Raw genomic sequence first — 72089 nt, 5'->3', positions numbered from 1 at the left:
AACACAACAGGTATGCAGCATCAAAATCTTAGCTGATACAACACCTTTATTACTGTAGCACCACACCATAAATCATAATGTAATGTTCTAATATGATTCTTAAGAAATTGTTTAAAATGATTATTTAACATTAAAAACTGCATCATTTTATCAAATAACCAAATAGCAAATTATAACACATGAATTTGGATCATGAGATGAATTTAAGAATATAGACAATAGTAAATAATTAATACTTCAATACGGAAAAACATATTTGATCAATACAATACAATACATAGTAATCCTATTTAGTCATGACGCAAAACCCTGTTCTCATGAACTAAATTAAGGTTTTGAATCAACCTGAGAAGCAAGAAAGGAAATATCCCTAACTTGTACTTCTGCAAATGATGGACACTATGTAGTTGCAGTTTAACATATACAACATATAACATTACAGGATCTTAACTTAGAGAATAAAACAAAACACAAAACTTTAACATATAACACATCTGATGTTGTTCATATAGTTTTTTCTTATAAATAAATTAACTTATTCCAAACATCTTCATAGAAGACAGAGTGCAGGGATACAGTACGAATTAGAGTTAATTGCTATACTAGCTCCCTATATACTGAATCAACATAGATCTACGTATTATAGCTCTCGCGACACTTACAACAAACATACTCCTGTGTAGTTCCTGTATTAGGTAAATCTTCTTTATTAACTTCAATCTCCCTGATTTGCCTAATCATTGGAGTGTAAAGTAAATCTCTTTGAGGTGTTACAGCCCTGTTAGTATATACATTTGGATCTGAACTGTAAACAAATCCATTTGATTTTCTTTGCTCTTTTAATTTTTTATTATAGAGAAATTTGCGACATTGTCTTTTAAAATGTCCCAGTTTCTTGCAATAGAAAAAGTGAAAAGACTCTTTATTCCAAAACCTGTGTCCCCTGGGATTCTGCATCTGGGTATGTTTAAATTCCTGAGGGGGAGAAGGGGGGTGAATTAAATGTGATCTCTCCTTTCTACCTATATCCTTGCTATTAACCATGTTAACTACAGATACATTCATTTTAACCCCTTCATGTCTGCATTCTCTCCTGATTTTATCAATAAATGCAGCAGCATCCTCAAGTGTTTGCATATCGGAAGCAATTGCTATGCTAGTAGGATCCAGGTAGTTAAACTTTTTAACAAAAACTTGAATCATAGAGACAGGACATTCATCATCAGAAATGTTAAAAACTAATCTGTAAGCCTGCTCAAATCTTAACAAGAAAGAAAATGGATCCTCTGAAATTGTAGGTTTCAGATTTTCTAGTATATCAATTGTTGGATTGGTATTTCCAGTTGTAAACTTAATCAACTGCTGGAGTCTATCCTTATCTGTTCCATGAATTATTTCATCATTCTCCACTATAGGAGAACTTATTGGAGCTACTAATCTTCTACTCATGTATGTAGGTAACCAAATCTTAAACAAAATATTTTTTTCTTTATTAGACAAGTTATGTTTGTTTGTATTGGATTCAAATACATCTGCATTACCAAATGCATCCAAATTAGAATTATACGGCGGTATTTCTTTAAGTAATTTCATTAACTCACTTTGTATTTGTAATTTTAATTTTGCTGCTTTATTTCTAAGCTTCTTCCTTTGCAGTTCCTGTTCTGAACTGACCTCTGGTTCATCCTCTACATTTTCTGGAATTAAGCTGTGTCTTTGTCTATCTCCCCTTGTAATTACACAAACTTGTTTCAAGTCTTTCTGCAACTTTGTAATTAACAAATTCTTAATTTCTAAGCAATCCAACAAATCAGAAATCTCTTCAGTTAATAAATCACATTTAGGACATTCCTTTTCTATTGCACACACATTGTGCATCTCATTTTTAACCATGTCACTACTCTGTGAATTACTTTGACTAACATCATTATTAGTCAGATTATCACTACCATCAAGTAATGTATTAAAAATCTTAATCATTTTCATTACATTTCTCAACTTTTGTTTCTCCTTATTCCCAGAAAATATCTTTTTGTCTATCTTATTATTTGCATCTTCACACTGACGCCATATATCATGCCACAAAGCTGAATCACTAGCCGTATAAGGAACAAACGTATATTCAAGTTTACTTGCGGAAGACAAAGTATTAATAAAATCCATACTTACCGTAGATCAGTTGCTTGCTCAATCTGCTCTCAGTACGATACACGGTTCTGGAATGCTCTTCCTTCTCACCACGTGGTCTGGTAATGGTCTGGTAGTGTCGAATTACACTTTCTTCTGATCACACTGCTAGGTTTTTTGTTTTTAGTCAGAGGATCTCTTTGATCTCTTCAGACAACTGCACACTATCCCCCCTTTGTCGGAAGAGGAAAAGTCAAAAACAAACGTGCAGTAAAGGTAGAAAACTGACTAAAGACTGGCTGGCTCGTCAATTTGTTAGAATATTCTTTGTCTTGAATATCTAAGCTTCTCCAGAGATCAAACAGCAATCAAGACCACAGCTTCTATGTCTTATTAATCAGGTTTATTCGATAACAATTTATCAATTCATACAATACCGATGCAGGAACAAATGTTGATAAAAGGTACTGTAGGCTAAATATCTTGGTGAGATGAAGGTGAGAGCGTGGAAAGAGCGTGGAAAGAGACTTTGTCTTTGTAGTCATGCCAATTTATACCCCTTTACATTTGGTTAGGGTATATGTAAAGGAATCCTATTGGAACAGTCATATGATACACCGGCATTCCACAGAAGACCCTCTGAACTACGTCACTAAATTGATACCATATGTTCCTAGCACTCAAGTTGCATTCAGACCTAAAATGTGCAGAACAAAATAAAAGTATAAAAATGATTTCTTACAATGCCCAAACAGCAGGCCAATAAAGTAACGCAACTGATTGGTCAGTTCATTGCTGTTGGAGGGGCATCCTTCTCTATGATCGAAGGGGAGCCTTTCAAACAATTGATGGCGGCTGTGGCTCCACAATATACAGTTCCGTCACGTTCCACTTTCAGCAGGAACATTGTCCCCTCATTGTATCGGTCCTGTGTTGCAGCAGTGAAAGAGGAGCTTTCCAAGGCTGCTGGTCAGTCTGTTCATTTCACTACAGATTTGTGGAGTGCACCTAGCGGCTAGCATGCCTTTCTTTCTTTGACAGCACACTGGTGGCAGCCCGGTGTGTCTAAGGAAGCTGCTGCAGCAGGCTACTGTTAGGGATATTAATGAGACAAAATAGGCAAAACCAATATTTTATCACATACGCAAAATAACGACGCTATCAAATATTGTAGTACCACATCCACAATATGAATTTAAGGAGATACCCTATATTTTATCTCCGATCCTAAATTCTTTCAGATCGCCGAAAATTATAATTCAAATTAGATAGATATCGCCACGATAGTCAATCAAAAATATTTATTTATTGTGAATACAATTTATAAAATCTATGTATGAGTCACACAGTGCGTAATATAAAACACAAAGTTCTTAAAACATGTCAAAATTGAATCAATTTAAATACAATATATTATCGATAGTTATCACTATGAATTAGTACTATATGAGTCTAACACACAATTAATTTCCAGTCCACTCAGCAACCAAAAATTTATAATAATCAGGGCAGTAATAAAGATATCACTATCTCTCTTATATTAGTTTAACTAATATGACAAATTAAAAATAATTTAATAATGTCTACGAGTATTAGTGAAATTCCTAATAGATGCAAATGATGTCAAACTTCATCTATAGGTAAAAATACCTTTTCATTATTGTTATTATCACGGGTTATAAGCTGCAGTCTCACAAGCCGCCATATACAATAATGCAATATAGTACTTCCCAGAAACAAGGAATTCTATACGAAGAAGACAAAATTCATCTCTATTCAGAATAATAAAACAATTATAATTACCACCACTTGTTGCTGTTGTCCAACTGGTACTTGTAGAAGTTAATCCAGGTTCATTGGCAAGAAATTAAGTGGAAGAGAAAATAACTTTCTACCAGTTATATAGGTTAGAACTCAAAGTAACTCCAAGAGTGAAATATGGTGCCAGAATCTTAAGATTCCAATTCTCTGGGGTAAATTTGGTGAATAAGTCCGTCCGTCCTTTTTCTTTTTTTTTTTAATTATCCAAGACATAAGCTTAAAAACAGAGCTTATTATCATAGCCTCCACCTCTTGATTGGAATTCTCCAATCATAACGGTGGGTTTTACCCATTAAAATTAGGATTTCTACTCATATTTACACCGTTGTAATTTCTTAATTTACCTGTGAGAGACGCTCTGGTCTAAGAATTAACTTAAAACCATTAAATATGTGTTTGGAATTTATCCTTGGTTACCCTAATCGCCAGGTGTTACCTCCTAGATAGTAACTCAGGCCTTGGTAGTCTTACCATGTATCCCCCATTCCAAGTTACATTTCTAAAGATATGCAGCGTCTACTCCTTAACTTTCTCATGGAAGATAACATTAATTGTATCATACATACTGAAACATCTCTATACATGAATACTTCTTTGTTCTCAATTATAGAGGGAACAAACACAAAAAGAAATCATCACTACATGATTAAGTAAAATAAAATGGCTCTGACTCCATTTTGTGTTCATGTAAAGTACAGAATATATGGAATACATGTTTTCTATCATAAAATATCTGACACTACCAATCTTTCCTTCTCCATGCAGAAGTGATGGATGAAAAGCACACTTCCCAAAACATTCTGCATGCAATGAGGAAAATGTTTAGCCTTTGGGTGGGAGCAGAGGAGCAATGTTGAAGTTGGTTTTGTGGTAACTGACGGAGGTACCAATATGGTGAAAGCGCTGCGAGATGGTCATATTGTTGGTGTGCGCTGTGCAGCCCACATCATCCATCTTGTAGTGAAGGCAGCAATGTCAGAAGGAACTAATGTGGCAGCAGTAGTTCTGTCCCACTGCAGAAAGATCGCTGGGCACTTTCACCATAGTGTTAAGGCTAGCCAACTTTTGAGGAAAGAGCAAGAGAGGTCAGGTCTTCCCATACACTGCCTACGTCAGGATGTCAGTACACGGTGGAACTCCACGTTAGACATGCTGGAGAGGATTTTGGGGCAGCAGAGGGCAATCCATAATCTTGCCTCAGAGCACAATATTGAGATTACCTCTCCATTGAATAGGGAGGATTGGACAGTGATTGCCCAGCTAGTGGCAGTCCTTAAACCAGTCAGGGATGCCACAGAAAATTTAAGCTCAAACACTGCCAGTCTGGCCCAGGTAATCCCAGTGTTCTCCCATCTAGGCAGCAAGATGGATGTGTTCCTTGGAAACCGTGAGGCTGTTCAAGGTGGCACTCTACATCCTGACGTAGCAGCCATAGTCAGGAAGCTGAAGGATCTGCTAAAAGTACACCTTCGCAAACGAATGGAAGAGAGTCCCGAAATGATGCTAGCGTGCCTTTGCGATCCAAGAATTAAGGGAAAGCTAGCTTTGAAATTTATTGTTCTCAGTAGCTACCGGGAGCAATTGGTCAACAAGGTGCGTGACTGGCAGCGTAAAATGGGAATGCTGTCCGAGGAGGGAGAGGTGCAGGAGGAGGAAGAGATGATGTGGTCTGCTACTCCTAGCAGCAGCATCAGCAGCAGTGCCACAAGCAGCACAACACAGCTAAGTGGAGCAGCTGCGTTTTGGGAAAAGGCACTTGGGAGTATAGTTGGACCATCTGACAGAGCTAGCAGCAGAAAGGAGAGTAGTGCTGCTGAAATGGTCAAACTTTACCTCTGTGAAGTTCCTTCTGCGCCTAATGTTGATCCTCTTAGCTACTGGGATGAAAAGAAGAGTGTGTGGCCTGCACTCTCATGGGTTGCGCAGCAGCTACTATCATGTCCGCCAACCACTGTTCAAAGTGAGCGCGTGTTTTCTATGACTGGAAACATACTGAGTCCACAGCGCTCACGCATGGCACCTCATCTGATGGAGCAGATTGCCTTTCTTAAATTCAATCTGCCCAAGTTGGGTTACCCAGCTCTTAGCTTGGAAAGTTAATTTTTTTTCTCTGTAATGTTTAAGGTAGTTTCTCCCCCTGGTTGCACGTGTTTGTGGTGTGGCAACGTCTGCTACCTCCGCCGGTGTAGCCAATTTACGCTAGGGCCTAGTGTCTGAGTTCTGGAAGTCCGCTCCCAAACGCCATGGACTGACAGACTTTCATGCTTTGCCCTGGGGTGAAACAGGTGAGCGGGTCGTCAATTGCCCACTCATTCACCTTTTCCAATGCTGCTGCTGGTGGTGGTGGTGGTGCCAGCATCTCTTCTCTGCCAGTTCGCTTCCTGGCTAGTGTCATGCCTCAAATGTCCCTAATGGAGAGGGTAGTTTCTCCCCCTGGTTGCACTTGCTGCGGTGTGGCAATGCCTGCTACCTCCGCCAATGTAGCCAGCTTACGCTAGGGCCTTGTGTCTGAGTTCTGGAAGTCCGCTCCCAAACGCCAAGGACTGACAGTGTTTGGATGCTTTGCCCTGGGGTGAAACAGGTGAGCGGGTCGTCAATTGCCCACTCATTCGCCTTTTCCAATGCTGCTGGTGGTGGTGGTGCCAGCGTCTCTTCTCTGCCAGATCGCTTCCTGGCTAGTGTCATGCCTCAAATGTCCCTAATGGAGAGGGTAGTTTCTCCCCCCTGGTTGCACTTGCTGCGGTGTGGCAACGCCTGCTACCTCCGCCAATGTAGCCAGCTTACGCTAGGGCCTTGTGTCTGAGTTCTGGAAGTCCGCTCCCAAACGCCAAGGACTGACAGTCTTTGGATGCTTTGCCCTGGGGTGAAACAGGTGAGCGGGTCGTCAATTGCCCACTCATTCACCTTTTCCAATGCTGCTGCTGCTGCTGGTGGTGGTGCCAGCGTCTCTTCTCTGCCAGTTCGCTTCCTGGCTAGTGTCATGCCTCAAATGTCCCTAATGGTAAGGGCAGTTTCTCCCCCCTGGTTGCACTTGCTGCGGTGTGGCAACGCCTGCTACCTCCGCCGGTGTAGCCAGCTTACGCTAGGGCCTTGTGTCTGAGCTCTGGAAGTCTGCTGCCAAACATCTAAGACTGACAGTGTTTGGGTGCTTTGCCCTGGGGTGAAACAGGTGAGTGGGTCGCCAATTGCCCACTCATTCGCCTTTCCCAATTCTGCTGCTGCTGCTGCTGGTGGTGCCAGCGTCTCTTCAATGCCAGTTCGCTTCCTGGCTAGTGTCATGCCTCAAATGTCCCTAATGGTAAGGGCAGTTTCTCCCCCCTGGTTGCACTTGCTGCGGTGTGGCAACGCCTGCTACCTCCGCCGGTGTAGCCAGCTTACGCTAGGGCCTTGTGTCTGAGCTCTGGAAGTCTGCTGCCAAACGTCTAAGACTGACAGTGTGTGGGTGCTTTGCCCTGGGGTGAAACAGGTGAGTGGGTCGCCAATTGCCCACTCATTCGCCTTTCCCAATTCTGCTGCTGCTGCTGGTGGTGGTGCCAGCGTCTCTTCAATGCCAGTTCGCTTCCTGGCTAGTGTCATGCCTCAAATGTCCCTAATGGTAAGGGCAGTTTCTCCCCACTGGTTGCACTTGCTGCGTTGTGGCAACGCCTGCTACCTCCGCCGGTGTAGCCAGCTTACACTAGGGCCTTGTGTCTGAGCTCTGGAAGTCTGCTGCCAAACGTCTAAGACTGACAGTGTTTGGGTGCTTTGCCCTGGGGTGAAACAGGTGAGTGGGTCGCCAATTGCCCACTCATTCGCCTTTTCCATTTCCTTTTCCATTTCCATTTCATTATTTTCCTTCTGATACACAACCAACCAACCAAACATAACACACACAATAACACAAATAACACAGTGACATAACACATAACACACAACACATATAACACACAGTGACAACACACATAAGACACATAACACATACACGTACAATGCACAAATCACAAGGACCTTTCCTCTTGTTATTTGTCCTGGCCTTCACTTCTACACTCACTAGCATTAACGCTATAACTCACACTTCATACTATAACATTTTTCCATCCACATACCTGCCAACAGACCCAACTTTTTCAGGAACAGTCCTGCTTTTTTCCAGTCCTGTCCCATCTAATTTAGCGATCTAGGTATGCAAATACACGTTGGTAGTTATAGCTCGGTAGGTAGCACTAGTATAAACATTAAATAAATATAATAAAGTACTAAATAATAAATCTAACTTTAAAATACATTTAAATAAACCCCTAATTTTTTTTTTAAAACCCATTAAAATTAAAATTAAATTATTATTTAGACATAATACATCTTTAACCAAACCAGTGTACTGCTACTAATCTTAAACATAACCGTACATTAACCCTAAGCTATTTTTTAGTTCTTGTCCAACATTTTTCCATCCGCATACTTGCCAACACACCCAAGATTTTGGTGGACAGTCCTGCTTTTTTCCAGTCCTGTCCAGTAAAAGTTGGGTTGTTGCAAAGTATGCCATTGTGAATAGGTAGCAAATGTTAGGCATGTATTACAAGTGGTCCAAAATCAATTTAAAAATGTAAAATAATCCCTATTCTTTTATTAAACATCTATGGATGTGTGATTGTCAGGGCCGGCCTTAGGGGTGTGCGACCTGTGCGACCGCACAGGGCGCCATGGTTGCAGGGGCGCCTGACCGGGACTTAGATTAAAGCATCGGTTTTTTTTTTTGTGGTTTTTTTTAAAACTTTATTTAACATCATTCATGTTAAATAAAGTTTAAAAAAAAACCCGATGCTTAAATCTAAGTCCCGGTCAACCGCTCGGCGCCCCTTACTCTCCGTGACTCCGTCGCTGTGCCAGCATCTCATGTTGAGCGCCGGACTATTCCGGCTCTCAACATGAAATGCCGGCACCGCGGCAGAGCGAGAAGACGGATGCCTCCCGCTCTCACCGCAGGACTCCGGCAACAAGGTAAGTGGGGGGGGTGTAGTTTGAAGGGGCAGAGGGGGGGTGTAGTTTGAAGGGGCAGAGGGGGGTGTAGTTTTAAGGAGCAGAGGGGGTGTGTAGTTTGAAGGGGCAGAGGGGGGGGTGTAGTTTGAAGGGGCAGAGGGGGGGTGTAGTTTGAAGGGGCAGAGGGGGGGTGTAGTTTGAAGGGGCAGAGGGGGGGTGTGTAGTTTGAAGGGGCAGAGGGGGGGTGTAGTTTGAAGGGGCAGAGGGGGGGTGTAGTTTGAAGGGGCAGAGGGGGGGTGTAGTTTGAAGGGGCAGAGGGGGGTGTAGTTTGAAGGGGCAGAGGGAGGGGGGTGTAGTTTGAAGGGGCAGAGGGGGGGTATAGTTTGAAGGGGCAGAGGGGGGGTGTAGTTTGAAGGGGCAGAGGGGGGGTGTAGTTTGAAGGGGCAGAGGGGGGGTGTAGTTTGAAGGGGCAGAGGGGGGGTGTAGTTTGAAGGGACAGAGGGGGGTGTAGTTTGAAGGGGCAGAGGGGGGGTGTAGTTTGAAGGGGCAGAGGGGGGGGTGTAGTTTGAAGGGGCAGAGGGTGGGGTGTAGTTTGAAGGGGCAGAGGGGGGGTGTAGTTTGAAGGGGCAGAGGGGGGTGTAGTTTGAAGGGGCAGAGGGGGGGTGTAGTTTGAAGGGGCAGAGGGGGGGTGTAGTTTGAAGGGGCAGAGGGGGGTGTAGTTTGAAGGGGCAGAGGGAGGGGGGTGTAGTTTGAAGGGGCAGAGGGGGGGTATAGTTTGAAGGGGCAGAGGGGGGGTGTAGTTTGAAGGGGCAGAGGGGGGGTGTAGTTTGAAGGGGCAGAGGGGGGGTGTAGTTTGAAGGGGCAGAGGGGGGGTGTAGTTTGAAGGGGCAGAGGGGGGTGTAGTTTGAAGGGGCAGAGGGGGGGTGTAGTTTGAAGGGGCAGAGGGTGGGGTGTAGTTTGAAGGGGCAGAGGGGGGGTGTAGTTTGAAGGGGCAGAGGGGGGTGTAGTTTGAAGGGGCAGAGGGGGGGTGTAGTTTGAAGGGGCAGAGGGGGGTGTAGTTTGAAGGGGCAGAGGGGGGGTGTAGTTTGAAGGGGCAGAGGGGGGGTGTAGTTTGAAGGGGCAGAGGGGGGGTGTAGTTTGAAGGGGCAGAGGGGGGGTGTAGTTTGAAGGGGCAGAGGGAGGGGGGTGTAGTTTGAAGGGGCAGAGGGGGGGTGTAGTTTGAAGGGGCAGGGGGGTGTAGTTTGAAGGGGCAGAGGGGGGGTGTAGTTTGAAGGGACAGGGGGGGTGTAGTTTGAAGGGACGGGGGGGTGTAGTTTGAAGGGGCAGAGGGGGGGTGTAGTTTGAAGGGGCAGAGGGGGGTGTAGTTTGAAGGGGCAGAGGGGGGGTGTAGTTTGAAGGGGCAGAGGGGGGGTGTAGTTTGAAGGGGCAGAGGGTGGGGTGTAGTTTGAAGGGGCAGAGGGGGGGTGTAGTTTGAAGGGGCAGAGGGGGGTGTAGTTTGAAGGGGCAGAGGGGGGGTGTAGTTTGAAGGGGCAGAGGGGGGTGTAGTTTGAAGGGGCAGAGGGGGGGTGTAGTTTGAAGGGGCAGAGGGGGGGTGTAGTTTGAAGGGGCAGAGGGGGGGTGTAGTTTGAAGGGGCAGAGGGGGGGTGTAGTTTGAAGGGGCAGAGGGGGGTGTAGTTTGAAGGGGCAGAGGGGGGTGTAGTTTGAAGGGGCAGAGGGAGGGGGGTGTAGTTTGAAGGGGCAGAGGGGGGGTGTAGTTTGAAGGGGCAGGGGGGTGTAGTTTGAAGGGGCAGAGGGGGGGTGTAGTTTGAAGGGACAGGGGGGGTGTAGTTTGAAGGGACGGGGGGGTGTAGTTTGAAGGGACAGGGGGGTGTAGTTTGAATGGGCAGGGGGGTAGTTTGAAGGGGCAGAGGGGAGGGGTAGTTTGAAGGGGTAGTTTGAGGGGCGGTAGTTTGAAGGGGCATGGGGGGTAGTTTGAAGGGGCAGAGAGGGCGGGTAGTTTGAAGGGGCAGAGAGGGGGGGTAGTGAGGGGGGGCGCCAGAGGAGTAGTCCGCACAGGGCGCCACAACGCCTAAGGCCGGCTCTGGTGATTGTGTATGATAAACGGAGGCCAAGTTCCTTGGAGCATTTGTCTCTAGGTCATTTTGTGTACAGTACACCTCAGTACGTGTGTGCAACTCTATTGGTCGTTTCGGCAGGGGGCTGGCCTGCCATCAACGAATGAAGTGCGTTCTGCAATTCACTCGTTGATGCCAGACCAGCCCCCTGCCGAAACGACCAATAGAGTTGCACACACGTTCCTTCACAGCAGCTGCTGCTGCTCCGATGTGTTGTTAACCCCGTATTAACCCCTGCTAGGCAACCGGGAAGGAAACGAAGATTAAACGAGCACGAAGAACGTCCGCGAATATTCGCCCGAAGAGAAGACAGGAACGGGCGAATATTCGCGGAATACGAAGGTTTTTTTTTCCCCTGAAGACGAGCACGAAGACGAACACGAAGAGCCCCCTGGTGCCCAAGTCTACTTTTAACTGCTTATTTTTGACGGGTGTTCTTGTTTAACTGTTATTTTGTAGATTCTCATTTATTTTTTTCTCTTATACTTGATTGTAAGTATGGTTATGGGAGTTAGCAAGATTGATGATCTGACTCAATGCACATCTTGCTTCATGTATGCATGCCTGGATGAATCCGTCCAGGGTCCATACCTCTGTGGCAGGTGTGAGCAAGTGGTTTCTCTGGAAGCTCATATTAGAGATCTGGAGAAGCAAATTGCAACTTTGAGAGAGAGATAGACAATCTTGAAAGGAGTCTGCTGCTCACTGAGCAGAGTTTAGTGGGTGCAGGTAGTGAAGAGGGAGGAGATAAGTCAGCTGGGGAATAGGCATGTAGCTGGGTAACAGTTACACGTGGTGGTAGAGGGGGAGGAAAGAGGAAAGTTTTAGCTAGTCCTGACCTTGTGCAGCCTAACAGATTTGCCCGCTTGAGTGAAGATGTTGGATGCATCAGCTCAGGAGTAGCTATACTGGAGGAAGCTGTTCCTTCTAACAGCCGAGGGAACAGCCCCTCTAGTATGAGTGGGGTTGAGAGCGTAAGAAAGGCTAGACAGGTTGTGGTGGTAGGGGACTCTATTATTAAGAGAGTAGATAGGGTAATCTGCCGCTCTACCGGACAGTTTGCTGTCTCCCGGGTGCTTGGGTCCGGCATGCTGCTGACCGAGTGGATGGATTATTGGGAGGGGCTGGGGAAGACCCGGCTGTCATAGTCCATATTGGTACCAATGACAAAGTCAGTGGAAAATGGAAGGTCCTAAAGAATGATTTCAGGGAATTAGGAGATAAACTGAAGAAAATATTACCTGTGCCACGCGCAACAGTAGAAAGGCAGCGGGAGATCAGGGAGGTAAATGCGTGGCTAAAGTCATGGTGTAGGAAGGAGGGTTTTGGCTTTCTAGAGCACTGGGCTGATTTTGCGCTTGGGTACAATCTTTATAGTGGTGATGGATTGCACCTAAATGGAAGAGGGTCTGCTGTGCTAGGGGAGAGGATGGCTAGAAGGCTGGAGGGGATTTTAAACTAGTGGTAGGGGGGGAAGGACACAGAGATCTTGAAAATGGAGATCAGAACAGAGGAGGTATGTATTAATAAAAATTCTCATAAAATTCAGGAGACTCAGGGTAATATTAAATGTATGCTTGCTAATGCAAGGAGCCTAAATAACAAAATGGGAGAACTAGAGGCAATAGCATACACTAAGCAATATGATATAATAGGCATAACAGAAACATGGTGGGATGAGACCCATGACTGGGCAGTTAACTTAAAAGGTTATAAGTTATATAGGAAGGACAGAAAAAGCAGGAAGGGAGGAGGAGTATGCTTGTATGTTAACAACGAGCTAAAGACAAATATTAAGCATCTTGAAGGCGACAAGGGATTTGTGGAAGCTTTATGGGTAGATATCAACTTGGGGCAAAAAAAAGGAAAATAACTACTGGTTGGGATATGTTATAAACCACCTAATGTTAATAATGATGAGGAAGAGCAGCTGTTAGAGCAAATTGAGAAAGCTGCACATCTGGGTAACACGTTAATTATTGGAGATTTTAATTACCCGGACATAAATTGGGATAGAGGGACTAGTAGTTCTGCAAGGGGATTCAGGTTTTTGAACCTGTTAAATGACACATTCATGTCACAACTGGTACAAGCACCAACTAGAAAGGATTGTTTGATCTGGTGATAACAAACAATGTTGATCTTGTGTCTAACATTCAAGTGGGGGAGCACTTGGGTAATAGTGATCACAATATGGTCTCTTTTGAAAATTTTAAGAAGGCCAATTTCAATAAGATAAGGGCAGCTTTACAACTTATTGACTGGCAAAAACTCTTCAGGGATAAAAATACTGAGAAAAAATTGAGTATTTTCAAACAAATATTAGCAGGGTACACTTCTCAGTATGTACCACTAGGAAACAAATATAAAAGAAACAAATTGAAACCGATGTGGCTTAGTGGGGACGTTAAGCAGAAAATTAAAAATAAGAAAATGGCTTTTACAGCATTTAAATCAGACGAATCAGAGGCATCCTATATCAGATATAAGGAAGCCAATAAAGCATGCAAAAAGGTGATTAGATGGGCTAAACTAGAAAATGAGAGGGTGATTGCCAAAGAGAGCAAAACTAACCCCAAAAAATACAAAAGTACATAAATTCTAAAAATTAAAACGTAGGTTCCATGGAAAAAGCAGAAACTTTAATTGACTATTTTTCCTCAGTATATATTAAAGAGGAACCTATGGCAATGGATATACATAGGACCACTGAGAAAAATTTTCAGTCAAACTGTGAGTGGATGGCTCAGGACAAGGTGCTGCAGCAACTAAAGAAAATTAATGTTAACAAAGCTCCGGGGCCTGACGGTATTCACCCACGAGTACTTAAGGAGCTGAGTCAGGAAATAAGTGAACCTCTGTTTCTAATCTTTCCGCATTCTTTTCTTTCAGGAATTGTACCGAAGGATTGGAGGAAGGCAGATGTGGTTCCTATTTTCAAAAAGGGTTCAAACTCTGTGCCCGGAAATTATAGGCCTGTGAGCTTAACTTTCGTGGCTGGGAAAGTATTTGAAGGGCTGTTTAGGGATAATATTCAAGAATTCCTCGGGAAGAACAGTATTATTAGCAAAAATCAGCATGGTTTTATGAAACATAGGTCCTGTCAAACTAATTTAATTGCATTCTATGAAGAAGTAAGTAGAAGTGTCGATCAGGGGGTTGCAGTGGATGTAATCTACTTGGATTGTGCCAAGGCGTTTGACACGGTTCCACACAATAGGTTAGTATTCAAACTGAAGGAAATTGGTCTAGATGTAAATTCTTGTTCTTGGGTAGAACATTGGCTTAGAGATAGAGAACAGAGAGTTGTTATAAATGGTAAATTTTCAAGCTGGTCAAAAGTGGTAAGTGGTGTCCCTCAGGGTTCTGTTCTGGGACCAATTTTATTCAACATATTTATAAATGACCTGGCAGTAGGCGTTGAAAGTCATGTTTCTGTGTTTGCAGATGACACTAAACTAGGTAAAGTTATACAGGGCGAGCAGGATATTACTGTGCTGCAGAGGAATCTAGATAGACTGGGGGACTGGGCACACAAATGGCAGATGAAATTCAATGTAGATAAATGTAAAGTTATGCACTTTGGGGTAGCGAATGCACAAGCAACCTACACCCTAAACGGTAGTGAATTAGGGGTAACGACAAATAAGAAGGATTTGGGAATTGTTATAGACAACAAACTAGGCAACAATGTGCAATGTCAGTCTGCGGTTGCTAAGGCCAGTAAGGTATTGTCATGTATAAAAAGGGGCATCAAGTCACGGGATAAAGATATAATTTTGCCTCTGTATAAATCAATGGTAAGACCGCACCTTGAATATGCTGTGCAATTTTGGGCACCTATTCTAAAGAAGGATATCATAGCACTAGAAAGGGTGCAGAGGCAGGCTACAAAATTAATAAAAGGAATGGAGCACTATAGTTATGAAGAAAGGTTAACTAATTTAAATCTGTGTAGTTTAGAATAACGTCGCCTCAGAGGGGATATGATAACATTATATAAATATATTCGGGGCCAATACAAACCATTGTGTGGAAATCTGTTCATAAACAGGACTATGCACAGGACACGTGGTCATGCGTTCAGACTGGAAGAAAGGAGATTTAGACTAAAGCAGGGGAAAGGGTTTTTTACAGTAAGGACAATAAGGATGTGGAATTCTCTGCCTGTAGAGTCTGTACAGACGTTTAAACTGCAACTGGATGGATACCTGGAAAAACATAATATTCAGGCATATAATCTTTAATTATGGGGAAACAGCTTATTGATCCAAGGAGAAATCTGACTGACATTTTGGGATCAAGAAGGAATTTTTTTCCCTGGTTAGTGCAAAATTGGAAAGAGCGTAACCGGGGTTTTTTTTTGCCTTCTTTTGGATCAACAGCAACGAATGAACAGATATAGGAAAGGCTGAACTTGATGGACGCATGTCTTTTTTCAGCATATATAACTATGTAACTATGTAAATCCTGGGGGCAGTGAAAATTAACCCTGTATTTATTTATAAAGTATTGTGTCAGTGTTCTGTGAACGAGTATGACTCTATGAGGCCACTCTGGAATATCTGGCATATCAGGCATAAGGCATATCAGGGTGCACAGTGGCATATCAGGGGGTATAAGGCATACTGGGATATAAGGCATATCTGGGGAGGACGGAGTGGCATATCTGGGGTATAAGCCATACTGGGGTGTAAGGCATATCTGGGGAGGACGGAGTGGCATATCCGGGGGTATAAGGCATACTGGGGTATAAGGCATTTCTGGGGAGTACAGAGTGGCATATCTGGGGTATAAGGCATACTGGGGTATAAGGCATATCAGGGGGCACAGTGGCATATCTGGGGGTATAAGGTTTATAAGGTATATGAGGCATATGTGGGGGAGGCAGCGTGGCATGTCTGGGAGGCAGCATGGCATGTCTGGGAGGCAGCGTGGCATGTCTGGGAGGCAGCGTGGCATATCTGGGAGGCAGTGTGGCATATCTGGGAGGCAGTGTGGCATATCTGGGAGGCAGTGTGGCAAGCCTGGACTCAAATATGCATAACTGGGGGCGGGCAGGTTGGGAAATAAAAGCAAGAAATGCATTTTTATCAGTTTTTTTTATTCTGCTGTTTGTTTTTAACATCCTGTTTGTATATTACATTATTTTAAATAAATGAAAAATTTACATTAATTTTTTTATCCGATTAATAGATGAATCGAAAACATAATCGGCCAACTAATCGATTATAGAAATAAACGTTAGTTGCAGCCCTAATTACATCACAGCTGCCCAAATAACACTTTTCCTCAAAGTATGGAGTAATCGATGTACACACAGTTGGGGCACAGAACATAAAAAGGGAAGAAATGTATAACAGTGCAATAATGCTAAAAAGCTAGGTAAAAATGTGTAAAGCATAAAATCCACTTACAAACAAATTGAAAATATCGAGCCCATCAGATGATTCAGTATAAAATTCCGTTTAATATCTTCATTAAAATGTATAAGACAAACAGACTACAATGGTGTGGTATCTCTGGTTCAAATGATGTAAGGGATCAGAATACACTTACAGTTCTGTGTGGCACAGTAACAGTCTCTGTGCACATAAGCCTGAATGTCCTAAAGTCCACAAGCGTCCAAGGTAGTCTAGATAAAAAACTTTAAAACGATTTAGTTTCTTATTTCTCAACGCGTTTCGCCTTTGGCTTCCTCGGGAGAAGTGAAGAGATCATCGTTGTGTATCTGTAGCGTGTGTTCGCTGTAGGAGGGAACATCTTCCCTCCGCATAGGGCAGTGTTTTCAGCCGCTGAAAGATTGGCTTGGGGAGGGGAAAAGTGCAGTTATGTACAAAGTACATATGCCGTCTGTAGCTGTGTTAAAAATTGCTAGAACATACTGGGAGACCACTGTGCTCATGGAGAATACAGGACCCCCAGGCAGCAGGCTAATATGGGTCTAAGATCAGTACAACCGGAGACCAGTACAAGCTGTCAGTTGCTGAGAAAGACTTTTCAACATAAATTGTGGTTCTGTTATCAAACGTGCCATTGGAAGATTCCTACTGTTTTTCCCACCTGAGACTATGTTATTAGGTCAGGGCGACAGGTGTGAAACTAAAGAGGATGGGGATGGCAAATTTAATTTGGGGAAACACTTGAATCTCTTTATTCAGATTATTAAAAAGATCAGTTTTAAATTAGTTTATAGTGATGGTAGCAGCCTGAGCCTGTTATTTTACTTGGTTGTGCCCTACATCAGGATTCCTCTTTAAGTTACTCATGGATTTTTCCTGTTCTTTGTACCTTAGTATCTATAATTGTCAGGTTATTCTGTGAAATTTGAATGAAGCTTTGCAATATTTACATATAAGAAGCATACATGATCAGATCATTGCAAAGTTACCGAAAGGGAATCACACCAGTGCCAGACTAAGAATGAAAAGCAGCCCTTTAAAACAGTTGATTCTACTTAGCTACTTTTCCCCTGCTGATCCATGGTGACACAATGGATAGGCCTCCTCCGTACCTAAGATAGGGAAGGACACTAACACTTAAAAGCCCTGCCCCTCACAGAAAGCCCAAGCAAATAACAAAGGCCACACAGGAATCAAAATACAATGCAAAGAAGGGAGCGAAGAAGTATGTCTTGGTAAGTAGATCTGTTTCCCTGCCATCCCAGGTGACAAAATGTTTTAATATACCAAAGCTCAAAGGGTGGGAAAGAGAAAAACTGTTTCCAATACCTTCTGGACAAAAGGCGAGTGTTCCTTAGCCATACAATCAAGTCTGTAGTTGTCAGGTGCGTACCTGCCGGCAGCAGCCTGCTCCTGCTGCCCACCTCCGACGGGGAAGGCCCCGGCAAACGGCTCCCCTCCTTCTGTCCTCCCGGGGAGCAAGGTTCGCGGGTGCCGTGGTAAGGTTGAGGGGCGGCGCTGCAGCATGCTGCTCCTAAGCCACCCCCCCTCTGCAGACCGTGGGGAAAGAGACAGAGTGGGCGGAACAGAGGCTTTTTATACAGGAGGGGCGACACCGTCTCCCTCACCTAACATTAGGAGGGGTTGTACGGTGGGCGGATCTGCAGGCGTGACGTCATGAGATCCCTATAAAAGACCTGAACACCATCATGTCGGTGCTCAGATATTCTCAGATGTTCTGTGCACTACAGAGTGTCTTCAGTCAGTAGCGTGGGGCGTGGGGCGTGGGGCGTGGGGCGTGGGGCGGGGGGGGGCGCGCGGCCGCCCCGGTGTCGCTCATCAGGGGGGGTGCCACGGGCTAGGGTGACCACATGTCCCTGATTGCCCGGATCCCCGGCAACCTTGTCTTTTTTTTATTATTTTTTTACGCGGAGGAGACAGAGGGATGCCTAGCAACCACTCGGCGCCCCTCAGTCTCCTTCGTGAGGATTCTAGAGAGAGGGGTAGATAGGGGAGAGGGGGGGTAGATAGTGGAGAGGGGGGTAGATAGTGGAGAGGGAGGGAGAGGGGGGGTAGATAGTGGAGAGGGGGGGTAGATAGTGGAGAGGGAGGGAGAGGGGGGGTAGATAGTGGAGAGGGAGGGAGAGGGGGGTAGATAGTGGAGAGGGGGTAGATAGTGGGGAAGGAGGGAGTGGGGTAGATAGTGGAGAGGGGGGTAGATAGTGGAGAGGGGGGGTAGATAGTGGAGAGGGAGGGAGAGGGGGGTAGATAGTGGAGACGGGGGTAGATAGTGGAGAGGGGGTAGATAGTGGGGAAGGAGGGAGTGGGGTAGATAGTGGAGAGGGGGGTAGATAGTGGAGAGGGGGGTTGATAGTGGAGAGGGAGGGAGAGGGAGGGAGAGGGGGGGTAGATAGTGGAGAGGGAGGGGGGTAGATAGTGGAGAGGGAGGGAGAGGGGGGGTAGATAGTGGAGAGGGGGGGAGAGGGGGGTAGATAGTGGAGAGGGGGTAGATAGTGGAGAGGGAGGGGGGTAGATAGTGGAGAGGGAGGGGAGAGGGGGGGTAGATAGTGGAGAGGGGGGGAGAGGGGGTAGATAGTGGAGAGGGAGGGAGAGGGGGGTAGATAGGGGAGAGGGGGGGTAGATAGTGGAGAGGGAGGGAGAGGGGGGGTAGATAGTGGAGAGGGAGGGAGAGGGGGGTAGATAGTGGAGAGGGGGGTAGATAGTGGAGAGGGAGGGAGAGGGGGGTAGATAGTGGAGAGGGGGTAGATAGTGGGGAAGGAGGGAGTGGGGTAGATAGTGGAGAGGGGGATAGATAGTGGAGAGGGGGGGTTGATAGTGGAGAGGGAGGGAGAGGGGGGTAGATAGTGGAGAGGGGGTAGATAGTGGGGAAGGAGGGAGTGGGGTAGATAGTGGAGAGGGGGATAGATAGTGGAGAGGGGGGGTAGATAGTGGAGAGGGAGGGGGATAGATAGTGGAGAGGGAGGGAGGGGGGGTAGATAGTGGAGAGGGGGGGAGAGGGGGGAGATAGTGGAGAGGGAGGGAGAGGGGGGTAGATAGTGGAGAGGGGGGTAGATAGTGGAGAGGGAGGGAGAGGGGGTAGATAGTGGAGAGGGAGGGAGAGGGGGGTAGATAGTGGAGAGGGGGTAGATAGTGGAGATGGAGGGTGAGGGGGTAGATAGTGGAGAGGGGGGTAGATAGTGGAGAGGGAGGGAGAGGGGGTAGATAGTGGAGAGGGGGTAGATAGTGGGGAAGGAGGGAGTGGGGTAGATAGTGGAGAGGGGGGTAGATAGTGGAGAGGGAGAGAGAGGTGGGATAGATAGTGGAGAGGGAGGGAGAGGGGGTAGATAGTGGAGAGGGAGGGAGAGGGGGGTAGATCATGGAGAGGAAGGGAGAGGGGTAGATAGTGGAGAGGGAGGGAGAGGGGGTAGATCGTGGAGAGGGAGGGTGGTAGATCGTGGAGAGGGAGGGAGAGGGGGGGTAGATAGTGGAGAGGGAGGAGAGGGGGGTAGATAGTGGAGAGGGAGGGAGAGGGAGGGAGAGGGGGGTAGATATTGGAGAGGGAGGGAGAGGGGAGTAGATAGTGGAGAGGGGGGAGAGGGGGGGGGTAGATAGCGGAGAGGGGGTAGATAGTGGAGAGGGAGGGAGAGGGGGGTAGATAGTGGAGAGGGGGGTGTAGATAGTGGAGAGGGGGGTAGATAGTGGAGAGGGAGGGAGAGGGGGGTAGATAGTGTTGAGGGAGGGAGAGGGGGGGTAGTAGTGGAGGGAGGGAGAGGGGGGTAGATAGTGGTAGGGGGGTAGATAGTGGAGAGGGGGTAGATAGTGGAGAGGGAGGAGAGGGTGGTAGATAGTGGAGAGGGAGGGAGAGGGGGGATAGATAGTGGAGAGGGAGGGAGAGGGGAGGTAGATAGTGGAGAGGGGGGTAGATAGTGGAGAGGGAGGGAGAGGGGGGTAGATAGTGGAGAGGGGGGGTAGATAGAGTGGAGAGGGGGGTAGATAGTGAGATGAGGAGGGAGAGGGGGGGTAGATAGTGGAGAGGGGTGGTAGATAGTGGAGAGGGAGGGAGAGGGGGGTAGATCATGGAGAGGGAGGGAGAGGGGGTAGATCGTTGAGAGGGAGGGAGAGGGGGGTAGATCGTGGAGAGGGAGGGAGAGGGGGGTAGATAGTGGAGAGGAGGGAGAGGGGGGTAGATAGTGGAGAGGGAGGGAGAGGGGGGGTAGATAGTGGAGAGGGAGGGAGAGGGGGGGTAGATAGTGGAGAGGGGGGGAGAGGGGGGTAGATAGTGGAGAGGGGGTAGATAGTGAGAGGGAGGGAGAGGGGGGTAGATAGTGGAGAGGGGGGTAGATAGTGGAGGGGAGGGAGAGGGGGGTAGATATTGGAGAGGGAGGGAGAGGGGGGATAGATGTGGAGAGGGAGGGAGAGGGGAGGTAGATAGTGGAGAGGGGGGTAGATAGTGGAGAGGGAGGGAGAGGGGGGTAGATAGTGGAGAGGGAGGGAGAGGGGGGTAGATAGTGAAGAGGGGGGTAGATAGTGGAGAGGGAGGGAGAGGCGGGTAGATAGTGGAGAGGGTGGGTAGATAGTGGATGCGGGAGGGAGAGGGGAGGTAGATAGTGGAGAGGGAGAGGGGGTAGATAGTGGACAGGGGGTAGAAAAGGGGGAAGGTAGATAGTGAGAATGAGTGATATGTGTGGATGAATTGTCTGAATGAGGCAGATAATTATGAGCTTGTGAGAATGCATTAACGAATGTGTAAATTTGTGTGAATGGGTGAGAGAATAAATGATTGTGTGAATTAATTATGTGAATGAAAGTGTGGAATTAGTGAGTGACTGTTAAAGTGTTTGTGTATATGATAGATGTATATAGATGCTAACAGCAATCATACGCCTATCATGCCAAGTCAGCTAGTACATGCTGGAATCTGGAATACCTGGGCATGATAGGAGTGTGAGTGTGTGTTTTTTTGTCCTATTTTGCTGTGTTACTTACTTTAAATAAGTGTGAGATTTTTTTTATGGTGGGGGGTCATATTCGGTTTTGGACAGGTAAATGCTGCATTTTCAGTTTCAGTCCAGAAGTTTCGGTGCATCCCTAAGCCAGACAATTAAGTGGTAGGCCTACACCACATCAGTGTTTGGCTTAGTATATAGTGATAGGAGTTATGCTCCACTATTATCAATATCTGGCTCAATGTATAGTGATAGGGATTACGCTGTACCACCATCAATGTCTGCCTCAGTATATAGTGATAGGTGTAATGCTGTACCACGGTCAATGTCTGCCTCAGTATATAGTGGTAGGTGTTATGCTGTACCACCGTCAATGTCTGCCTCAATATATAATGATAACAGTAATGCTGTACCACCTTCAATATCTACGTCAGTATATAACGATAGAAGCTATGCAGTTTTAAAGTGTTTGTGTGGGGGGTGCCACATACAGGATCCACCCCAGGTGCCAAATACTCTAGGTATGCCCCTGTCTTCAGTTCTGTGCTCCTGTCCCTATTGTGACCTAGCTACCTTGCCTATTTGATTGTTCCCTGAAGTTGACCTCCTGACCTCGGATTCTCTACTGACCTTGCTTGTTGATTGCCGCCTGAACTTTGACCTCGGATTACCTACTGACCTTTCTTGTTGATTGCTGCCTGAACTTTGCCCCCGGATTACCTACAGAACTTGCTTGTTGATTGCTGCCTGAACTTTGACCTCGGATTACCTACTGACCTTTCTTGTTGATTGCTGCCTGAACTTTGACCTCGGTTTACCTACTGACTTTGATTTTTGGATTTCTAGTCACCCCTGCATATTGGGCTCCTCCTCCCTTCACACCACAGGTACAAGACGGTGCCTGTCAGTAATGCTGGGAAAACGGATGGAGACCTCCCCAGGTGGAAGTCCTACAGATCTGGTCAGGATAGTTGATCTTTCTACCCAGGAGGTGAATATGGCATGACTAGAGTGGACCCGGATCCCAGATCAAGGGACACTGACCAGCTACAGAATAAGCCAGACTGTTGACCGACACAATTCACTTGGCAATGGAGTGCTTGAAATACTCAATCACCTGTTAGGACCAGATAAAGCCACAAACAGGTGTAAACACTTCTGAAGGGCAGAGTCCGTTCTAATTGGATAGAGAGCAGCTCTTAAGGTCCAGAGAGCGTAGGACCTCTTCCTCAGTTGACTATGAAAAATGTCTGCAATACAATGCTGATTGTTATTCTAACTCAATCAGCATAACAGAGTGATCTCCAGCCTTGTCCACGTCAACACTCTCACCTGTTTTTACGAGAGAATCACTGACATGATGTCAGCTGGTCCTTCGGCAGGGCTGAAATGCAGTGGAAATGTTTTTTGGGATTAAGTTCATTTTAATGGCAAAGAGGGACTTTGCAACTGATTGCAATTCATCTGATATTTCTTCATAACATTCTGGTGTATATGCAAATTGCCATCATATAAACTGAGGCAGCAGACTTTGTGAAAATAAATATTTGTGTCATTCTCAAAACCTTTGGCCAGACCAGTGGTTGTATAGGGAGAGGAATTAGCAGTAGAAAGTTAGAAGAGCTCATGCTGTTGTGCAAAGCACTGGTGAAACCTCAATTGGCGTATTGTATCACCGGAAGCATGTACATAACTTGGAGAAAGTTCAGAGAAGGGCTACTAAAATAGTTCATGGATGACTTTGATGCCATCTAGTGTGAAAAGGGAATATCACACACTTAATACAGAATAAGATATCAGCAGTAATTGTATTGTAATCCAATAGTAGTGAGAATGAAATTCATATATTAGCTGACCATTAATTTATATGCAAATATTAAATGTATTGCTTCCCGGACATCTGTTCCACAGGGTATTAAATTGGACAGTCTCTTAATTTTACAAAACAACATAAATATCATTTTATTAAAATATATGAAAAAAAGTAGTCCCATAATTTCACACTGCATTCAGGAGAGGCAGCAGTAATTCACCAAGTCGACAAGCCTCAGTAACCAGCTCACTCCTGATTTAAGATCACTTTTTTTTAACCATTTCAATATTGGTGCTCCATAGGATCATTGATTATTACTGGTTCCCCACAAGCCTGCAGGGCTGAAGACATCTGCAAATGCATCATAGAATAGGGTGGCTTTTGACAAAGAACATATATACATTTGTGGACCATCCTCCTATCACTGTTGATTTTTTATGTTTGGATCTTTTTAATAAGTGCCAAAGGTATTGTTTGCTGTTTGTATTCAAAATGTTTACCTCTTATCTGCATCTACACTTATAATCTGGACTGAGCTGGCTATTTTGTGTGAAGAAGGTGGGCGTATTTAGGGTGACCACATCTGCCATGTTTTCCAGGACATATCATTTTTACATATTGCTGACCAGCCCAGACAAGACCAGGTAGAAAAGATGGAAAGAAAAAACCTTTTAGAAGGAAGTAGATGAAAAGAAGAATAAAAAAGATTTTAGAATAACTTTTTAGATAAAAAACAGAAGAGTTTCATACATGCCCACCGATTTTATATGCACAAAAACACGTACGAGATATACAAATAATAAGTTTAGAGTTATTGTAACTCTAAGAACATAGTATATCTATTACAATGTTTATGTGGGGCCCGATATGTAGGAAGAACCATTAGTCCTCTAAAAGAAAGGCTGTTAGAACATGTAGGCAATATCAGAAATAATAGTGTTAAACATAGTGTATCCCGACATTGCAACACATGTCTAAATTTTAAATTCTAAACTTTTTTGAGTATAGGAATTGACATTGTTCTAAAACAAAAAGTTTTCTAAAAAGGGCTTTCGGGACCCAAAACAAGATACTTTCTATAGGTTGGTCACACACACCCCTCTTATACCTCCACATACTAAGAAACACATTGCAGTAGGGCTGCAACAACGAATCGATAAAATTGATAATAATCGATTATGAAAATCGTTGTCAACATTTTCATAATCGATTAGTTGAATCGATTTTTATCGATTTATAAAATTATGTTTTTCAGAGCAAACGCTCTGAAAAACTCCCGGTCTTCTATAATCCGATCTCAAACAGAGATCAGATTATAACTGTAGAATCCAGACCCCCCGCAAAGCTGCAGGAGACCTGGATCCTCTCTGCCACCCGGTGAGGGTCTGTGCAAAACACACAGACATCCTCCGCTTCTCCCCTTCCGCTTCTCCCCTCCACTTCCGCCGGGGCTTCTATTACTGAACCCGGCGTCATGTGACCTTCCGGTGCGGCTTCCATCATGGAAGCCCCAACGGAAGCGGAGGGGAGAAGCGGCTGTCTGCGCGCATCACACAGACCCCTACCGGCTGCCGGAGAGGATCCAGGTCCCGCTGCAGCGCCTGCAGGGGATTTGGATTTAAGTGGGCGATGTGCGCAACCTCCGGTACTTCATCTCGCTGCCACTTCCACCTGCCCCACCAGGGGTTAATATATCAACAGAAGAAAAACAGGACAAGTAAGCAGCACTGGGTAAGTATTATCTTTATTTTTATGCTCATTTGCCCTGTGTTTCTTCTGTTGATATATTAACCCCTGGTGGGGCAGGTAGAATTTTTGCGGGATCTATTAATTATGTGCATTTGTGGTTTTTTTTTAATGTCTATAATATTTGATTTATTGTCCATATATTTATATATATTTATATTGTATTGTGTATTTTTTTGTCTATATTTAATAAATATAAATATAAAAAACAATTTTAGTGATGTCAGTTTTTCTTATATCAGGGGGGGGCATAAGACATATCAGGGGGCACAGTGGCATAAAGGGGGCTATAAGGCATATCAGGGGGGACAGTGGCATAAAGGGGCTATAAGGTGTATCAGGGGGGACAGTGGCATGAAGGTGCTATAAGGTGTATCAGGGGGGACAGTGGCATAAAGGGGCTATAAGGCATATCAGGGGGGACAGTGGCATAAAGGGGCTATAAGGCATATCAGGGGGGACAGTGGCATAAAGGGGCTATAAGGCATATCAGGGGGGACAGTGGCATAAAGGGGCTATAAGGTGTATCAGGGGGGACAGTGGCATGAAGGCGCTATAAGGTGTATCAGGGGGGACAGTGGCATGAAGGCACTATAAGGCATATCAGGGGGCACAGTGGCATCTCAGTGGCATATAGGGGTAAAAGGCATATCGGGGCATGGTGGCATATCAAGGGTAAAGGTATATAGGGGGGCTATAAGGCATATCAGGAGGGCACAGTGGCATATCGGGGCACTGTGGCATATATGGGGCTATAAGGCATATCAGGGGGCACAGTGCATATTAGGGGACAAAGTGGCATATCAGTGGCATATAGGGGGCTATAAGGCATATCAGGAGGGGTATAATGCATATCAGGGGACAGAGTGGCATATAGGAGGTATCCCCTTATACCTCCTATATGCCACTCTGTCCCCTGATATGCCTTATACCCCTCCTGATATGCATTTCTGGGACAGAGAGGCAAGCTGGGGGTGAGATGTGCATAACTGGGCAAAAATAGTTTACATGAATATTTACTAGTAAAGCTTTTTTTGGTATTTTTTGAGTTCTTGTTAAAATATAGCTTTAATTATTATGTCAGTAAAATAAGAAGGCGAATCGTGAAATGCCATTGTAAATTATACGTTTTTATTTAAAATAAACAAAAAATTTGCATATTTTTTTTTTACCCGATTAATCGATTAATCGAAAAAATAATCGGCCAACTAATCGATTATGAAAATAATCGTTAGTTGCAGCCCTACATTGCAGTCAGATTGCCTGGTGAATTGCTGGAGGGCAATTGCACGCAGAGGGCAGTAACTATATTTTGTATTCAGCTGCACATAAGGTGTATTCCCAGACACTTTTTACTTGAAACATTGTCACCTGGGACATTGGTCAGATGTTGAGGCTGGAATCTACTCTCACAAAGCCAGGATATGTTGGATGCTAAATGACTCCCCCTTTTAGACAAGGTGGTGGTAGAGGCAGACGAGGTGCTTGACCAGTATTTGTGGGAGAATTTGTCCCATAGTTATGTGTCCCAACCTTTGGTCTGGGGAACACATAAATGTCATTCAGCGATATTTCACAAAAAAAATATCTTAAAAAGACCCGCACACAGGAGGTAGTTAGTTTTATGGGGCAGATCACAGTCCTTGAATCTAAACGCAAACTGCTGTCCACGGACAAGACATTTGTGGAACCCTTGTAGTTCAGACAGCATCTCTTATTTATCAATAGATAAAGATATATTTCTTGCCATCAAGAAGGCTTTTTATGAGCTGTGACTAGTCTGCCTGATGAAATACACAGTGTCCATCATACTACACTGATGATCTCCACATACAAGCAGTCCCGGTGCAAGGATTCTTGCTACCTTAGGCAAAACCTTGTTTTGTTGCCCCCTTGGCCCCACCCCTTTGTGCCCTGGCCTTGGGAGTACATCATACACATGACTTGCCCCCCCTGCAAAGACGGTGCCCTTTGTCCATTTCTTTACTGTGCTAGACCTCTCTTCCCCTCTACATGTAGTTCAAGTGTAGATCAAATAAACAACACAATGGAATCACAGGTAGAAACCCAGAATGCAGGTAACAGCAGGAGCACACCTCAAATCTGGGACACGTCAGGATAGCCAGGGTCTGGTACACGAGAGAACACGTCAGGATAGCCAGGGTCTGGTACACGATAAGGGCAGAAAGGAAAATACAAGGAACGGGTACTACACGCAGGGCCGGCCTTAGGGGTGTGAATGGCCATAGTATTAGGTAATTTCAATTCCAGAGCAGACGAGGAAATGATACGGACTATAGGAAAGGGCCCAATAAACCTAGGCCCTCACTTTTTCGTGGGGCATATAAGCTTGAGATGACGAGAAGAGAGCCACACTTTATCACCAGGCCCATAGGAAGGAGCAACGATGGCGGTCAGCAAAGAATTTGTAGCGGAGTTGAGCCTCACAAAAGGTATTGCGTAATAGCAGGTAGGTTTTGGTAAGGTTCTTGACATGTTCGGTGACCGATGGGACGGAACTGGGAAGCGGTGATCCAGGCAACATAGATGGGTGAAATCCGTAGGTAGCATAGAAAGGTGAAATTTTAATAGAACAGTGAAAAATGATTATTATAGGCAAACTCTGCCAAAGGTAGGTAATTACTCCAGTCGTCTTGCAGATATGTGGTGTAAAAAGGAAGATATTGTTCTAATGTTTGATTTGTTCGTTCTGTCTGACCATTACTCTGTGGATGGAAAGCTGTCAACAAAGAGCGTTGGATGTGTGATTGCTCGCAGAAAGCCTTCAAAAATGTGAAGTTGAACTGGGATCCACGGTCAGAAACAATGTCCTCTGGTAACCCATGGAGTCGAAAAATGTCTTTAACCCCTTCGTGACAAAGGCTGATTTTACTTTTTGTACCCTTCGTGACAATGGCCGTTTTAACATTTCTGCGCTGCTCGTGTTTAGCTGTAATTTTCTTCTTTCCCGTTTACTGAACCCACACACATTAGATATTGGTTTTTTTAGGACAAGAAGGGCTTTCTTTAGATGACATTGTTTTGATTGTATCATATTATTTACTATTAAAAAAAGTATAAAATATGGTGAAACATTTAGAAAAAAATGACTGTTTCTAACTTTTAGTTCAAAAATCTTTTACTCATCTATAAAAGGTAATAGAAAAACTTGCTAAATAGATTCTACTATTTGTCCTGAGTTTAGAAATACCCAATGTTTTTATGTTTTTTTGCTTTTTTCTACACATTATGGGGCAATATGTACAGGTAGCGTTTTGCTATTTCAAAGCCATTTTTTCCAAATCTGGTAGTTCTTCCCCCCATGTGCCATTTCGGGTATCTTTGAACCCGGCCAATGCAATTTACCCCATCAAATCATATATTTTTGAAAACTAGACACCCCAGGGTATTTCAAATGCTAGTATTTTAACTCTTTCCATGCACCATCTACCACCAGTCTTTGTCAAACTTTGTGGTAGTCATTTTTTTGCATTGGTTTTGTCACACACATTTGATTTTGCCTGGCTGTTAGGGGGCAAAAGGGCCACATTTGGGGCATGCACATTTTTCAATGTTGAACTTTGGCATTTGGGGATCCACTGCCATTGCCCTATTTGGTACATCTTTGAGCCGGGCCATTTCAGTGTGCCCAACAAAACCATATATTTTTGAAAACTAGACACCACAGGGTATTTTAAATGCTGGTATTTTAACTCTTTGGATGCACACATTTTACCACCAGCATTTTTTCAAAGTTTGCAGTAGGATTTTTGTGTGTGTATTTTTCCCACACACACCTACTTTATGTATGAATTTATAGCTCCTGGTATATGCCGCTGTCATACGACACCCCAATATGTGTTCAGCAACATCTCCTGAGTACAGCGATACCCCACATGGGTTTGTCATTTTTTGGGGGAACTAAAAGGCCACATTTGGTACGTGTGCATTTTTCTAATTGGAAATTAGATGTGTGGCCATCCTTCCCCCGTGTTAATTGGGACCTTGTTGAACCCGGCCAATTCAATTTACCCCTTCAAATCATACATTTTTTTAAAGTAGACACCCCATGGGCATTTAATATGCCAGTATTTTAACTCTTTCCATGCGAGAACCTGTATTCAACCTGCAAGTGGAGCCAGAGTTCTCTAGAGGGTCTGGCGACCATCTAGCGAACTTTTTCATCTTTATTGTTTTTTTTCCCGGGCCGCCGCCATCTTGCTGATGGCAAAGATCACCGGCAGCTGTGGCTGTGACCGCTCTCCGGAGCGGTCACAGTCCATCCCAAGGTAAGTGTTTGGTGTCGCTGGATGCCTCCTGATCGAGGCATTCCAGCGACACCATTTAAGTTTAGGAGGCGATCGTTGATCGCCTCCTAAACGCTTTTAAAACGGGCGTCCGCCGCCATACAAAGTATGGCGGATGTTCACCCCCCTGGGAGGGGCCAGAGATGGCCCCTTTGTGCCGATCATGGCGTTGCTGAATGCCTCGAGGTCGAGGCATTACAGCAACGCTGTTTCGGTGCAGAAAGCGAAAATAGATCGCTTTCTGCACCCGTTTAAAGACGTGCCGGTCCTGGCACGTCAATTGTCGTTAACGACTTGAATTTCTGTGACGTGCCCGGACCAGCAATTGTCATCAAGGGGTTAATAAAGGAATGTGCTGTCTCCGTGGCTGAGGGGAGATGATCAAAAGGAAGGAAATGGGCCATCTTAGTAAATCGATCTATTATAACCAATAGGGTGGTAAAACGATTAGATGGTGGAAGGTCTGGTAGGGGGTTGTAACAGACCAGCGGGTCTATGATGCGATTCCTTGGATCGGGCGCACGTAGAACAGGAGGATACGAAGTCTTTAACCTCTTCCATCATATTAGGCCACCAAAAAGAACATTGAATCAATTCCTGTGTTTGCTCCACTCCTCCGTGTTCTGCAAGGGGCATGTCCTGACAGGCTTGCATAACCTGGATACGAATCTCCGGAGGTACAAAAATACGATCTCTGCGTTAATAAAACCCTTGCCGAAATTGTAATCCTGGAACGTTAGGAGGGTACATCTGTATACTGGTAGGAGAGAGTATGTATCCCAGGAACTCGACAGTTTGGACTTCAAAAACACATTTCTCCAATTTTGCATACAGTCCATTGGAACGTAGTCTGGATAAGACTTGGCACACATGGCCGCGGTGGGCCTCCAGGGAGGAAGAGAAAATTAAGATGTCATCCAAGTAGACAAATACAAAGTGATCCAGGAAGTCACGAAAATGTCATTGATGAAATGTTGAAAAGTGGCAGGGGCATTACATAATCTTGAAAGGCATTACTAAGTACTCAAAGTGACCATAACGCATCTAAAAGCTGTCTTCCATTCATCCCTTTTCGTTATTCTTACTAAGTTATAAGCACCACGTAAATCAATCTTGGTGAATATGGTGGCTGAACGTACATGTTCCAGTAACTCAGGTATAAGTGGTAGAGGATATGTGTTCTTAATAGTCACATTGTTCAATTCGCGATATTCAATACAGGGACAAAGGCCCCCATCATTTTTGTTAACAAAAAATATTCCGGCCCCTGCTGGAGATGTAGAAGGTTGGATGAATCCTTTAGAGAGGTTTTCGTCGATGTACTCTTTAAGTGTAGCCAACTCAGGTTCTGCCAGGGGGTATATCCTACCGAAAGGAATAGCAGAACCAGGGAGCAAGTCAGTAGGACAGTCATATGGTCTTGTAAAAAATGAAGCCCATCCTGCCACCCTAGGTTGTAGTCTTTTGGCGGTACATAAATATTCTAAATTCTTGTGATCTGTATACACCGTAATGGGGTACAAGGCCCCCTCGAGTAAATGTCGGCACTCCTCTAATGCCAGTTTTATCGCCAGTAATTTGCGTTCTCCGATGCAATAATTCCTTTCTGCGGGAGATAGAGTCCGTGAGAAGTAGGCGACCGGATGTAGGTGACCATCAGAATCTGGCCTTTGTGAAAGGACAGCATCAACAGCCGCGTCGGAAGCATCGACCTCTAGGATGTAGGGTTTGTGGGGAACAGGTAACTTGAGAATGGGTGCAGAAATAGATTTTTTCTTTAAAAATTCAAACACCTTGTGTGCAGCTGTGGACCAATAGAATTTATTTTTAGCTGGTGATAGGACATATGTGTTTGGAAAAATAATTTTCTATAGTAATTAGCTAATCCCACGAATCTTTGTACCCCCTTGCGATCGGTGGGTGGAGGCCAAAGGAGCATATTGGAGATTTTACGGGGGTCCATCGGGCTTATTTATTATGTGAAACGGCAGTTAAATGCCAGAAATCACAGGTAGAAACCCAGAATGCAGGTAACAGCAGATGCACACCTCAAATATAGGACACGTCAGGATAGCCAGGGTCTGGTACATGAGAGAACACGTCAGGATAGCCAGGGTCTGGTACACGAGAGAACACGTCAGGATAGCCAGGGTCTGGTACACGATAAGGGCAGAAAGGAAAATACAAGGAACGGGTAATACACGGCACAATAACTGAGCACAATAACTGAGCACTGAATCTCAGTGCTCAGTTTTTGAACTTCCCGCTAGTGATCGCCACGCCCATAGACGTGACATCACTCGCGCGCGTTCCCCGACGGTTGTGGCGAGGAACACATAACGTTTGCTGAGGGCGCGCGCCTATAACAGACCACGCGGCCGGTGGAGGAACAGACGCAGCGCGGGACCTTCTTCCCGGAGCGGGTGAGTAGTGGTGGCGAGAATCCCGCCGTGGGTTCTGACACCATTGCAGGTATAGATCAACTAGATCAACTATAGAAAAACCACAAGCAAATTCAGCACTGAAGGTAAAGATCAAAATAAATACTGTATGGAAACTGTAAACCACAGGCATAGCTCACAGGTTACACACACCAGAGGCCAGTCCTGGCACCCAGATTAAACTCATAGGATTCGCCTGTAGGGTGACCACATCAGCCATGTTTTCCAGGTCATGCATGTTTTAATATTGCTGACCAGCCCAGATAAAAGTGCTGCCCTGCCACTTTACCTGTGCTGTTAGCAATATGTTAGACTCATCTGACACAGCTGCTCAGGCTGCGACTGCTTCCCCAACCAGCACATAGTACCGAATGGAGACTCTACGGCTAAAGTATGCCCCACAGTCATTCTATAGTTTAGTCGTAGCCAGACCTTGTGATCCATTGGTTTGCTGCAAGAGGCGATCAGCAGTGACTTCTGGACTGGTCCAGCCCAAGACATTGAAAAAAAAACATGCTCAGACGCTCTTGAGCTCTTACTAACTTAATGTCTTCCTACCTTCTTGCCCACTGATTCAGTGTCCCTGTCTACTTTCTCCCAGTCCATCTTCTTCTCTGAAATCTTCTTGTCTTCTTCCTCCTCATACACTCTGTGACGAAACCCTCCATCACTGGGGCCACCGGAGAGAGCCTCCTCCCTATTGACTATGGGCCCTGACTTTGTAAAGACTTCTGTGGCTACCCCCAGCAGGATGTAATCTCATTATTTTCTGAGGGGATTGTCTCTGGCAGACAGCCAGGATTTGCAACCAGGGAGTGACCATAGTTTTAGTTTAATATCAGACCCCTTCACCCCATGGTGCACTACTATGTTGTCCCCCTCCCTTCCCCCCAGTTCCATCACTACAGACATTTACCCCGGCCAAACCTTGGAACTGATTTGGGCCAGTAATAGAAAGTAGAGGTTGGGACCCCATTGTATTGTTAATCCCTTTACTGACCCTGTTGTCTCTGTGAGGCAGATTAAGGGGGTGATTTGTATCCAAATATCTTGATTTATGTTAATGTGTTTTTTGCTGGCTATATCCAGCCCTGTGTGCGAAAAATAAAGCAGTCTTCGTTTTGGTTTATACCCTACACTGAGTCTCGGCTAGTGACTGGGAAACCAGGGAAGGAGCGTGTTGTCCCAGGCTAAGGGAAGACAAGTCAGCGGAGGTAGTTGGTTGGACTATCCAACTCCGTGACAACCTGAATCCTCTGGGTCGTGGGAGCAGGGTCTTGACACGCCCCGCTCTTTTCCCCCTTAAATGGGAGTGTTTACTGTCAGCAGGAACACCCCCCACATCAGCATGAACGCTCCCCCCGGGTAGCCGGAGCAAAGAAGTTCCCAGGTATGCTAATGAAACAATAATATACCCAGGCACTAGGTGACCACATGTCCCGGATTTCCCAGAACAGTCCCGCAATGGGACTTTAAATCCCGGGCAGCCTCAATCTGGGACAATGCATTTTCCTGGAATTAAAAGGAGAAGAGAGGAGAGAGAGGGGCACCAAGCGGTCGCTGATGAAGTTTTCAGCAACCACTCTGTGCCCCTCAGTCTCCTCCGCGAGGCCTCTAGCTCAGTCGGGGTGACGGCATGCCATGCTGAGCGCTGGAATATGACATCATATTCTGGCGCTCAGCAGTGAAGCAGCAGGCACCGAGGCAGAGCAGGGAGGCCTCGTACTCCAACAGGACTGAGAAGGGAGGAAGAGGGGGTAGATAGTGAGAATGCGGGGTCGATAGTGAGCAGGCAGGGAGAGGGGGTAGATAGTGAGACAGGAGGGACAGGGGTTCACAGGAGGATCCAGGTCCCCTGCAGCGCTGTGGGGGATCTGGATCTTAGTGTTATAATCAAACCTCTATTTGAGGTCTGATTATAAAATGACATTGAATATAAGACGAAAGGTTTTTTCAAAATCGAGCAAATACGGTATATATAAAATGTATATTATTCTTTATTGTTTTATATAACGCCATCATATTCTGTAGTGGTGTACAATAGGTAAACAGGACATAATTAGTATATATCATAACATTTTGACTCACAGAAACAACAGGTGGGGAGGGCCCTGCTCAAAGTAGCGCGGTATAAACTAACAAACCATAGAACCATTTAATCACGTTTTAGCTGGGCTGCAACGATCCATAGCTTGGTATGGTTTATGGCTTACGTGTAGTAGTTCTCTTATTTTTATAATCTCCCAAACAAGGCAGTGTTAGTTTAGTCAGTTATATGTCAGCAGTTGCTAAATACCAGCAGCTAAATTTCTTTATAGCCCTTGCTGACTTTTGCCCTTAACTTAACTGACCATTCCACTTCTTAGTAAATAGACCCATGACATGCCCACACATGGACGAAATCCGGTAAATCCCAAAACACAACTCAGGCTTCTCCTTCAATCGGTCCTCGGGCTTCATTACAGAGAACCAAGGTTTATATGTTGCCAGATGGCTAAGGAATATGCTTAAAGCACCAGTTTTAACTTCAGTTCCACATACTTATTTCTAATTGGAAGACCTTAGAGAAGCCAGCGATGCCCAAAAGGTGATGAAGAACAAGGCCCACTGTGATTAGTGGAAGAACTGCGTTTTACACCTGCAGTCTGTGACTCACACGTTGGTAGGTTTCTTTACAATGCGTTAATTGGTCTTTTCCACAAGTCAATCATACATCCTTTTGTTTTATTGGTTTCACTTACTATCGCTGATCAGTCGCTTATTCAATCACACATTCCGTATTAATTCCGTTACTATAAACTGTTGCTGGATTGGGCAATTTGCCTGTCATACACTACCCCTCAAGAGGTGGTGATCGCTATCCCTAAGCAGCGCTACCATTGGCCAGTGACTTCTGTCACTTATCTTGTCTGCAGTAGTGCGGCTCCATGTGATTTGGCGTCACCCCCGTCGCACCCGAGTCTAAGCCACGCCCTTGGGCCCAGCGTTAGAACCGCTGGCAGTTTGTTTGGTACTGGGACAAGGTTGCGGCGAAAATGGGAGCAAGAGACGACGAGTACGATTATCTCTTCAAAGGTAAGCAAGAAATCCGTACTTCCGTTATTTGGTTTTCTCAGACTTCAGTGGATTCTCTCACGACCCTTCCTGATGCGTAATAACCGAGTTGCCCTGGGGACAGTACACCTCGCTGTATTTCAGTATTTCAATGTAGCAAGCCATTTTGCGCTTTGATGTACACCCGGGTGTGGGTCTGTCCCTCCACAGCTACAACCGGGTCATTGTGTACCTTGTAGTGTAAGTGCAGTCGCATCAAATATGTTTCTGGCCTTTTGTTTCCCTTAATACTGGTGCAGAAATTACCTGCTGCATTTTCACCACTCCAAGTTGTGCCTTTTCCTTTTTCCTGCTCTTTGCATCATGTCCTCTTTGATGAGGTGGTTTGTTTAGTAATGTCGTAAAAATATACAGACTTTGATCCATGATTGCTGGCTACAGTCTAACATTAATAGCTCTGACAGGGATATTGACAATGTGGTTTGTGACTACTGCATTGAGGAAAAGTTCTATCTCCAGGTTTACTAATGGCATCCTCTCACCTGTTGGGTTTATACATTTGGGATAGTTCAAATAGCAAAACTTGATTAAACTGACTAGATTTTACAATGCTTTTGTGCTTATGTATGTGTTATGTATATTATGTTATAAGCTTACACAACATACAAACATAAATAGATATATGTGTGTATATATATAAACCATATGGCCAAGAACAAACCATCCAGCCCAAAATTATTTATTTATATATATGTGTGTGTGTGTGTTCATCCCCATATGGTTTATGGCCTAGGTGTAGTGGCATAGGGAAATCATTTGTACCAAAGGTGTGTATGTTGAGGTTTTTTCAGTTTCAACCATGGCTTGATTATTTTAGTCAAATGGGGAAAAATCCCAGGGGTCTGTTAGGCATGACTCCCAGTTTTTTGTTGTTTTTTTTTTCTTCTCTTTTTGATCTGACTCCTAACCTTCTTTCCCCCCCCCCCCCATTTTAAATGTAAAAAAAAAACTCATTGATGCATATTTCTGTACTGTAGGTTGTTTGCCCCCACAGATTTTAGTACAGATGCCGATAAAGCAAATTTTAACTAGGCAGTGCATGTTCAGATTCCATAAGGGAACCTCATTTATCATGAGCTTTCTGCATTAGAGGGTCTGAAACACTGGTTAAAAGGGTGGCTATTGTTCTGAAAGGTATCGTAGTTATCAAATGTACTGCACCTCTAGAAGGGAAGGAACAATTTATTAGGAATATTTGTTTTCTCAAGCAACTGCAATGGAATTTTTTTTTTATTTCATTTTATACAGCAAAAAAACATTTTAACTGGATCTGTATTCTCCCAGGCTAAGGTTTTACAACTGTAATGTGCCTTTTAACATGAACTATTATGTTAGGTCATTGTGATAATACGAGCATTGAACATCCTCCGCATCTTTAGTTGAGAAGTTGGGTGGAATTGGTCCAGGACAAAGTTTTGAAGCTTGTCATTTGTCAAATTTTTATATGTAAACTATAGGTGAAATATATTCGAGAGAAAAATACCTCTCGTCTTATATTCAAGGTCGTCTTATAATCAGACCTCAAATAGGAGGCGTCACTGGGGACTGATATATCTGCCTTTTGCGGGAAGCTGCTATATGGATTAGTTAACAGTGGCAGTGGAAAAACATGGAATCTCCAATGTAAGAAAAAAAACAAAAAACTTATTGAATATTTTTCTACTTACTTTGCGGCTTTCTGCCTTCTACGTATACTGCCTTGAGGAAGTCCATATCCAAGAAGAACACAGATCCTTCTAAAAGGGCTATTTTTTTGCCCAAAGATTTGTTGTGTATTTTTTTTTTTCCCTTCTTTCCATGCATATACTGCGCTGCAATAGTCGGGTCATTTAAACCATTAGATACTACGAACCGACATGCTGGAGTCATGCTGTTATGTTGCATTGTCGCAAAGCGAGCGTACGTAAACAGGTCAATGGTTGTGCTGCAACTATGGTTTTAGTCACGAGTGTTCTTAAAACGGGATATGCCCTTAGTACATATGTATCAATTTCGACTTACAGATGCAAAAGGTGGGTGGGGTGCTCAAATGAGTTGACAATCTAGAAAGTGTGTTCACAAATTGGAAGATGCCTGCTTTCAATTTTGCATAAGCGCTATGCAAATGTTATGTTCTTCCTTGGAAGGTCATTCAAGTTGCACGTTGGACTACTTCTAGTTATGCAACTTTTGGAAATTAACACCACCAAGGTGAAGCAGTTGTGGCTGCAAGTATTAGTTGTTTGTATGATAACATTACTTTTTCTATTACCGTATTTGCTCGATTATAAGACGACCCCCCCCCCAATCTGAATATTTATGAAAAAAAGAGAGCCTGAATATAAGACGACCCTATAGTAAACAATTACATTACCAGTAAATGTTAATTCATGTAAACTATTACATTTTTTAATAAAAGCTATGATTGAAAAAAATATTTTTTTGTTGTATTTTCCAACCTGCCCCCCAATTATGCACATCTGCCCCCAGGCTTGCCACTCCAATATGGCACTGTGGCCCATGATATGCCTTTTAACCCTCTATATGCCACTATGCCCCATGATATGCCTTTTAACCCCCTATGTGCCACTCTGCCTCCAGAAATGCCTTATACCCCTATATGCCACTCTGCCTTTTAACCCCCTAAATGCCATATTATGGGGCAGAGTGGCATATAGGGAGGTATAAGGCATTTCAGGAGGCAGAGTGGCATTAAGGGGGTTAAAAGGCATTTCACAGAGCACTGTGCCTCCAGAAATGCCCTATGCCCCCATTTAACACCCCACACACACACACACACACACACTTACCGGTGCTTCCAATTTCCTATTGTATTGCCGGGGCAGCGGGTTGACGTCTACGCGATTCGCTGCAGCCGGAAGGAGGTGGAGTTGGCAGCGAGGGTTTGTCTGCGTTCCCCGCACCGGTGCGGGGAACTCTGATCTCTGACAGTTGGGGAAGGTCTGCGCGATGGACGCAGACAACCCCCGCTGCTAGCCACGCCTCCTTCCGGCTGCAGCGTAAGTTGTCTATGCGGATCGCGTAGACGTCAACCCGCTGCCCCGGCAATACAGGAAATTGGAAGCACCGGTAAGTGTGTGTGTGTGTGGGGGGGAGACAGAAGGATCCAGGTCCCCTGCAGCGGTGCGGGGGATCTGGATCTTAGTCTCATAGTCAGACCTCTATTTGAGGTCTGATTATAAGACGACCCCGATTAGAAGACGAGGGGTATTTTTCAGAGCATTTGCTCTGGGGAAAAAAAAAAAACCTCGTCTTATAATCAAGCAAATACGGTGTATATATACAAACAAAATAACATTCCAGGTAGCTTACATTTCAGTATTCTTATACTGCTCTTAACAGTAATTATACAGCTTGTGGGATATAATGTATATTTGCATTGCATTTATTTATATAGTACCAGCAGATTTCATAGGGCTGTTACAATCAGTGGCATAATTAAACCCCTTAACAACCTTTTCGGGACCGTCACGCAAAAACAGTCACTTAACAACCTTTGCCGGTCCTGAACCGTCATTAAATTAAATAAGCTTAGAAAGTGATTGTTAATCACTTTCTTTGCTTAAACGGTGTTGCTGTAATGCCTCGATGTTGAGGCATTCAGTAACGCCGAGATCGGCAACCCTCCCCGGGACGTCAACATCCTGTTTTTAAAAGCGTTTAGGAGGCAATCAACGATCGCCTCCTAAACTTCAATGGTGTCGCTGGAATGCCTCGATCAGGAGGCATTCATCGATACCAAACACTTACCCCAGGATGGGCTGTGACCGGTCCAGAGAGCGGTCACAGCCACCACTGCAAGTGATCTTCGCCATCCGCAAGATGGCGGCCGCCCCGTAAAAATAAAATAAAAAAAAAATAAAATACAAAAAACAATGAAGTTGAAAAAGTTCGCTAGATAGTCTCCAGACCCTCGAGAACTCTGGCTCCACTTGCAGGTTGAATACAGGTACTGCATTCAACCTTGCAAGTCAATGGAGCCCAGCTTTCTAATCACAATGTGATTAGTAAAATATAAAAAAAAAAAAAATTATGGGAAAAAAATGTGCTAACATTTAAAAATATTTATACCGTTATGTCACCAGAGGAACCATCCAGTACCAGCAAAATGTGTAAAAAAAAAAGTTCATTATTTTGAGCAAATGCTAAATTTTCTAATTTCTAAAAAAGTCTCAGCATAGAAAGAGTTAAAATAAAAGCACTTTAAATTCCCTAATTTAATAAAAAAAAAATGGCATGATGGGGTAAATTGGAGTGGCCGGGCTCAAAGATAGGGCATAGGTACAGACCAAAATGGAGAAAAAAAAAAATGCACTTCCCAAATGTGGCATTTTAAATCTCAAACAACACGACAAATCCATGCATGTGGGGTATCACTGCACTCGGGAGATGTTGCAGAACACACATTGGGGTGTTTGATAATGACGCATACCAGGAGCTATGAATTCATTCCTGAAGTACAATTTGTGTGGAAAAAAAAAAAATACAAAATTAAATTTTGGCAAAGGCAGGTGGTAGAATCTCATGCATAAAAGGGTTAAAATACCAGCATTTGAAATACTTTGTGGTGTCTAGTTTTCAAAAATACATAGTTTGATGGGGTAAATTGAAGTAGCCGGCTTCAAAGATGTTCCAAAGGGGCAGAATGACCAAATGACCACCTGAATTACGCATGTCCCAAAAGTAGCTTTTTACCAGCCAAACAATCTGACAAACCTATACATGTGGGGTATCACCATACTCGGATGTTACTGAACACATATTGGGGTGTTATATTTATAACTAAATTTCAATTTGTGTGAAAAAAAAATACTATTACAAAGCTTGACAAAGTGTGCTTGTATAATTAGTGCATGGAAAGGGTTAAAATACCAGCATTTGAAATACCTTGGGGTGTCTAGTTCTCAAAAATATATGGTTTGATGGGGATTAATTGAGTTAACCGGCTTCAAAGATGTTCCAAAGTGGCGATGGAGGCAGAATGACCAGATTTGGAAAAAAAAGGTTTGGAAATCATAAAAGCTTCTTGTACTTATTGCCCAATAACTTGCAAAAAACATTGAGTATTTCTAAACTCAGGACAAATAGAATCTATTTAGCTAGTTTTTTTTTTCTACTTCCTTTTGTAGGTGAGTAAAAGATTTTTCAAAGAAAAGTCGCCATGTTTTATTTTTTTTATAGTAAATAAGATATGATCAAAACATATGGTATCTGAAGAAAGCCCATCTTGTCCTGAAAAAAACAATATAAACACAAGCACCACAAAAGTGTTAAAACGGCCTCGGCCCCAAAGGGTACAAAAAGAAAAAATGAGCCCGGTCCTTAAGGGGTTAAAGTCACACACAATAACAAACTGGTATAAAAGGAGAAAAGGGCCCTGCTCTTGCGAGTTTACAATCTAGTCTGTGGATGGGGATGAGCTGATTTGTTGGTTATCAAAATTATCGAATTACCAGTCACTCCATTTATGCAAGAATTTACCATTAAGGGACACTCAATGCATATGACAAGGGTTGTTGATATATTTTTTTATATAGCACCAACAATCTATATAATAGATAATGAAAATCGTTGCCAACGAATTTCATTATCGATTAGTTGAATCGATTTCTATCGATTATAAAATGAGGGTTTTTTTCAGAGCAAACTGAAGCTCTGAAAAATACTCCTCGTTTCAGTGTGACTCACAGCAGCAGTTCCTACTTACCAGTCCCTCCTTGCAGTCACTGCCGATTGGCCTGCCCATTTCCTTCTTCCAGTCCCTCCCTGCAGTCACTGGTGATTGGCTGCAAGAAGGGACAGGGAGAAAGGGGCGGGACCAAAATGCCAGTTGGTCCCGCCCATTTCCCATAGCGTCCACATGGCTCAAGAACTCCTCTTACTGTGAGTATAAAATTATTTGGGCTGCTGAAAGTTAGGGGCAGTTATAGTTAATGGGATGTTTAGGGTTAATTTAGGGGCAGATGTGGTTGATGGGGTCTTCAGGGTTAATTTAGGGCAGTTGTGGTTGATGGGTGTTTTGTGCTGGTTCCACGGACTAAGCATATCGGTGACATCCTCCGCTGATGTCAGGCTCCCTTCTTATTAAGCTGAAACAAAGGCTGCAACTTGTGGCCTTTTCGGCAATTATGGCTCCCATACGGTGTATTGGACACTATTTTCAGCCTATTCCGCGTGGCGTTGTAGTGTTCCGAGTGTAGGGAATGCCAGAGCATCGTTGGTAGGTGAGTATTTGTGTTGATCCTTCAGGTAATTAAAATGACGTTTTAAAAGGACTTAAAATAGAACATTTGGTATGTAATGTTTTCTTTTAAAAAAGTATTGCGGGGGGGTTACTTTTCAAAAATTGGATGCTTTGCACTTATTTTCTATTTCACTTCTTCTTTCAGTGGTGTTGATTGGTGACTCTGGAGTGGGGAAGAGTAACTTACTATCTCGTTTTACGCGTAATGAATTTAACCTGGAGAGTAAAAGCACCATCGGGGTGGAATTTGCCACTCGGAGCATCCAGGTTGATGGGAAAACTATAAAGGCTCAAATCTGGGACACAGCTGGACAGGAGCGATATCGAGCCATCACCTCTGCGTGAGTTCTATACAAATGTACCTTCATTACTGGATTTGTTTCTTAAATATAAGTATCTACATGTTTATACAATAGACGTGAACAGACATTAATGGATCCAGAAGTATTTTAGCTGATGCTTAAATTTTTTTAGAAGTCCTCATACCTATGAAAGCTATATAAAATACTGCCTGCTAATTAAAAGCACTAATTAGTCGCCAGTGACGGTAGTGAAATTTAAAAATGTATTGATGATCTATTTAACTTTTGAATGGAAGTTGAAACAAGGGTCTCACACTAAGAAACACTAGCCACTAGCTGGATTGTTTATCTACTTTGTGTTTATTGGGCTAGCTAGTGAAGAAAACGGTGTCAGGTATTGCAAAATTCCAGCAGCATAAAAACTAATTCAGGTTTTACCAAGTGTCAGATATTAAGCTCCTAGCGAGTTGAGAAATTATTCTCTCATTTCACTTGCAATGTTTTCACTCAAGTGAAAAAGTGAATGTTCTCCATTTTGGTAAGAACAAATTCTCAATTTTAAGATAGTCACAACAGGCAGTGCAAGGACAGCCATTTTTGATGTGTTAAACCTTTATAACGACCATACTATCCTGAAAGAACTGGCCTAGAAATAATGGTATGTCTAAAGGATTTTGTATCAATACGGACATTTCCCCACCAGTACACACACGATATGGGCCAACAGCAGTGGTGGGATTCAGCCGGTTCGCGCAAACCGTTTCTTAATTACCCTATTATAGGCCGCACTAACCCCCCCCCCCACACACACACACACACACTTAAAGTGGTTGTGCAGCCTATAATTGGGTTTAGGATCCAGATCCCCCGCGGTGCTGCAGGGGACGTCTGTGCGATGCAGACTACTCTGCTGCTGCCGGCGGCTCCACCCACCCTCCTCACTGAATGGGGCTGTCACCGCCCACGAAGGTCACTGAGTCGAGCTGGCCAGCTGACGCAATTCTATTTCGGATCAACGGGGACGGCTTCTTTAAATGCCACCCCTGTCAGCCGGGGCTGCTCAATAACTTTCGTGGGCGGCACCAGCGCTGCACAATGACCTTTTGTGGGCGGTGCCATCCCCGTTCAGTGGGGAGGGTGGGAGAAGCCGCAGTAGGGTTGTCTGCATCACACAGCAGGAATCCAACATAGTGCGCATCGGGGTCTTCGATCAGGTAAGTTGAATTAACTGGGGGCATGCTTGGCAGTGGGAGGCTTGGACAAAGATGGACTGGGGGCAAAGGCAAACTCTGTCCCCAATTTCCTATAGGCATCGTTGTCACTAAATAGCTTTCCATAGTCCCATGTTTAGTGACAAAGATGCCTATGGGAAACTGGGGGCAAAGGCAAATTCAGCCCCCAGTTTACCATAGGCATCTTTGTCACTAAACATGGGACTATGGGAAACTATTTAGTAGGGCTGAAACAACTAATCGATAAAATTGATAATCGATAATTAAAATCGTTGACAACACTAGAATCCAGATCCCCCGCAATGCTGCAGGGGACCTGGATTCCCCTCACTGTCAGCCGGTGGGTGTCCGTGCGATGCGCACAGACAACTTCCCCCTCTCCCCTCCACTTTCATACACCCCTCTGACTCCTCCCCCCTCCCATACACCACTCTGCCTCTCTCCCGACTCCCTGGTGTTTTGTGAACCTCCGTTGCTGACAGGCACTTTCACTGCAGAGGATCATCCTCTGTCAGCTGGTGGGGGTCTGCGCGATGCGGACAGACAGCCTCCGTTACTGCCCTTCACTTACGCTGAGGCTTCTATGAAGCTGCAGTGAAAGTGCCTGTCAGCAACGGAGGCTCACAAGACACCATGGAGTTGGGAGAGAGGCAGAGTGGTGTATGGGAGGGGGGAGGAGTCAGAGGGGTGTATGGGAGCCACTCTGCCTCTCTACCCGGCTCCCTGGTGTCTTGTGAACCTCCGTTGTTGACAGGAGGCAGAGTGGTGTATGGCAGGGGGGGAGGAGGCAGAGTGGTGTATGGGGAGGGGGGAGGAGGCAGACTGGTGTATGGGTGAGTTATAGTGGTGTTTGGGGGTTATAATGAATTTCAGGGTAGCAGAGTGGTGTATGGGTGTGTAAATGAATTTCAGGGAGGCAGAGTGGTGTATAGGGGGAGGTAGAGTGCTGTATGGGGGGTATAATGAATTTCAGAGTGGCATATCTGGGGGAGGCAGAGTGGTGAATCAGGGAGTGTAATGAATTTCAGGGTGGTGCAGGGCATTTATGGGGGGTGGAGTGGCATATCAGGGTGCACAGTGGCATATAGGGAGCTATAAGGCATAAATGGGGCGAGTGGCATATTGGAAGTTTTAAGGCATATAGGGGGTGTAAGGCATATCGATATTGGGCATATCAGGAGGGCATAAGACATATCTGGGGGTAAAAGGTATATTATGGGGCTCAGTTGCATATCGCTGGCATATTGGCACAGTGGAATCTCTGGCATATAGGAGGTATAAGGCATATATGGGGGCAGAGTGGCAAACTGGGGGGCAGTTTGGTAAATAAAAGAAAATATAAATAAGGCTTTTTTTCTCAGTTTTTATTAAATATGAAAAATAGTTAACATAGTAAATTCATAATAGTAGTAGTATTAATTCATAATAAGTTTGAGAAACACTGTTTGGGTTCTTGTAGCTTTTATTATTATGTCAGTAAAATAAGAAGGTGAATAGACAGAGAGAGGCCATTGCGATGTGTGTGAGACTGCCTGAGTGTGTGTGTGTGTGTGTGTGACTGCCTGAGTCTGTGTGTGTGTTAGGGCTGCAACTAACGATTATTTTAATAATCGATTAGTTGGCCGATTATTTTTTCGATTAATCGGATAAAAAAAAATATGCAAATTTTTTGTTTATTTAAAATTTAATGAACTGGATGTTAAAAAACAACTTAAAATTTACATTAACATTCTTATTTTGTTATGATGTAATAAAAAAACAATATGTTCAAAGTACAAAAACCCAAACACAATATTTATGAAACAAAATAACCCCAAACATTCTGAAAAGAGGTGGACTATTACTGTTCAAGAAACTTTGCCCCAGCCCTGGCACTTTGCACCCAGCACTTTGCACCCACCCCTGGCACTTTGCACCCAGCACTTTGCCCCACCCCTGGCACTTTGCACCCGGCACTTTGCACCCAGCCCTGGCACTTTGCCCCAGCCCTGGCACTTTGCACCCAGAACTTTGCACCCAGCCCTGGCACTTTGCCCCAGCCCTGGCACTTTGCACCCAGAACTTTGCACCCAGCCCTGGCACTTTGCACCCAGCCCTGGCACTTTGCACCCAGCACTTTGCCCCAGCCCTGGCACTTTGCACCCTGGCACTTTGCACCCAGCCCTGGCACTTTGCACTGTGCCCCTGCACCCAGTCTCCAACTCTGCCCTGCACCCAGCCCTGCCCCCACATTCTGCCCTGCCCCCACACTCACACCCTGCACCCACTCTACCCTGCACCCACTCTGCCCTGCACCCAGTCTCCAACTCTGCCCTGCACCCAGTCTCCTGCCCTGCCCCCACACTCACACCCTGCCCTGCATCCCCACCCCCACTCTGCCCTGCATCCCCTGAAACCCCACCCCCACCCCCACGAATCGCTCTGTGCGAATGGAGCCACTCGCACAGAGCGAACCGCTCTGTGCGAACGGAGCCACTCGCACAGAGCGAACCGCTCTGTGCGAACGGAGCCACACGCAACTAAAAGAAGGCGGAGAGTGCAGCGGAAGCGGGGAACGCTCGCGGAGGTAAGTAAAAGGAGCCGAGTGCTCCAACAACGAATCGATCACTCGATTAATCGATAACGGAAATCGTCGACAATGATTTCCGTTATCGATTATTATCGATTTTATCGATTCGTTGTTTCAGCCCTAGTGTGTGTGTGTGTGTGTGTGACTGCCTGAGTCTGTGTGTGTGTGTGTGTGTGTGTGAGACTGCCTGAGTGTGTGTGTGACTGCCTGAGTGTAGTAGTAGTATTAATTCATAATAAGTTTGAGAAACACTGTTTGGGTTCTTGTAGCTTTTATTATTATGTCAGTAAAATAAGAAGGTGAATAGACAGAGAGAGGCCATTGCGATGTGTGTGTGTGTGTGTGTGACTGCCTGAGTGTGTGTGTGAGACTGCCTGAGTGTGTGTGTGTGAGACTGCCTGTGTGAGTGTGTGTGGGACTGCCTGTGTGAGTGTGTGTGGGACTGCCTGTGTGTGTGTGGGACTGCCTGTGTGTGTGTGGGACTGCCTGAGTCTGTGTGTGGGACTGCCTGAGTCTGTGTGAGAGACTGCCTGAGTGTGTGTGTGTGTGTGTGAGAGACTGCCTGTGTGTGTGTGTGTGAGACTGCCTGAGTGTGTGTGTGTGTGTGTGACTGCCTGAGTCTGTGTGTGTGTGAGAGACTGCCTGAGTGTGTGTGTGACTGCCTGAGTCTGTGTGTGTGTGAGAGACTGCCTGAGTGTGTGTGTGTGAGAGACTGCCTGAGTGTGTGTGTGAGAGACTGCCTGAGTGTGTGTGTGTGTGTGACTGCCTGAGTGTGTGTGTGTGTGTGACTGCCTGAGTGTGTGTGTGTGTGTGACTGCCTGAGTGTGTGTGTGTGTCTGCCTGAGTCAGTCTGTGTGTGTGTCTGCCTGAGTCTCTGTGTGTGTGACTGCGACTGCCTGAGTCTGTCTGTGTGAGGTTTTTAATTTTAGTACGAAATCTCGGAAGTGGTTATTAAAAAAATAAAAAATAAAATCCCACCACTGCCCAACAGCCTCACTGTGTAATTACTGAGTAGTGGCTGGGTGTAGAGTCTGTTGGTATCTCTGTTCTCCTCTCTGGTTGCGTACTCTTCAGTCATGATCAATGTAACTGGGGTCTGTGTGGGACGAGGCAAAACGTTTCTCCCTTTTCGTTAAGATAAAAATAATTTAAACGTATTTTTTATTTTATTTTATTATTTCTATTGAATCCATCCATCTAGTTACAGGAGAGATTCCTCTTTAACCCCTTAACGACAATTGCCGGTCCTGGCACGACACGGAAAAGCATGTGCTTTACGACAATTGACGTGCCAGGACCGGCACGTCTTTAAACGGGTGCAGAAAGCGATCTGTTTTCGCTTTCTGCACCCAAAAAACGTTGCTGAATGCCTCGACCTCGAGGCATTCAGCAACGCCGCGATCGGAACGAAGGGGCCATCTCTGGCCCCTCCACGGGGCGTCAACATCCGCCATACTTTGTATGGCGGCGGACGCCCGTTTTAAAAGCGTTTAGGAGGCGATCGACGATCGCCTCCTAAACTTAAATGGTGTCGCTGGAATGCCTCGATCAGGAGGCATCCAGCGACACCAAACACTTACCTTTCGATGGGCTGTGACCGCTCCGGAGAGCGGTCACAGCCGCAGCTGCCGATGATCTTCGCCATCAAGCAAGATGGCCGCTGCCCTGTAACAGGAACCAACAAATTTTAAAAGTTCGCTAGATGGTCCAGACCATCTAGAGAACTTTGGCTCCACTTGCAGGTTGAATACAGGTACTGCATTCACCATGCAAGTCAATGGAACCCAGCTTTCTAATCACAGTGTGATTAGTAAAAATAAATTATAAAATAAAATTAATAATAATTAGAAAAAAAATGTCACTATCAGGGGAACCTCCAAGTTGAAAAAAAATGTTAATTATTTTTTTAAAAAGACAAAAAAAAAATATATTTTTGTGAGCAAGTCCTAAAATTAGCATATTAGCTTAAAACAATTCTCGCATGGAAAGAGTTAAAATACTGGCATATTAAATGCCCGTGGGGTGTCTACTTTTAAAAAAGGTATGATTTGATGGGGTAAATTGAATTGGCCAGGTTCAACAACGTCCCAATTAACACCGGGAGAAGGATGGCCACACACCTAATTTCCAATTAGAAAAATGCACACGTACCAAATGTGGCCTTTTAGTTCCCACAAAAATGACACATCCATGCATGTGGGGTATCACTGTACTCAGGAGATGTTGCTGAACACATTATGGGGTGTCGTGTGACAGCGGCATATACCAGGAGCTGTAAATTCATACATAAAGTAGGTGTGTGTGGGAAAAATACACACACAAAAATACTACTGCAAACTTTGAAAACATGCTGGTGGTAAAATGTGTGCATGCAAAGAGTTAAAATACCAGCATTTAAAATACCCTGTGGTGTCTAGTTTTGAAAAATATATGGGTTTATTGGGCACACTGAAATGGCCCGACTCAAAGATGTACCAAATAGGGCATAGGCAGTGGATCCCCAAATGCCAAAGTTCAACATTGAAAAATGCGCATGCCCCAAATGTGGCCCTTTTGCCCCCAAACAGCCAGGCAAAATCATTCATGTGAGGTATCGCTGTACTCAGGAGATGTTGCTGAACACATATTGGGGTGTTTTGTGATAGTGACATAAACGAGAACCTTTTAATTCATACCTGAAGTAAAATGTGTGTGACAAAACAAATGCAAAAAAATGACTACCACAAAGTTTGACAAAAATGGTGCATGGAAATAGTTAAAATACTAGCATTTGGAATACCCTGGGGTGTCTAGTTTTCAAAAATATATGATTTGATGGGGTAAATTGCATTGGCCGGGTTCAAAGATACCCGAAATGGCACATGGGGGGGAAGAATTACCAGATTTGGAAAAAATGGCTTTGAAATAGCAAAACGCTACCTGTACTTATTGCCCCATAATGGGTAGAAAAAAGCAAAAAAACATAAAAACATTGGGTATTTCTAAACTCAGGACAAATAGTAGAATCCATTTAGCAGGTTTTTTCATTACCTTTTATAGATGAGTAAAAGATTTTTCAACTAAAAGTTAGAAACAGTCATTTTTTTCTAAATTTTTCACCATATTTTATACTTTTTTTAGTAGTAAATAATATGATACAATCAAAACAATGTCATCTAAAGAAAGCCCTTCTTGTCCTGAAAAAAACAATATCTAATGTGTGTGGGATCAGTAAACGGGAAAGAAGAAAATTACAGCTAAACACAAGCAGCGCAGAAAAAGGCCATTGTCACGAGGGGTACAAAAAGTAAAATCAGCCTTTGTCACGAAGGGGTTAAAAGCCCCAGAGGAGTCCAAAACAAAGTCAATACAGGGTATTGTTGTATTCAGGAAATGGTTATATATAGGAAATACCCTTGTCATAAAGGGGTTAAAATGTCACAACCATTACATCAAACAATAAAATGTGCAGGCTATGAATATTTCTGATAAATTATACTGTAAACTATTTTTGCCTATTCTGATCTTCAGCCTGGCGCTTTTTTTTTTGTTTGTTTGTTTTTCTGACCAAGGCCAACTATAATGTAAAACCACATGATACTTTTTGTCTACTTCTAAAAACCCTCTGCATTCAAACTATTTAATCCACGGTGTTTCCTTTAACCCCTTAAGGACCAGGCTGTGTTTTACCTTTTGTACCATTGGGACCGAGGCTGTTTTAATAATACTTTTGCGGTGTTCGTGTTTAGATGTAATTTTCTCTTCACTCATTTAGTGAACCCACACAAATTATATGTTGTTTTTTTCAGGACAAGAAGGGCTTTCTTCAGATACCATTGTTTTAATCATATTATCTAATTTCCCATAAAAAAAGTAATAAAATATGATGAAAAATGTAAAAAAAACCCACATTTTCTGACTTTTACCCCAAAAATCTTTTACTCATCCAAAAAAGCTAATGAAAAACCCTACTAAATATATTCTACTATTTGTCCTGAGTTTAGAAATACCCAATGTTTTTATGTTTTTTTTGCTTTTTTCTGCACGTTATGGAGCATTAAGTACAGGTAGCGTTTTGCTATTTCAAAACCATTTTTTCCAAATCTGGTAATTCTTCCCCCCATGTGCCATTTCGGGTATCTTTGAAGCCGGCCAATGCAATTTACCCCATCAAATCATATATTTTTGAAAACTAGACACCCCAAGGTATTTCAAATGCTAGTATTTTAACCCTTTCCATGCATGAGATTCTACCACCAGCCTTTGCCACACTTTGTGTTAGTATTTTTTTGGTATTTTTTTTTACACAAATTGTACTTTGGGTATACATTTATAGCTCCAGGTATACGTCACTATCAAACAACACCCTAATATGTGTTCAATAACATCTCTCGAGTACAGTGATACCACCCATGCATGGGTTTGACTGCTGTTTGGGGTTAAAAGGCCACATTTGGGAAGTGCGCTTTTTTTCCCCTATTTTGGTTAGTCTGTGCCTATGCCCTATCTTTGAGCCTGGCCACTCCAATTTACCTCATAAAACCATATATTTTTGAAAACTAGACACCCCAAGGTACTTAAAATGGTAGTATTTAACCCTTTCCATGCATCAGATTCTACCACCAGCCTTTGCCACACTTTGTGGTAGTATTTTTTTTTTATTTTTTTTTCACACAAATTGTATTTTGGGTATAAATTTATAGCTCCAGGTATACGTCACTATCAAACAACACCCTAATATGTGTTCAGGAACATCTCCCGAGTTCAGTCATACCCCACATGTATGGGTTTGTCTGGTGTTTGAGGTTAAAATGCCACATTTTGGAAGTGCGCTTTTTTTTCCCCCCATTTCGGTCAGTCTGTGCCTATGCCCTATCTTTGAGCCCGGCCACTCCAATTTACCCCATCAAACCATTCATTTTTTTAAATTAGACACCCCTTGGGTATTTGAAATGCTTTTATTTAAATTTTTCCACGTCAGGATTTTTGGGAAGATACAGCGCTAATTTTAGCACTTGCTCATAATAATAAACTTTATTTTTTAATTTTATTTATTTTACTCTTTTTGGACTTTTTTTTTACATTTTGCTGGAACTGGATAGTTCCTCTAAAGCATAATAATTTTTAAATGTTACCATGTTTTTTTTAAGCTTTTTCTTTTTTTTTATTTTTTTTTATTTTTTTTTTTAAATATTTTACTAATCACATAGTGATTAGAAAGCTGGCCTGTATGGTTGAATGCAGTACCTGTATTCAACCAGCAAGTGGAGCCAGAGTTCTCTAGAAGGTCAGGAGACCGTCTAGCGAACTTTTTCAACTTTATTATTTTTTTTCCCGGGCCGCCGCCATCTTGCGGATGGTGAAGACTGCGTGCAGCTGCGGCTGTGACCGCTCTCCGGAGCGGTCACAGTCCATCAAGAGGTAAGTGTTTGGTGTCGCTGGATGCCTCCTGATCGAGGCATTCCAGCGACACCATTGAAGTTTAGGAGGTGATCGTTGATCGCCTCCTAAACGCTTTTAAAACGGGCGTCCGCCGCCATACATGGTTCCTGTTACAGGGCAGCGGCCATCTTGCTTGATGGCGAAGATCATCGGCAGCTGCGGCTGTGACCGCTCTCCGGAGCGGTCACAGCCCATCGAAAGGTAAGTGTTTGGTGTCGCTGGATGCCTCCTGATCGAGGCATTCCAGCGACACCATTTAAGTTTAGGAGGCGATCGTCGATCGCCTCCCTAAACGCTTTTAAAACGGGCGTCCGCCGCCATACAAAGTATGGCGGATTTTGACGCCCCGGGGAGGGGCCAGACATGGCCCATCATGCCGATCTCGGTGTTGCTGAATGCCTCGACATCGAGGCATTACAGCAACACCGTTTAAGCTTAGAAAGTGATCATTGATCACTTTCTAAGCTTGTTTAAGTCTGATGACGTGTCAGGCACGTCATAGGTCGTTAAGTGACCGTTTTTGCATGACGTGCCTGACCCGGCAATGGACGTTAAGGGGTTAAAGGTGCTTTTCCACCTAGCGTGCGTCATAAAATATCATTAGATAAGCTCTGCATCCTGTATAAAAATAAGCAGAAAATGGCATGAATCTCCCCCCCCCCCCCAATCCTAGTCCAATAAAAACCACATTATAAGAAATTAATTTATCAGCATTGCTTAGCACTAGAGTCCTGTATGTTAGATTGGTTAAAGCAGGGCTCGACAAATCCCAGGCGCCATGGCGACAGAGAATTTTGTCCTGGCGCCTAGGTTTTGTCAGCCTCTTACATCCATAAAAAAAATGTGGATGTAAGAGACTGAGTAACCACACGGGGGCGCTGCTGCTGCTGTCTGCCCAGGAGTCTGAGCAGACAGCACAGCCACCCCGAGCCTGAGATCACTCCCACGGAGTGATCCTGTAGGCTGAAACCGCGGTTGCTGCAAAACCAGCAATCGTGTTATCAGCTGCCACAGGCAGCTTCAGGGAAGGGGGTTGTATGTTGATTGGTTCCCCACACAAGTGTGGGCACCTGACCCAACACCCCCCTGCTGTCTGATCGCTCCATGAGAGCGACAGTGCAGCGTTAACCCCCTTCAATGCCGCGATCGCGGCATTTAGGGGTTAATTCCCGTTTTGTACGGGGCTCTGCTGCTGGTGGTCTGCCTGGAAGCTGCTGTGTCATTCACAGTCCGGCCCCTGGTAATGGCTAAGCATAGCATATTGGCGTCATTGTAAATTTGAGTCCCCACAGTGAGTTATTTACAAAGCAAATTACAGGGAAACTACAGTGTATTTTAAAACTGGTAAACTCATTTAGCATGGATACAGGAGAGGAATAAAATTTCAGTAATAATGGGGGGGGGTAGATTGAACAGCACCTTTTAACTAGTAGAGCAAAAACTTTTTCTTGTATGTCTTACTAAATACTAAGATTGTCTGTTTAGCAGTGTTTACATGGCTTAATTCCAAGCAGTAAGGAGAAATTAATGAAATGTATAACTGTATGTACCCTATTTGATTTTGTCTGTTTTAGTATATTCCCTCATGTCGCAAGAAACTTTTATAAAAACTAAAAAAAAAAAACCAAGATAGTTCCTCACCTTTTTTGTGATATTGAAACTTTGAAATAAAAGTGCAGTTTTCCAAAGATAGATAGAAATCTATATACTGTATTGGCTCGGATACAGGCCACACCCTAAAAGTTTAGGTGCCCTTTTTAATGAAAAAGTCCCCCCCCCCCCCCGAGATATGCTGCCACTCCTGTCCCGAAGATGTACCCCCCCCGAGATATGCTGCCACTCTACCTCCCCCGAGATATGCTGCCAATGTCCCCCCCCCCCCCCCACCAGACTTACCGGTGCAGATTCCACGGGGTCTTGCGGGGCCGGCAGGGGACATCTACACATAACACATATTCAACTTCTGGTGCCGGCACTTCCGCCGTGGGAAGTACCGGCAAGGAAGATTGTTCGTGCAGAGGTTCACCGGCAGCGGCGATGCTAGCCTCCGCTGCCGGCACGTCTGCAAGATGTGCTTTAAAAATCCCCCCCCCCCCCGTGGGAAGTGCTTGCAGGGGAGGCTGTCTGAGCACATCCGAGAGTAGGATACAGGTCCCCTGCACCGCTGTGGGGGATCTGTATCCTAACCCCGCTGCTTGCCCGGCGCCCGGGACTGCATGTCCCAGGCGTCGGGTGCTAGACCCCGAATATAGGCCACACCCCCACTTTAAAGACTTGTGGGGGGGGGGGAGTGCGGCCTATATTCGAGCCAATTTGATATGTTTTTCTTTCAAATGTTTTTTTAATACAGTAGTAGAACATTGCAATGAGAATGTATTTTCTTTATCCTCATCATGTAAAATGACAATCATGCATCTTAATCATACATTAAAGCCTTCACACTAACAAACACATTTTCTCTAGTTATTACAGGGGAGCCGTGGGAGCTCTACTGGTTTATGATATTGCTAAACATCTAACATATGAGAATGTGGAGCGTTGGCTCAAGGAGCTGAGGGATCATGCAGACAACAACATAGTCATAATGCTGGTTGGGAACAAAAGCGACTTGCGTCACCTTAGAGCTGTTCCAACAGACGAGGCACGAGCATTTGCAGGTAATGTTCAATGTGCACTTAGAAAGGAAATGGTGTAAACTAATTTACAAGTTAATAAACAAGTGATACTGAAAATGGTATAGCGTCTTTGTATAGTACACATTAGTCTTCGAAGCTGCTGCTGTGGTTATCTTGATAACCATTTAATGCTTCGTGTAAAGTTTTTAGGGCTGCAACTAACTATTATAATCGATTTGTTGGCCGATTATATTTTCGATTAATCTGATAAAAAAATTTTCATTTATTTAAAATAATTTAATAAACTAACGTAGGATGTAAAAAAAACAAACAGCAGAATAAAGAAAACTTTGATAAAAATGCATTTCTTGTTTTTATTCCCCCCCCCCCCCGTTATGCACATTTGAGCCCAGGCTTGCCACACTGCCTCCCAGATATGCCACTCCATCTTCCCCACTGATATACCCCCCTGAAATCCCATAGTACACATATTTGCAGACTCGTTCACAGACACAATACTTTTATAAATAAATACAGGGTTAATCTTCAGTGCCCCCAGGATTTAGATTCCCCTCAGTTTGCCCCCCCCTTTACCTATAACTGCACCTTAAGTTAACTTTTATTTAAATTAACCCTCAGTCCTCGGCATTAAATTAACCCTGAAGAGAAGACCCCATTAACCATAACTGCCCCTAAATTAACCCTAAACACCCCATCAACCACAACTGCCCCTACATTAACCCTGAAGATCCCATCAACCACAATTAACCCTAAACACCCCACTAACTATAACTGCCCCTAAATTGACCCTAAACACCCCACTGACTATAACTGCCCCTAACTTTAGCCCAAATATTAATTTTATACTCACCAGTTAGATGAGTTCTTGAGCCATTAGGACGGTATAGGAAATGGGTGGGGACAAATGGCACTTTGGCCCCGCCTCTTTCTGTCTCCCTGTCACTGCTGATAGGCCCCTTTCTCTCTGTCCCTCCTTGCAGCCAATCGGCAGTGACTGCAGGGAGGGACTGGAAGAAGGAAGTGGGTGGCCAATCGGCAGTGACTGCAGGGAGGGACTGGAAGAAGGAAGTGGGTGGCCAATCGGCAGTGACTGCAGGGAGGAACTAAGTAGGAGCTGCTGCAACTAATCGATAATGAAATTCATTGGCAGCGATTTTCATTATCGATTATTATTAGGGCTGAAACAACTAATAGATAATGAAAATGGTTGTCAATGATTTTCATTATCGATTAATCGAATCGATTTTTATCGATTATAAAAAGGTTTTTTTCAGAGCAAATGCTCTGAAAAACTCCTCTCCTTTATATAATCCGACCTCCAAACAGAGATCGGATTATAATACTAGAATCCAGATCCCCTGCAACGCTGCAGGGGACCTGGATTCCCCTCACTGTCGGCCGGTCTCTCACTTCCGTCTCTCTCCCCCCTCCCATACACCCCTCTGACTCCTACCCCCTCCCATACATCACTCTGCCTCTCTCCCGACTCCGTTACTGACAGGCACTTTCACTGCAGCTTCACAGAAGCCTCAGCGTAAGTGAAGGGCAGTAACGGAGGCTGGCTGTGCGCATCGTGCAGACCCCCACCGGCTGACAGAGAATCATCCTCTCTGTCAGCCGGTGGGGGTCTGCATCGCACAGACGTCCTCCGTTACTCACCTTCACTTACGCTGAGGCTTCTATGAAGCTGCAGTGAAAGTGCCTGTCAGTAACGGAGCCGTGTAGAGAGGCAGAGCTGTGTATGGGAGGGGGAGGAGTCAGAGGGGTGTATGGGAGCCACCCTCCCACACACCACTCTGCCTCCTCCCCCTCCCATACGCCACTCTGCCTCTCTACCCGGCTCCCTGGTGTCTTGTGAACCTCCGTTGCTGACAGGAGGCAGAGTGGAGTATGGGAGGGGGGAGGAGGCAGAGTGGAGTATGGGAGGGGGAGGAGGCAGAGTGGAGTATGGGAGGTGGGAGGAGGCAAAGTGGTGTATGGGAGGGGGAGGAGGCAAAGTGATGTATAGGAGGGGGAGGAGCCAGAGTGGTGTATTGGTGAGTTGTAGTGGTGTATGGGGGTATTATGAATTTCAGGGCATATCGATATTAGACATATCTGGGGGGTAAAAGGTATATCAGGGGGCTCAGTTACATATAAGGAGTATAAGGCATATCAGGGGCACAGTGGCATATCAGGGGGCACAGTGGAATCTGGCATATAAGAGGTATGTCAGTAAAATAAGAAGGTGAATAGAGAGAGAGAGACGCCATTGCAATAAAGAGATGAAAGTGTAAATTGTACGTTTCTTATTACATTATTTTAAATTGAAAAAAAATTGCATTTTTTTTTATCTGATCGAAAAAATAATCGGCCAACTAATCGATTATTAAAATCGTTAGTTGCAGCCCTAATTATTATCGATTAGTTGTTGCAGCCCTAGTAAAGTTTTTATGTAGGGATTACTGGTAAATTAAGAGTTTGAAAGAAAGGGAAACTTTCTCAGCTTGCTCTAAAAGTAGAGTAAGTAGTTAAGAATCCTTTCATTGGAGAAGCTTTTGGGTAATACCTGTTATGTTGAGAGCTTACAGAATGAAACTGTAGGTTGCATGTAATGTTAATGCCAAGCTTAATTTTTCACTTAAATGCACAAAATCGTCTACCACTACTGCTTACATTATAATAGTTATGTTCCTAAAGAGAATATTATTACAATTACAAAGTAGGTAAGATCATTCCTTCTTCCTATGTCGTGCTGAATTCCTACACCAAGTCTGACAACGATAAAAAAGAAAAAAAAAAGAAAAATTGAAACAATTCAATGCCATCGATGTAATTCGTGATGTCGGCTCTGATTAGCAGAAGCCATATTGTAACAAACTTAATTCTAAAGAACTTTGCTTTGTATCCCCAGCTGTTGTGCATGTAACTAAGTTTGGCATTACAATTTATTTATTTTTCGAAATTCCTTTTGGGTTTTCAAAAATGTATCAATAGATTGGCATGTGTCAGTACTTAGTACTTATGGTTATTCAACCATTCTTATATGGGGGGGGGGACTAGAGCTCAGTCTAGCCCTTTTCTGGTGATGATCCATTCACAGTATTTGGCTGTAGGTGTGACTAAGGTTCTCATGGCGCCATTTGGGAAAAAAAATTGTTTTTCTGCAATTTGTTTCTCAGAAACTACCCATCAGATTTGCATGAAATTTGAAGGGATTGCCAGGAATCCAAAAGTCAATAGAACCTTTGTTCAAAATTAAGTATTGATAGCACTACTTTTATCAATAAAATTAACCAAAAGTAAATCAGAAGGAGCAAAGCTGAATATTTAGCAATATAGAAAGGGTGGTAATAAGGGACCAAAGCAGACATGATGGCTGAAAGTAGGGAAGGATTAGAGGAATAACTTAGGGCTGAAACAACTAATCAATAAAACTGTTAATCGATAATGAAAATCATTGTCAACGAATTTCATTATTGATTAGTTGAATCGATTTTATTGACTATAAGATGAGGGTTTTTTCAGAGCAAAATGCTCTTAAAATCTTATAATCAGATAATAACACTGAGATCCAGATCCCCCGCAGCACCGCAGGGTACCTGGATCTTCCTCTCTGGCAGCTAGCCGGCGTCTGTATGATGCACGCAGACATCCTTCACTTCTGCCCTCCACTTCCGCCGGGGCTTCTATGACTGAGCGCCGGCACCACATGACTTTCCGGTGCTCCATCATAGAAGCACCGGCGTAAGTGGAGGGCAGAAGCGGTGGCCCCACTAGACACCAGGGAGTATGGGAGGGGGGCATAGTGGCTTATAGGGAGGTATAAAGAATATCTGGGGGGGGGTGGCATATAGGGGGTATAAGGCATATCAGGGGCTATTAAGACATATTGGGGCAGAGTGGCATATAGGAGGTATAAGGCATTTCTGGCAGCAGAGCGGCAAGCCTGGGGTCAGATGTGCATAACTGAGGGGCAGGTTGCCAAATAAAAGGAAATAAAAACAAGAAATGTGTTCTTGTACCTTTTTTAACCCCTTAAGGACAATGGGCGGTCCCTAAACCCATTGAAAACAATGCATTTTGAGCCCGTACAGGCTTTGTCATTAAAGGGTTAAAATATAGCTGTTATGTCAGTAAAATAAGAAGGGAATTAGGGAAATGCCATTGTGATGGAGATAATAGGGTTAATGACACGTTAATGTAAATTTATAGATTTTGGGGGTTTTTTTCTGTTCATTACATTATTTTAAACAAAAAATTTGCATTTTTTTTTTTTTTTAATCTGATCAAAAAAATAATTGGCCAATTAATCGATTATGAAAATAGTTGCAGCCCTAGAATAATTGTTAGATCCCTGAGTAGTTTGCATCTCGTTTGGGCAGTCTGTATTTCAAACAATGCTGCTCAGGTACCATTCTACTTATGTTTTTTTTCCCCATTTTAGAGAAGAACAACTTGTCATTCATAGAAACTTCTGCATTAGATTCAACAAATGTGGAGGAAGCCTTCAAAAACATTCTTACAGGTAATCCCACAGGGATAAAGCACTGAATCACTGTGTTTGGAGGAACACAAACTGTCAAAAATGTTCTACTATATATTTAGAAAGTAAGGGTTTTTTTTATGCTTGTCCTCAAAACACCTAAACTATATATTAAAAGTTAAGGTTTGCACAACTGTTGTGTAAACAGATACACTAACTGGTGAGTAGAAACCGTCACCAGCCGCGTTACTTTGCTGATTCTCGCTTGGATGAAGATTACAGAGTATCACCTGGGATTCATCAATATTGTTTCTTAAATGTGCACTGCGTAGTGTTCTCAATCCTTTGTTTTATTCCATTTGTATTTTCATGACCTCCCAATCTTTAAGTGCAGCCTAGATTCCACCATTATGATTAATATACAAAATGGTGGAACTAGATCAGAGCAAGAGTAAACAAGTAAGGCCACAGCGATGGTTACCCAGTTTCGTTAACACTTGGCTTACTGACACTGCCATGTGGTGCTGGATTCCAGCAAAAGTCTGAATTACGTGAAGCAACTTCTTCCTCCACTCAAGGAGCACTAGTCTAAAGCAGTTATTTCTCAGCGAGGCAAGTCAGACCCTCTTTTATATACTCTAGTATTGTTACTACAGTCTTTACCTTAAGATGTTCAATAAAAACTTCTAATTTCCTCGCACCTATCACACATTGTAACGCACTGGTTATTTGGACCTGCACAGCTTTGCTGGTTCACATGCTGCAGCATGAAATGGTAGGTGGGAGTGTCTGTAGGCGGTGAGACTGTTCTAATGCAATACATATGGAGGGCTTTGGATCAACAGGAGGGTTTCTTGGCAAGGGTAGTATTTCAATAAACTCTTAATCAGTTTGCACTCTTATTTTTCTCCTTAATGCTCCCAGTCATTTACAGATGGCATATTTGAAACTGTTATGTATGAATAGCCTTCGTACACTTGTATACAGCTGCCTTTTTAATGTGTTGAGTTGGTGCAGGAACTAGTTATATACATTATCAAAAGTTCCTATCTAGTTTTTTTTTCTTGTATGAATTATGTATGCATTTTATTTCTAGTCATTTACCACAGGATGGCGTTTGCCCATTTATTTTCTTTTTACTTTTTTTTGCAGAAATATACCGAATTGTGTCACAGAAGCAGATTGCAGACAGGTCTGCTCATGATGAGTCCCCTGGTAATAATGTTGTGGACATCAGTGTGCCTCCCACCACAGATGGGCAGAAATCCAGCAAACTGCAATGCTGTCAAAACCTTTAACTGAATCCCACACCCACAACTTGGAATCCGGCTGGAGAACACTCTTGGATCATATGCTGATTAACGTTATCTACTCTAAATGCTCTTCCTCTTCTCACACAGAGACAAACCAGATCTGAAGAAGTGCATGCAATTGGTTCCACTTATTGGATGGGGTTTCTCATGCAGTGGAATGAAGGTGGCTCGCTGGACAGGAGGCCTCACAAATTCTACAAGAGTTTATTTCCAACCCCCAGCCCCTCCCCGTTCACAAACACTCCCTTTCATACATGTGCACACCTACAATTATTGTAAATGAATGTCATTGCAGCTTCGTTGTTTGTCTCATTTTCTTAAAGAATGAATATAAGAGGGGGTTGTCTCTTGAAATAATGAAGACCCACTTATTCAGTATGCTCCTAGCTGATTGATATATCACAAGCACTACATTTTTTTTATTCTTTTGTTGCCCAATGGAAATGCTTCTATTGACCTGTTTGAAGATTAGAGGGTCACCCACATCTTGTAACTGATTGATTGCAGTATAAGTCCTTTAAAACAACCTTTCCCAAACTGAACACACAACAAGTTGATTTTATAGACAAAGATTCAACGGTTAGCATAGATTCCTTTGATTCAAATGCAATACAGTATTTTATCAATTTTTAAGTATAGATTATTTATCAGTATGTATTATGTCTGTGCTACACTATGTGGAAACAATGATATGATCATCTTTTATTTTCCCCTGCTGTTTGTATGGAACCCATATACATTCTATACAGTTCCTTGTTCCATGTCTAACTCTAGGTAGGAGAAATGGAAACCAGAACATAATGTAAATAAGTTGTTTCAAGAGATTCACTATTTTCATCTTGTCATTCCACAGTCCATGGACTAACAGTCCATTATGTACTACGAGGTTCCTAAGTTTTGAAATTAAATGGCTGTATTTAATGTAATGAAAGATCATGACACTGACAAGCATAGTTTTTTTTTTAATATATATATATATATATATATATATATATATATATATGAAGCGTCAGCTGCTTGACTATTTTGAAAAAAATCATATTGTGTATGTATGTATTGATATTCATATAAGAATGGATATCCACTTAAAGTGTGTGTATGTCTATATATACATGTGCATTACTGATCAGTTGTAAATAACAATTGTGTATATGTATAGATATATGTACTAGTTGGTGTGTATGCATAACATATTTGGCTTGGGGAATATGACAAGGCATTTTTACATTCTTATGCCTGTATTAATACAATCAGTTTGCTTCAGTTGGCACTGGCTAGTTTTACATGTCTTAGTAATGGTTTTCTGGCCTCTTAGACTCACTGATGCATGCAAGCATTTGTTGTGTTTTTAAAGTTGCATTATAAGCTTCCTCCTTATCATTCATTTTTGTAAGATTTCCTTTCCGTTTGGATGTATTCGTAAACACAAATTAAAGAACCACCAGGCATTCATCGGTTAAATATAGCAGTGTGAAATCTGTCTACCTTTCTGAATGAAACATTACTGCTGCAGAAATTGTAGTGCCAAATTATTTACCTACACCATGTCTAATACTTTATGCTTGGCTTTGAATGACCTCTGTTCAAAGCATGCTAGAAAGTTTGCAGCCAAATCATATTTGTACACCTTTCCTACTATGTTCCTGGCATAATATTTGCCCCCTATAAAACCACTATTTTATTAGTGTTGAATAGAATATGATTAATATCGTAACTTATCATGCCCCGTCATGCTTATTAAACATTGTGCAGCCACAGTAAGATTCCTGGATTTTCATGCCTCAAACCTTTTTGAAATGTGACAAATCAAAACGTTCTGGTTCTCAGTAACTGCATCAATTTTCACATTGTACGAAAGGCATATTTATATACTTTCTGAAAAAAAACATTTACAATTTGGTTATTTTTATTTTGCAGTTGTGTATATATAAAAAAGAAAACACTTCATGGGAAACTATTAATGATGTACACCGATGTGCGACCTTTCTTTTGTGACTCAAGTACAGGGCAAGTCTTACATTCCAATCGCATCAATCTTGTTTTCAAAACCGTTAACGAAATAAAGAATAGAGACTTCTGTTTCTAGTTTGGGTTTGTGCAAAGGTGTGTACTGCGGAGAGGTCAGACTGATCAGCAGCCTCATTTAAGAAATATATGCCTTGTACCATGCCATCAAAAGTAAGTGTGCCAGTAGGTTGCTAGCTCATCTATAGTTAAAAATTATGAACATTCACTTTTTTTTTTTTTTATACAAACAAATGAGCAAAACTTTTGTGGGCTACAACTCCATCACCCTTAGCCAGGCTTAAGGAGAAGGTGATGAGAGCTGTAGTCCACAAGTGAGTGCACCAGAAGAGTGAAAGGCTGGCCTTGTTTCCTTGAGTATATTGTGGCATTTAATTACTAGATTTTACTAAACATGATGTGAAGTCATGATTTTATGAAAGATACGGAGGTGAATATTGTGCATTAACCCTTTCTTTACTCCAAACAGCAGCAAAAAAATATGGTCTTGATGAAAGCAAAAACCAATAAACGAGAGAATACATCACCCCTCCCATATTATAATCATAACTATGACAATATAAAAGGACAAGCACAGGCCATAATCTTCCATTGCGTTGTGTCAAAGCAAGAAAGAGGAACGGCAACACCACAAACTTGTGAAAGGAGAGAACGCTTCCTTAATCACGAAGTGAAGGTGAAGACAGAAAAATCAACGTGAAAAACAAAGGGACAGAGAATGGGGAACCAATTAGTCCAAGGAGGCAGGAATCGGAAAAATACAATCCTCTACCGTAAACGTATCAAAATATCTGTAAAAAAACTAAATAGGCAATATACGGATAAGGAGTTGGAGCTTACAACACAGACGTCCTAATAATGGAAAAAAGGACATAACACCAGACCTGGAAACTGGAATCCTCCTGAAAAGACAATGCCACCAAAACACAACCCATGGGAGGGAAAAACAATTTGAAGTATGAGAAAAATTGAAGGGCGGGACAATATTCGCCTCCGTGTCTTTCATAAAATCATGACTTTACATCCTGTTTTAGTAAAATCTAGTATTTTATTTCAAGCCATGGAGGCTCATATTGTGCAAGTTTAAAGCTGAGAAACAACAGAAGAAAAAACATGTTCATTAGGCTGTAAGCAAAATTGCTTAACCCCTTAAGGACAATGGGCGGTCCCTAAACCCATTGAAAACAATGCATTTTGAGCCCGTACATGTACGGGCTTTGTCATTAAGTGGTTAAAAATGGATTCTCGAGACCAATCTGCTGAACGAAGGAGATCCTCCAGGCGACCCCCCCTCCCAAGGCCAACGTCTTAGACGCTGCAGCACTTCTGGTGGAATGAGCTACAAACCTGGAGACGTTCAGGCCCATATAAACCATTTAATCCATCGGGATAACGTAGGCGAGGAGATAGGAAGATGAGGATGCCTGGAAGACAAAAACAGTTGCAGAGAATCCTCGTGTCTGAGTCGAGAGGTACGAGCTTCATATTCTCTAAGACAGAGGACTGGGCGCAGTGCTGGATTCGTCGGGAACGCAGGATAAGTGACCGATTTAATCGCAGTTTTAGTGTGGCAAGATGTGTCAAACCTCACTTGAGTTGCTTCTGCATTGAGATGGTCTCTTTCCAAGTAGGCTATTTTAAGTAGGAGTTAGAGTTGGAAAGAGAAAAAGGGGTTCCACAAGGTACTGTATTTATACTGCTATATATTTATTGGACTGTTTTTGTTGAACTATAGTTATGTACATTTAACTGCTTATTTTTGACGGGTGTTCTTGTTTAACTGTTATTTGTAGATTCTCATTTATTTATTTTTTCTTATACTTGATTGTGAGTATGGTTATGGGAGTTAGCAAGATTGATGATCTGACTCAATGCACATCTTGCTTCATGTATGCATGCCTGGATGAATCCGTCCAGGGTCCATACCTCTGTGGCAGGTGTGAGCAAGTGGTTTCTCTGGAAGCTCATATTAGAGATCTGGAGAAGAAAATTGCAACTTTGAGAGAGAGATAGACAATCTTGAAAGGAGTCTGCTGCTCACTGAGCAGAGTTTAGTGGGTGCAGGTAGTGAAGAGGGAGGAGATAAGTCAGCTGGGGAATAGGCATGTAGCTGGGTAACAGTTACACGTGGTGGTAGAGGGGGAGGAAAGAGGAAAGGTTTAGCTAGTCCTGACCTTGTGCAGCCTAACAGATTTGCCCGCTTGAGTGAAGATGTTGGGTGCATCAGCTCAGGAGTACCTATACTGAAGGAAGCTGTTCCTTCTAACAGGCGAGGGAACAGCCCCTCTAGTATGAGTGGGGTTGACAGCGTAAGAAAGGCTAGACAGGTTGTGGTGGTAGGGGACTCTATTATTAAGAGAGTAGATAGGGTAATCTGCCGCTCTGATAGGCTCAACCGGACAGTTTGCTGTCTCCCGGGTGCTTGGGTCCGGCATGTTGCTGACCGAGTGGATGGCTTATTGGGAGGGGCTGGGGAAGACCCGGCTGTCATGGTCCATATTGGTACCAATGACAAAGTCAGTGGAAAATGGAAGGTCCTAAAGAATGATTTCAGGGAATTGGGAAATAAACTGAAGAAAAGGCGCTCTTCAGAAATATTACCTGTGCCACGCGCAACAGTAGAAAGGCAGCGGGAGATCAGGGAGGTAAATGCGTGGCTAAAGGCGTAGTGTAGGAAGGCGGGTTTTGGCTTTCTAGAACACTGGGCTGATTTTGCGCTTGGGTACAATCTTTATAGTGGTGATGGATTGCACCTAAATGGAAGAGGGTCTGCTGTGTTAGGGGAGAGGATGGCTAGAAGGCTGGAGGGGATTTTAAACTAGTGGTAGGGGGGGAAGGACACAGAGATCTTGAAAATGGAGATCAGAACAGAGGAGGTATGTATTAATAAAAATTCTCATAAAATTCAAGAGACTCGGGGTAATATTAAATGCATGCTTGCTAATGCAAGGAGCCTAAATAACAAAATGGGAGAGCTAGAGGCAATAGCATACACTAAGCAGTATGATGTAATAGGCATAACAGAAACATGGTGGGATGAGACCCATGACTGGGCAGTTAACTTAAAAGGTTATACGTTATATAGGAAGGACAGAAAAAGCAGGAAGGGAGGAGTATGCTTGTATGTTAACGAGCTAAAGTCAAATATTAAGCATCTTGAAGGTGAGAAGGGATTTGTAGAAGCTTTATTGGTAGATATCAACTTGGGGCAAAAAAAAGGAAAAGAACTACTGGCTGGGATATGTTATAAACCACCTAATGTTAATAATGATGAGGAAGAGCAGCTGTTAGCTGCACATCTGGCTATTTGCTCTTTCTCAAACACGTTAATTATTGGAGATTTTAATTACCCGGACATAAATTGGGATAGAGGGACTAGTAGTTCTGCAAGGGGATTCAGGTTTTTGAACCTGTTAAATGACACATTCATGTCACAACTGGTACAAGCACCAACTAGAAAGGATACTTGTTTGGATCTGGTGATAACAAACAATGTTGATCTTGTGTCTAACATTCAAGTGGGGGAGCACTTGGGTAATAGTGATCACAATATGGTCTCTTTTGAAATAAACTCAAAAAGAAATTGCCCATGGGGAATACTAAAACGTATAATTTTAAGAAGGCCAATTTCAATAAGATAAGGGCAGCTTTACAACTTATTGACTGGCAAAAACTCTTCAGGGATAAAAATACTGAGTATTTTCAAACAAATATTAGCAGGGTACACTTCTCAGTATGTACCACTAATATAAAAGAAACAAATTGAAACCGATGTGGCTTAGTGGGGACGTTAAGCAGAAAATTAAAAATAAGAAAATGGCTTTTACAGCAGACGAATCAGAGGCATCCTATATAAGATATAAGGAAGCCAATAAAGCATGCAAAAAGGTGATTAGATGGGCTAAACTAGAAAATGAGAGGGTGATTGCCAAAGAGAGCAAAACTAACCCCAAAAAAATGAAAACGTAGGTTCATTAAAAACAAAGGGGAGTGTTGGTTAAGGAGGACCAGGAAAAAGCAGAAACTTTAAATGACTATTTTTCCTCAGTATATATTGAGGAACCTATGGCAATGGATATACATAGGACCACTGAGAAAAATTTTCAGTCAAACTGAGTGGATGGCTCAGGACAAGGTGCTGCAGCAACTAAAGAAAATTAATGTTAACAAAGCTCCGGGGCCTGACTGTATTCACCCACGAGTACTTAAGGAGCTGAGTCAGGAAATAAGTGAACCTCTGTTTCTAATCTTTCGGGATTCTTTTCTTTCAGGAATTGTACTGGAGGATTGGAGGAAGGCAGATGTGGTTCCTATTTTCAAAAAGGGTTCAAACTCTGGGCCCGGAAATTATAGATCTGTGAGCATAACTTCCGTGGCTGAGAAAGTATTTGAAGGGCTGTTTAGGGATAATATTCAAGAATTCCTTGGGAAGAACAGTATTATTAGCAAAAATCAGCATGGTTTTATGAAACATAGGTCCTGTCAAACTAATTTAATTGCATTCTATGAAGAAGTAAGTAGAAGTGTCGATCAGGGTGTTGCAGTGGACGTAATCTACTTGGATTTTGCCAAGGCGTTTGACACGGTTCCACACAATAGGTTAGTATTCAAACTGAAAGAAATTGGTCTAGATGCAAATTCTTGTTCTCGGGTAGAACCTTGGTTTAGAGATAGAGAACAGAGAGTTGTTATAAATGGTAAATTTTCAAGCTGGTCAAAAGTGGTAAGTGGTGTCTCTCAGGGTTCTGTTCTGGGACCAATTTTATTCAACATATTTATAAATGACCTGGCAGTAGGCGTTGAAAGTCATGTTTCTGTGTTTGCAGATGACACTAAACTAGGTAAAGTTATACAGGGGGAGCAGGATATTACTGTGCTGCAGAGGGATCTAGATAGACTGGGGGACTGGGCACACAAATGGCAGATGAAATTCAAGGTAGATAAATGTAAAGTTATGCACTTCGGGGTAGCAAATGCACAAGCAACCTACACCCTAAACGGTAGTGAATTAGGGGTAACGACAAATGAGAAGGATTTGGGAATTATGTCACCCGCTCCCGTGGATCCGCTGTCCCCCTGCGTCCGTCCGTCCGGCTCCCGGCTCGCCGCTACACTTACCTCGTGGCGAGGTCAGGAGAAAGCGTCAGCCGGGTGCTCGGCATTGCGGTCGTGCTCCCCCTGCTGGACACGCGCGTTACTGCAGCTAGGTTTAGCCGCAGCTGCCACGTTTTGGCAGGTAGGGGGCACGTGTGACGTCAGCGTTGGGGGCGTGGTGGCTACCAGCGCCAAATTTAAAAATCCGGAAGTCTTGTTACCGGTACCCTGGTGTGGTCTTTTGCTGGTTACCGTTCTTTGCGTTCTATGATTTATCTGACCCTTTGGCTTGTCCTGACTACCCTCTGATCTGCGATTTAGCTGTGTTTGTTCCTCTACGTGTATGACCTGGATCGTCTGACTACCCGCTTTGGATCTGACCCACCTTCTGGCTGACTACCCGTCCCGTGTATGACCCCTGGCTCGTCTGACTCTGCGTTTGTTTTGCTCTCCTCATACACTATTTACCAGCTGTACCCAGAGACTATCTACCTCTCCATATCTACCTACTCCGGGGCCTCCTCACTGTTGGGATCATCGAATACCTGGGGGTTGCGTCTCTGCACACTCCTCCAGGAGAGGAACTTCCGCGGTGAGTGCTCTGGCTTGTGGTAGACGTGACATGTTATAGACAACAAACTAGGCAACAATGTGCAATGTCAGTCTGCGGTTGCTAAGGCCAGTAAGGTATTGTCGTGTATAAAAAGTCGCGGGATAAAGATATAATTTTGCCTCTGTATAAATCAATGGTAAGGCCGCACCTTGAATATGCTGTGCAATTTTGGGCACCTATTCTAAAGAAGGATATCATAGCACTAGGTGCAGAGGCGGGCTACAAAATTAATAAAAGGAATGGAGCACTATAGTTATGAAGAAAGGTTAACTAATTTCAATCTGTTTAGTTTAGAAAAACGGCGCCTCAGAGGGGATATGATAACATTATATAAATATATTCGGGGCTAATACAAACCATTGTGTGGTTCATAAACAGGACTATGCATAGGACACGTGGTCATGCGTTCAGATTGGAAGAAAGGAGGTTTAGACTAAAGCAGAGGAAAGGGGTTTTTTTACAGTAAGGACAATAAGGATGTGGAATTCTCTGCCTACAGAGGTAGTTTAAACGTCTGTACAGACTCCGATAAAACTGCAACTGAATGGATACCTGGAAAAACAATATACAGGGATATAATCTTTAATTATGGGGAAACAGTTTATTCATCCAAGGAGAAATCTGACTGCCATTTTGGGGTCAAGAAGGAATTTTTTGCCCTGGTTAGTGCAAAATTGGAAAGAGCGAAACCGGGGTGTTTTTTTTTTTTTTGCCTTCTTTTGGATCAACAGCAACAAATGAACAGATATAGGAAAGGCTGATCTTGATGGACGCATGTCTTTTTTCAGCCTATGTAACTATGTAACTATGCATTCCAGTCCAGAGCACGTATGTCAAAAACCCGTTTATATGAAATGAGGCATAGTAACATGGCCAATTTTGCCGATAAATGTCCAAAGAGAGATCAGAATTCGGAGGTCATGACAAAAACAGATTCAAGACCACATTAACCAGGTGGAAGAGTATTTAGGTTTAGGGGGTCTAGAGAGTCGTATCCCCTTGAGTAATCGACAGATAACAGAGTGCTCACCCACCTGGACACCGTCAAAACCCAAATGAGCCACGGAGATGGCTGAGCGGTAAAGATTAATGGTCCTGTAAGCTCGTCCCTGATCAAAGAGGGACGAGAGGAAAGGAATAACACAGGTTACAGGGACTGAAAAGGGATCCAAATCCCGTTCCAAGCACCAAGAAGCCCAAGCCTGCACGATAACATCTGTGAGTGCTTGGTGCCCAAGCTCCTCCCAGGAGCCGCTGAGCTGAGCTCGAAATGCCAGGGATCTGCCAGGGATCCCGGAAAGACTGCCCTCCTGGATTAGAGGATGTGGAGCTCCGTAAGGGTTCAGAAGCAGATGAGACGGTGTGTGTAGCACCCGAGTAACCGCCATAATCAGTTCCAGAAGAGCGTTCTGGAGATCATTGCGAAGGGGGGAAAAGCGTAATGACAACCCTCGGACCAATCTTGTAGGAAGGCGTCCACCGTGAGAGCGCCTGGATCTGGTCTCCAACTAAAATAGACTGGGAGGCGTGAATTCAGCCGAGAGGCGAACAAGTCTATGTGGAGCAGACCCCAAAGATCCATAATAGATGAAAAAACCGATTCCGCTAGGGTCCAGTCGCTGGCGTCTGACAGGTAGCGAGAGTTCCAGTCTGCCACCGTGTTGGAAAGACCAGGTATATACTCCGCTTGGATCATGATGTTGTGATCCAGACAAAACGACCAGAGGTCTTTGGCCATGTCCGCCATAATCGCCGACTGAGTGCCCCCCAAACAGTTGATGTATCGCACGGCAGAGACATTGTCCTTGTGCAACCTGATGCAGGAATTGATGCAGTTCCTGGAGAAACTCTTGATGGCAAATGATCCCGCAAGGCGCTCCAGGCAGTTGATGTGTAGGCCCGCCTCTGTCTCAGGCGGGGACTTCTCCCCACATTTTGCACCCCAACTGTGTAGGCCAAATCCCGTTCGATGGATAGTTCGGGCTTGAGACCAAAAATCGCTTTGCCATTCCAGGCAGTCATGTTGGCTAGCCACCAACGCAGTTCGTCTAGAGTTTGAGAGTCCAGATCAATGAAATCCGCGTAGGACGCCCCCTGTCAAAGATGACTGATCTTGAGGCGTTGTAACGCTCTGTAGTGGGGCGGGAAAAAATCGCCTGGATGGACGCAGACAATAGACCAATTATCCGGGCGAGATGACGGATGGAAATCGTATGCAAGCATAGCACTCTTGATGGAATGAATCTTGGAGGATGGTAGTTTGAGTAGACCTTGCACGGAATCTATGACAAATCCCAGAAACTCCAGCTGTCTGGAAGGAACAAGATGGGATTTTTCCTTGTTCGTTAGGAATCCGAGGTTCTGTAGCAGGTCCATTGTCCATTGCGTGTGAAGTCTCAGCATCTTCATGTCTTGAGCCATGATGAGCATGTCGTCTAGATACCGTATTTGCCCTAATATAGGCCGCACTTCCCCCCCCCCCCACTTTAAGTCTTTAAAGTGGGGTTGCAGCCTATATTCGGGGACTAGCGCCCGGGACATGCAGTTCTGGGCGCCGGGCAGGCAGCAGGGTTAGCATACAGATCTCCCTACTCTCTGATACGCTCAGACAGCCTCCCCTGCCAGCACTTCCCACGGGGTGAGTGCCGGCACGGGAGGTTGTCTAAGCGCACCGTGCAGACGTTCGCCGACTATTCACAGGCTGTTTACGCGCATCGCCGCTGCCGGCACGTCTGCACGATGTGCTTTAACAATCTCCCTTGCCGGGAAGTCCCGGCAAGGGAGATTGTTAAAGCACATCGTGCAGACGTGCCGGCAGTGGAGGTTGTTTATGTTCGCATCGCCGTAGCTGGTGAACGTCTGCGCGATGTACGTTAACAATCTTCCTTGCCGGTACTTCCCACAGCGTAAGTGCCGGCACCGGAAGTTGAATACGCGTTATGCGTAGATGTCCCCCGCCGGCCCAGGAAGACCCCATGGAGTCTGCACCGCTAAGTCTGGCAGTGTGGGGGGGGCATCTTGGGGACAGAGTGGCAGCATATCTCGGGGGGGTAGAGTGGCAGCATATCTCGGGGGGGGGCACATTTTCCGGACCGAGTGGCAGCATATCTTGGGGGGGCAGACATTTTTTTTTCTTTAAAAAAGCACCTAACTTTGAGGGTGCAGCCTATATTCGGGCACGGCCTATATTCGAGCCAATACGGTATATAATCAGACGAACCCTGCAGGAACATAGAAAGGCTATGACCGGCTTGAGTAGCTTGGTGAAACACCAAGGGGATGAGGAGAGCCCGAAAGGCAGACAAGTAAAGCGCCAGGACACCACGCGCCAACGCAAGTGGAGGAGATTCCTGGATTCCTCTGCGGTAAAAGCTCCCACATAGTGACCTAAATCCTTGATAAAGGAATTCCCAAAAAGCATGCCTTGAGTGTCACTGCCCATCTCTGTTAAGGTGCGGTTGGCCAATTTAGGCTCAATTTTAAATAAGATAGCCTTGCGGCGTTCAATGGAGAGGGACGTGTTAGTATTAACAGCTATGCAGATAGCCCTCTGCATCCACCCTCGGAGTACCATAGGGTCAGGAGGGGAGCCAGAATCTACCCAATCTTCAATTAACTGAAACATCTTGGTCTAGTGTTTGTCTTGTGTGGCCCTCAGGGCTGACTCCAGTCTCTTATGGGGATTCCAACCCGATTTCAATAGGAACTGGACCGGTGAACGTCTGCGCGATGTGCGTTAACAATCTTCCTTGCCGGTACTTCCCACGGCGTAAGTGCCGGCACCGGAAGTTGAATACGCGTTATGCGTAGATGTCCCCCGCCGGCCCAGGAAGACCCCATGGAGTCTGCACCGCTAAGTCTGGCAGTGTGGGGGGGGCATCTTGGGGACAGAGTGGCAGCATATCTCGGGGGGGGGTAGAGTGGCAGCATATCTTGGGGGGGCAGAATTTTTTTTTCTTTAAAAAAGCACCTAACTTTGAGGGTGCAGCCTATATTCGGGCACGGCCTATATTCGAGCCAATACGGTATATAATCAGACGAACCCTGCAGGAATGTAGAAGGGCTATGACCGGCTTGAGTAGCTTGGTGAAACACCAAGGGGCTGAGGAGAGCCCGAAAGGCAGACAAGTAAAGCGCCAGGACACCACGCGCCAACGCAAGTGGAGGAGATTCCTGGATTCCTCTGCCACTGGAAGCGTGAGGTAAGCATCCCTGAGGTCTATCTTGACCATCCAATCGTTCAGTAAGAGGAGGTCCCTGAGGGTGCCCTACATTTTGAAGTGCCGGTAACGCACGTGACAATTGAGTTGTCGGAGATTGATAACAGGTCGTAGGCCACCTCCCTTTTTGTGCCCCAGGAAGATATTGCTGGTGAAACCTGTGGTGTGTGAAGGAATGCGTACTATCGCCCATTTGTCCATCAAATTGGATATTTCTTGATCCACTAATTTGCCGTCTTGTTGGGAAAAATGGAAAGGTTGTGGAAGGGAGTTTTGAGGTGGTAGCCCAACCAACTCGATGACGTAGCCCTATACTGTCTGTAGAATCCAGGCGTCGGAGGTGATGGACTGCCAAACCTGCAAAAAATGGGTGAGTCTGCCCCCTACAGGACATTGGAAAGAATGGGGAACATAAACATTCTTACCTGTGGGTCTGCGCGTAAACTGTGATCCACGTTGGCCTCTTGCCTGCCAAGGGCGTCCGCCCAGCTGGAAGAAAGGTGACCTCCCACTGTATGAGTCTTGGTAGGTAGGACGCTGAGAGGAATAATACGAGTAGGAGCCTCGGCTCGTGCAAGAAGAGCCTTGGGAAGAACGGCCCGGGCAGGCGGCCCCTGAATCTGCCGGCCCTGGGAGAAACCCGTTGGTTAAAAACTTTGCTTGTAGAAATCTGCGCCTTATCTAATGCGGTAAAAGCTCCCACATAGCGACCTAAATCCTTGATAAAGGAATTCCCAAAAAGCATGCCTTGAGTGTCACTGCCCATCTCTGTTAAGGCGAGGTTGGCCAATTTAGGCTCAATTTTAAATAAGATAGCCTTGCAGCGTTCAATGGAGAGGGACGTGTTGGTATTAACAGCTATGCAGATAGCCCTCTGCATCCACCCTCGGAGTACCATAGGGTCAGGAGGGGAGCCAGAATCTACCCAATCTTCAATTAACGGAAACATCTTGGTCTAGTGTTTGTCTTGTGTGGCCCTCAGGGCTGACTCCAGTCTCTTATGGGGATTCCAACCCGATTTCAATAGGAACTGGACCATTTTGGGATCCGCTACAGGTGTCTCGCACACTTTACCCGGGATGATTGGCCGGGGGCATTCAGCATGCAATTTACTGTGGGAGTTTTTGCTAAGCGGCTTGCGGATCCTGGCCTGTAGATAACGGGC

General features: G+C 44.2%; 1 protein-coding gene across 1 annotated transcript; it reads left to right on the top strand.

The window, feature by feature from the left end:
- The first annotated feature begins 34711 nt into the window (after positions 1–34711).
- LOC149289534 (ras-related protein Rab-11B-like) lies at positions 34712–58957 on the top strand. Its single transcript, XM_089490635.1, has 5 exons — positions 34712–34751; positions 41180–41375; positions 53022–53215; positions 57621–57701; positions 58812–58957. Exons 1-5 carry the CDS (start codon positions 34712–34714, stop codon positions 58955–58957), a joined length of 657 nt encoding a protein of 218 aa, XP_089346761.1.
- The last annotated feature ends 13132 nt before the right edge of the window (positions 58958–72089 follow it).

This window comes from Sceloporus occidentalis, unplaced genomic scaffold (genome assembly GCF_023333645.1).
Source record: "Sceloporus occidentalis isolate IW3139 unplaced genomic scaffold, rSceOcc1.0.p SCAF_45, whole genome shotgun sequence".
Classification (NCBI taxonomy): Eukaryota; Metazoa; Chordata; class Lepidosauria; order Squamata; family Phrynosomatidae; genus Sceloporus; species Sceloporus occidentalis.
The sequence above is the reverse complement of the archived record's forward strand: the minus strand, read 5'-3'. Positions and strand labels throughout refer to the sequence as shown.

Coding starts and splice junctions, on each gene's coding strand:
- LOC149289534 (XM_089490635.1), top strand. CDS start 34,712: ATGGGAGCAAGAGACGACGAGTACGATTATCTCTTCAAAG. Junction 53,216..57,620: donor CGAGGCACGAGCATTTGCAG/GTAATGTTCAAT, acceptor TCCCCATTTTAG/AGAAGAACAACTTGTCATTC. Junction 57,702..58,811: donor CTTCAAAAACATTCTTACAG/GTAATCCCACAG, acceptor TTTTTTTTGCAG/AAATATACCGAATTGTGTCA.